Here is a 72,089-nt window from a genome sequence, read left to right on the forward strand (position 1 = left end):
GTGAATTCAGAAATCTGTACTTGCTATCAAAATAGCATATGCACACCCTTTAATGCAAATTCTCCCCTTTTTTGTTTGCTGAGAAATTTTCATTTTCAGAGAAATTCTTTCTTTCCTGGTACCATCTCAAGGCTTTTGTTTGCAGCTTTAAAACTCCTGCCATTCCTAGTTTGAGGAATTTTAACAAAAAGTATTGCTTATTTATGAAATATTCCCATTTCTGCTATGGATCATTAAACCACCATGAAAACAGCAGAGAAGTTGATTTTGGATGCTGCTGTGGTACAGATGATTTATGTCCTTATGCTTCTTTAATGCTTTGTGAAGTGATATTGACAGACAAGATTTTCTACATTCAATATGATTGTAGGCTTTGGCAAAGAAACTATATTAGCTTCATTTTCAGATAGACAAGATTTTTTAGAAACAAAAATTCTTCCTTTCCCAGGAATCACTTTTAGCTACAGTTCTTTTAAATGACCAGTAGAAAACCTTTTTGTTAGTGGAAGGACATCCTTAAAAGTATGAAAGAATTTCTTGGTCCAGTTAGCTGCATGCAAAATAATCAAGACTGAAAAGTACTCTCTAACCAAAACTAGGTGAAAAACAGGTGAATCGATATGGGAATGCATTGTTGTTGAATATCAGAATCACAAAACAAGCTTATTGTGCCTTTTTCTCACAGCAATTCCATAATTCTAGAAATGTTAATAATAAAAAGGTATAAATTCTTCTCTATACCTGAAAATGGATGTGAAATATCATTTTTATATGTTTTGATCATTCTGTCTATGACTATTCATCTATCTGCAGTGGGGTAGAAAAACAGACTGTGAAATCTTTTTTTTTTCAGGCTCTGCTTTTCATTTTGCATGATGTGAACTTCTTTTCCCTTAATAATGTCTAGAAAAGTTATTGTTAAAAAGCTTGACCTGGGTGCTTGACTTACTGTCTAAAGAAGGCTACACCCACATAATTGGTGTAGAAAAAAATGTGACCCCTTGTTATCAGCAGATACTAAAGCTTTGTTTATCCTTTTGTGGGTTCCGTATGTGCTTCCAAAGCCATCAGCCTGAGATCTGACCTCACATTCTTAAGTTTCTTATGTTATTCTGAGATTGTTCCAGTTACTATGCAGACTTCCCTTCATTTCAAAGAGGATTTTGCTTGAAGGAGTTGTGCAGAAATGCTCCTGTTCTTTATTTGAGGTGAATTCCTAAAGTTGTAGGGGTTCAGTATGGTTAGGAAACTTGTAAGCAAGAGCACAGAGTGAAACGATGTGGTCAAATGTCATTACAAAAATTCTATTGGTATTTGCTTAACAACGCTCCTGAAATCCAGGCAGGCCCTTAAAGAGTACTCCTTTTCCTTCTCACAGCAAAGGCATTCAATCCCAGAGCTTTTTAGTAAGGCATGAAGGGGCTGGTCCATAGTCTCTTCTACATTGCTTAATTAACCCATAAGACTTAGTTAATAGCCCTTAGTTAAGGGCTATCATTCTTTATCCAAATCTTATTAACAGGTTACGAAAAGCATGTGTCACCAATTACAACTGTCCTAACTGCAATAATCTATTGTAGCTTTTTCATTAGGGAGCTCTTCCATGTTTGTTAGCCTATGACTTGGTCAAGAACTGTGAGGGGAACAAGAGCTCTCTCTGCAGTAGCCTCTTCCAAACAAGACTTTATGAAAAGAGTAAACAGTAAGGCATGTGCTGCCAAAGTGACTATGTAGTCCTTTGGCATCTGGGCCTCTGCTCAGAGAGGATGTTCTGCCTGGCTGGTTGTGATACCTTTCTACTCAGGTCCCCAGAAGTTGTCATTATTTTGGTACAGAGCACTGGCTAAAAAAGCTTTTTAAGTGTTTTTCCTTGCAATACAGTCAAGCAAAATGCTTGAGAAACTTGACAAAAATTGTTTTTTTTTGTAAAAAAGAGGAAGAAGAAGAGATTGTCGTGATCTTAATAGGCATCCATCTGCTATGTGACTTCATAGCTTGCAAATGCTATGCCGCATCCATCTGCTATGTGACTACAAGTGCCTTTCTGAAACTCTTAAAGAAAAGGATCTCACTCCATAACTCAGGCTTAAAAGGAAGACTTAAAAGATGAAATGGGACAACGTTAAGCATCAAAGAGGGAAGTTTCATCTACAGTTATTGAAGAAAACAAAATTCTGACTTGTCTGTACAATTCTTGGAAGATGCTCCAGTCTGGGATGTCTGACTTGCTGTTGGAGAGGTCCAGCCCCAGCTGGAAGAGAAAGGTAACATTTTCTATGACCAGATGGACTGGAAACAAAGCCCAAGACTTCTAGAACCAGAGTTGCTAATGACACACTTCAAAAGGAAGAATGAGGCTGGGAAAGTCAGAGGAAAGGTCATCACAGAAGCAGCAAATAAAACCTGTCATTGCAAAGAAATCTGACTGTCCTGCCCTTCTCTTAAAAATGCTGTTGTAAACCAGAAACATGAAGCAGGAGCATGATGTTTATCAGGTTTCCAGAATATCTGTGCACACTGTCTGTTTGCTGTGTTCTCTGCTTTATCTGCTGTGTTCTCTGCTTTGTAAGTCCTCTGTCATCTCTTCTAAAGCATTCAAATCACGAAGTATTTCTCCAATAGATCTCACATGTATTTACTGTAACTAAGTGTAACTTGGAAGTACATGATGTTGACAAGGTTACCTTCCTCTTTGCATATTCTGAGTGAACAAAAACTGTGGAACAGTTACCAGACATATGTCAGAAAATATCTGGCCTGTAGGGCCTAGTGAGCATTGATGAACCCTCCTAGGATACAACACTGAACAGTTAAATGGTAGGACTCAGGCTTGTGCCCTTGGGCCCTTGGTCCTACAGGGAACTAAAACTTCTGTGTGTACCAGCTCACAGATTGCACTCAGTCTAATGCTTTCCATTAGAAGGAAATCACATCTGCTGTCCTATAAAGCCCCTGTTTTGGACAATGAAAAAGTCAAGTGTACTGATGATATCATGTGACCTCAGAAAATATCATTAATAAGTTCCAAAAAAGCACCATGCTTCTGATAAAAAGGACTTAGCATATGAGACCTTACTTTTTACCATTCACGGTAAGAAAACAAGGTGAGGATGATGTAGAATGGTGTCATTATTCAGGTTCATGGGTATGTCAGAGTAGGGCTGTCCTAAGGAAAAAGCTTGGAGGCATGTAGAAGATGTCTGTCACTAATGCTAACCATGATATTAAATCAGTTAGTTGCCATGTATTAAATAAATGTGTGCAGTGATCTTATTTTTTACTGTATATGGATTTCACCATGGTTCCGTTTAGGTAAGTGTTTTGTGATAAGCAAAATCATCATAGCTTGCATAATCAAGCTATGATGAAAGAAAAATGAACTCAGTATTATATAATAAAAACAATTGCAATAATAATAATAGTAATCCCCCCTCATGACTCCTTAAAGTCTCAAGGCTGAAAGTCAAATAAATATGAGGGGAATGAAAATAATCAAGATTTTGTTTGAAGAATGGGGATTTTGTTTTTGTTTCAAATGTATTGTTTGCTCTTCTGAACTTTCAGAACAATATGCTATTCTCAGATACTGCCTTACAGCTGTAAACAGTAACAGTATTTGTAGTCTTACGTTCAAAGAAAGAAGTGAGCTTTGAAATATGTTCACTGGATTTTGTTAAGGATAATTTTCTAGGATACAGACATTTTGCATTAAAAGGAACCCCAGTACACTGCTGGACACCTCCCCCTCCCATCCACTGATAGACCTGTAGTAGCAATTTTCAACAAATGCCCTAAGAATAAATACATCTATGCACAGATTTAGAGCCTGATAAAACATGAATCTGATTTACAGCATGGGTTTGATGCAGAACTTACAGGGTACAGTCAATTCCTACCCTAAAAGCCAATAAATAAATGTAATATTCACTTCAACACCATTATCCTAAATTTACATCACAGGAGCTGAATTTGCCTCAGCAGTCTCACATCTACTCAGGAACAATGGATTTTAGAAAGATGGAGTCAAGGTAAATTTCTCACTTGTAATTTTCTTTTTTCAGATGATCACTTAATTTTAGTATCTCACTTCATCGATTTCTCCAGTCATACGTATAGTTTTATGGTGTACTTTTCTGTCACATATATACCATTTATATTCACATCAGATAAATCTTTCTGTTAAACACGGCTGTATAAGTTATATTTTTCCTATTAGTTTTAAATGTATTTTCTTCATGAAGAATAGGCCTTTATTTTTAGAAGTGTTTTTAAAATATTTGTTTGGAACACTATAAAAACAACTGCCAGGTCAGAAAACTAACTCCAAGGTTTTTTTAGATTTTTTTTCTCTTCTTCTGTTCCCAGATTTCATTCTTCTAGTTACATGTTTCTCTTGGTAAAGGATGTTTTGGGATTTTTTATGAACTATCAACATCATACATGAAAAAGGCAGGTTGAGTTATTAATTTAAGGACCCTAGGATGGAGAAGCATTGACTAACTGACAGCTTCAAAAGCAGCTGTTTGTCACTAACCTCTCCCAAAATTAGCCTGGAATATTAATGCCGAAAGGAAATCTGCTCCTGGATGCCAATGCTTAGTTGAATAGTTATAGTTTAAGGATGTTTTATTATTCTTACTGTTGAACAGAAAACGTTGGTTATATCTAAATTTCAGATCAGTTGTGGCTTGTGATGTCTCCCATGAGAAGACCTAATAAATGTTTGACTGTGTTCATGAGGAGGATACAACTCCTGCAATTCTTTGTCCTTTGAGGATGCCCAGACTGACCCTGGGTTATGGGCATAGAAATGGGATCTGCAGAAATTGTGTGCCTGTACATTAGCCTGTACATTAGCTGTAAGTGAAGGATAGCACAAGGTGATGTCTAAGACCTGCTTGTCAAGGATGTAAATGTCTCCTTCTGAGCTTGGGATGACTTTCTCTTCTTTGGCTTGACTGCTCTTATTAAGTATGCAAATTCCTTTGAGTAGGTCCCTTTGAAGATGAGATTATCAATCTGTCTTTTTCCTTAAAGAAAAAAATCAGTGTAGTTTCGGACCCATTGTGAGGTAATCTAGTGGTTTATGATATTCACCTGGGAGAAGGTAAGAAAGGCCTTTGATTTCTTTTTACACAGTGAGAAATGCTTTTGAAGGAAGTCTTGAAAATCTCAGCACCAGAATACTGTCTTGTCTAGAAGGTATATGGTGGAGATTCAAAGCCTCAGACAAAGCATGGGAATTACGCTAAATCTTTGATGCCGTGGATCAAAGATATCAAAGCTTTATTTTTCAAACTGTTGTGGAAACAGGCACAGTTGCTATATCCCTTATAATAAAGTGGTGTCCTAGGAAGAATGACTGATAGATTGAGACACAGTGTACTCTCATGATCATCTGGCCTTTGTTTTTTCTCATGTATACTTCAGGTATTTTCTTTAAAGAGCAAAATGCCCTGAAGTTCCTGTGGCTTTCAACAGGAAAGATGGAGAGATCTCATCTTCAGCCACAAAGGGACATCTGGACCTCGTGCTGTTTTGTACTCTTATTTAAAATTTTGAGTTTTGACTTCAAAAAATCATTGATGAAAGTGACAAATAGCTGTCCAAAATAATAGAAACTTGACTTTCTGGAAAAATAAAGGGTTTAGGGAGAGTAGTTCTGAGTCTTGTATTAAGTGGCTGTCATATTCAGAGCCACTAAATGAGCTTAGTCAAAACCAATCCTTATGCAGAATGCTTCTGTCCAATGTTTATTTCAACTCTCTGGCAAGGACAAGTGAGCATATTGGCTTATGGCTAAAAGATGGTAATTGAAAGAGAGGGCTAACCTTTCCTGTGTCTCAAGCTACAAGGTTATATGCAGCACTTTCACTTCATGTACAGCACATCTGCACTTCCTTGTGATGCAGCCTGGCACACTGGTTTGTAGAAATCATGAATTTCAAAGCCCAAGCTATCAAACTGCACCCTGAAAGCTTTTAAGATAAAACTGCTTCCTTGTCCAGTGATGTGTCTTCAAAAAGCTTAGTGTATTATCTTTACTGAAATATAAAAACTAACAAAGACTTTTGAACAATATAAAAAATAATCTCATCCTACCTGGACTTGTTAGGTATTATAATGCTCAAGAAAAAAATGTTCTGCTTTTCCTGTTGATGAAACTGAAAAAAATATTGAATGCTATTGAAAAATCAATTGCCATGTGATTATGGTTGGTGAGTTGAGCAGTTTCTCTGCTTGGGAGATTGTACTGTTCTACTCATTATAGATTACAGAGATATGTAATACATACCTATAATATCCCTATATATCTATATGTTTGTATCTGTATAAATGTGTCTAGTGTATCTCTATATGGCTCTATCTAATGTATATGATTAGATGGAGATATAGATATAAATAAAGATATATAGGTCCAAAGATAAATACAGATATTTTATTGATGCACTGCACGGTTCAAGAAACAAGTATTAAGATACGGCACCTTTCACTGCTCTGAACTCGTTCACATGTTAAGTAGGCAAAAACCTATTGCTCCTGGCTGAGTAGTGGAACAGATTGATTTTCTTAGTATGCCCCCACATTCTGTAAAAAAGCTTTATCAGTATCATTCTGAAACCCTTCTAAGTGTTCCCTGTGCTGTAGGCAAAAGAGCAGAATCACCTCAAAGTTGTTACTTACCGAGTGCACGTGCTTCTCTGAAACTGCTTATTTCCTATGTAAAAATAGTCAAAAAAACTTTATAACTAAATCAAAACTTTTTGTTTTGATTTAAACAAGCCAACTGGGCTTATTTTTAAAGCATTAAAAGTAGGTGTCTCAGGCTTAAACAAGCCATGTCTTCAGAAAGTGAAGAGGGGAATGTCAGTATATGGTACAGAAATAGTCCGAAAGGAAATAAATTTACTGATATCGATGAAACATATGTTGGTAAAAAAGTATTATATTTAATTGTATTGAATTCTATTGAATATATCCAGTTTCAGATATTACCACTGGTTTAATTCATTATGCTAGTTTTGCTACACTCACTTTGCAGCCCTACTCAAATATTAAAATAGAAAAGAACACAGTATAGACGGAAAGGAAATACCTTCCAAGTTGACATTTATCTTCTACCTCCTTCTACAAAGTGCCAAGAAATAAGACAATATGAAATACAGTAGTGTCATCCTGTCTTTTTAAAATAAAATCACTGATACAACTCAATCCACAGCTTTTTCATAAAGGAAGATGTTTTCAAGATTTCTCATCAAATAGCACTGAAGATGCTCTAAAATGACCCTGCTTGAGCAAGGAAGCTGGACCAGATGATCCACTGTGGTCCTTCCAACCTGACCTGTTCTGTGACTCTGTGAAAAGCAGACTTGCAGCTGTTACCACTAAAGACACAGAATTGTCAGATGACTTTATGTGCAATGCAGTTGCTGAAGTGAACAAACTCCAGATGCCTCTTGCTGGGGTTATTGATGTCCTTTCTTTAGAACCTTACACAGCTGGCCAAATTAGTGTCTTTTGAAGTACTGCTTTCCAGTTCAAGTGGGATTTTTTTCAGGTTAGCAGATTGTAGTATGTTAAAAAGTTGATCATTGTGTTTATGAACTGCAACCTTGTTGTGAATCATCTTGTGTCTAAATCTGCAAAACCCCATTCACCCAGTTAATGTGGTTCATAAAATATAATGACTATAGTGAAACTGGCACATATGTTTGAAATACCTGCTCCACTTGGATATGAGCTTTTGCTATCTCATTTCATGAGAAAGGGCAAAATTAATAGAAAGTGAAGGTGAAAAGACAAGTTTGTGAGTCCTGATTTTCATTGCCTAGGTATAAAGAAATATTTGTGCTAGACACTGAAGGGAATTGTCTGTGTAACTAAACAGGAAGTCCCACCAAACACTTTTTATAGGGTGCAATTCAAAGAACCTAAACTAGATTGTGCTGCTTAATCATCCCCTGGAGAAGCTTCTCTCTCTCTTGACTGTCTCTCAGCCCAAACCAGTACAATTGGTTAGATGAGGGATAGGAATTTATGGATTTGAACTGGGACAATTTATTTGGTGAAACCTCAGGGCAAAAAAATACCTTATTAATTCTCCTTGTGATTGAAGCTGGAAGACAAAAAATTTATCAGCTGAGTCTGCTTCTGGTAGTCAGAGTGTATTTTCCTGTGAGTTTTATAATTCTCCAAATCTGTTATCTTCAGTGAAGAGAGTCTTTATGAGGTTTTTCTTTGACCTATTAAATCAGATCCATTTTTAAAAAAAAAATAAAAATCGTATTTCTGCAGAATGTGGTGAGCACAGTCTAGTAACTACTGTACATGTACTGTGCCATAAAACTACAAGCAGTTACTTTTCTTTTTTCTTGAAATTAACTGCTCCGTTCTTTCCATTCACTATTACTGTGGAAATATTCAGGATGCTGGAGTATCTACTGAATAGTCCTAGATTTACATGTCCTAAAGAAATAAAAACAGTAGAGAAAAACCCCCCACAATTTAATATGGGAGATAAAAGCAGTAATCTCTGAATATTTTCTGACCTCACAACACATGAACATAATGCTTCAGAGAGTAGCCCCTAAATATCTAATGGAAGAGAGTAAGGAGGGATCATAAAAAGGCTGTGAGGTCTTCGGAAGATGTTGACGGGCCTTGCATGTAGCTGACATGAAGGCAAGTCTCCTGCAGGTCAAACTGTGATAAAAATATTATGTTGATAGATCTGCGTGCAAGTTTTGCAAAACTACTGTAATTAGGACTAGGGTTTGTTAGACTACCATGGCAGAATAAATAAGGTACTTTGTCATTTGAAAACAGTGTCTTCAGGATAGCACAGTACAAAGTGCTGACATTTTACACTAATGTCAGATATTTTATGGCCAAAATTTGGTAGAAGAATATTATTTAGTAAAGGATGTGGATTTTTCTATAATATTTAATATGTGAACTTGTTTTCTTCAACAAAGAATCACAGAATTCCAGAATAAGCTGAGTTGGAAGGCACCCTGAAGGATGCTCCTGCTCCAGCTCCTGGCCGACATAGGGCCATGCCCAGCAGTCACACCATGTGCCAGAGGGTATGGAATGTCAGCCTAATTTTCCAGTCCTTGAATACATACATGAACACATATACATATATGGAAAGTAAATACCTTTCATCAGACACATCTATCATTTTAAGCTCTGAGAAAACAGCAAGTTTTAGGGAAGAATGTGTTCCTGCACAAAAGCAACAGAATTCACAATTGATATGATTCACAGGTACATTCGGATTGCCAGTAACTCCTTGGGAGAAAGCTGTGCATGCAGAACTGTGTTTGCAATACTGAAAGAACGATTTCTGGTTTTTGAGTGGTACAAGTGTTAACACTTTTGCTACATATTGAAGAAATTAATTACTATGAGGGGGGCAAGGAGATGGAACTGATTGCCCAAAGTAGTTGTGGATGCTCCCAACCAGGTGTCCATGCCCATGGCAGAGGGGTTGGATGATCTTTAAGGTTCCCTCTAGCTCAAACCATCCTATGATTCTGTTTGGAAGTACCACTGCAAGACAACTTACCATCCCTGTCATAACTCATATTACAATACTCTGTGGACTGTGTGAAAGCACAGATAGGCTGCTTTAAAGGGAATGAAATTTCTCTGTGGCTTTGTCTTATGCAAAACTGTTCCATAAACCTTAATGATTGTTCACAAGGCTTGTTGGAGAAGGAACATATTCCAGACAGCAAAAAGAGAAAAAAATTTGTTGATAAAAAATTGAACCCACAGCAGCACTAAGTCACCTTTCAGACATCAGCAAAGAAGGTAGGAAATAGGTTTACTCACCAGAGCTCTTTTCTGTTGACCCCTTCTCTTTGAAACATCTTGGGTTACTTACGGTACTAGCCACCAAATTCCTACATTTATCTTTTTAACACCTAGTTGTTTGGCCCAGATCATGGGAATAGCACAAGGAAAGAGAGGTCTATCATAGACATTCTGTAATGCTTTGGAATTTCCCTTCTTCTGCATTTGCCTTGATGACATTTCTGAGGGTTTTCTGTTTGCTTGTTTGGGGTTTTGCAGGGGCAAATTCTGGTAAGCACAAGCTTTCCACAAATTTCAGATGACTATTCTTTGGTTTTGCTATGATGACTATTTAAAAGTTTATAGCCTATTTGATATACTCAGATTGTTAATTTCCTGATAGTCAATGTCACCAGGAAGGTGCAGTATTTTGTCTGTACTGTCAGACAGTGACAGAGTACAGATGAACATAGGCTGGGATTCTTTTGGGTGTCCTCATAGCTATCAGTTTGAATGAAGACCAGCCAATAATGCATTTCTGATTTTACTTCACCTACTGCAACCAGTTGCAAGGCCTACTTTAAAACCCCAGGTTTATTTCCAGTAGTTATGGAAATCTTATTTATGGGGTATGGGTGCAGTGCCTGGGGAAGTTCTGAAAAATAATGTTTTAAGAGATTAAATACAAAAGCCAAGGCCATAATTCAGTCATGTAAAAGATACATTTACAATACTCCGCTGTCATGATTTTCAAAGAGTTTTCTCAACCCGTTAATCTCCCTAAGCCTTTGTATTATGAGTTGGTTTAATTTTGAATCCTTCTATTTAAAAATACACCCCAGTGCCACCAGGAGGTGTCCGTGTGCCATTTTTTGGTTACTTTCTGGGGTCCTCGCCTTTTTTTTAATTTTGGGGGGAGAGCTCCATAATAATGCCATAATAGTAGCAGCTTCTATAGAACCATTATTATTGATATTATACACTGCTGGTATTTGCATGTCCAAACAGAAGAGGATATTGTGTTTGTGTCCAGAGAGTTCTTAATTCTTTCCACGGATGAGAGAATTACGGATGAAAAAGACCTGTTGAGTCATCCATCTTCTTCCCTTCTGGCATGCCCTGTTCTCTGAAATATACTGTATAATGTATTGAGTGAGGATATCAGTCTGTTGCTAGGGAAATGATGACTATAATCAGATGTTACACAGTCTACATTTTGACTGCATTGCAGGATCAAAGATGAGGCTGTGAAAACAAAGATTTTTACTGAAACACTTAAGCTGTGCCCTATTTGTACTTGTGTATAATTTCCAGGAAGACAGGAGTGTATACTTCAAAAAGCTAAATATCTCACAGTATTTTTATGTTGCATATTCTTACTGGGTCTGTGATGTTTAATTGAAAAGTATATAGTGTAGTTTCAGTGCAAATACAGGCATAAAATATTTACAGATCCAGAGGACATCACAAATAACTACAAGAAATTGTATTACACTTCAGCCTGAAGTAGACCCATTTTAATTACCACATAGATACTCAGCAGTGTCCATCAGAGTGAATATTAAATCTATTTTCATTTGAATATCAGCTAGGAAGAAAAAATTGATAAAATATACCTTGTGATAGAAGGTATGGTTCAGTTGTACTCCACAGGCTCTCTTGAAAATCCTATTCCAACTAAACCAAAATACAGTGTGTTGCAACAGTCACAAGCATCACCTGTGGATGCTGTGTCTTAGGGAGGGCCATGTGCAGGATTGTCACTTTTTTCATGGCTGTACAGCCAGACTGAGTTTTTCTACTTTTCATTGCATCTTCTAACCAATGTATTTTGATAAAGTGCACACAATCTTCGTTAAGAAGAAATTGTTAGCCTGCAAACAATTTCCAAATACAATGGTGCATTGTATGGGTTATGGCTAAACTTCTTAAAATGTTAAAAAGCTTTTTAAGTTTGCCAGATCTAATTTAGTAGCCACATTTCTATGAGGATATGATTTTCAGGCTACCTGTGTAACACTCCAAGTTTAAAGCCCCCCTCCCTCCCCAAATTTATACATAGTACTGGTGTCTTATATTCATCTGTAACTATAATACCATTCCACCAAACACCTAGCATAGCCTCTTCCAGGACCAGTTATTGGATTCCCACAAGTGATGGCAGTCCCAGGACATTTTAAAGTAGATCTTCACCCCAAGGACACATCTATGTTCTTTTCTGTTGATAGAGAGAAATATTAAAGCAGAAGGGCATATCATTACAGTGCATGTGTTCTTGTATCAATAGCCAGCTACTCACCCAATTGGAAAGAATGTGGAAACAGAAGTCATTTTACAGGCAAGTGAGTTGACTAAACTAGCAGCAAACACAGTGAAATTTCACTAAGACTTAACAGATTCCCACATCTAAGACATGGCTAATACACATTGGCTAAACACTTGCCATTTGAGTACCCTAATAACTGAATTCTATTAAGGAAAATGCATGGTTTTGGTGATGTGCACATTTTAATACTGAATTTCTTTGCACAATCACATGTTGTCCTTTTTTTATTGAAAAAAAGAACCAGCAAATAAAAATATACGAGCAATGAAATGGATCTGTTAGCATGCTGTGTGGTTAAAAATATCATGTTTTCTTTGCTTTCTTGGAAGCCTGTTTTTGGGTTGATAATTAACTGTTTTGTGTATCTGTTTGCAATACCCAATGTTTGATGAATGCAACGAGACAATTTACATGCTAATGCAACAAACCAGATGTAGAATAGATCAACTCACATGCAGAGCTGCTCAAGATTTGATCTCTCAACAAGGATTTCCCATACCTCTTGTAGGTGACATGTCAGTATTTCCTATAAATTACTGCCAAGCTACCTTTTTAAAAAATTTAATCTCTTATCTTTTTGTATGCAAAATCCTCATTAATTTTTCAGGTTCAAAAGTTTGGGTTCTTTTTCATGAAACTAGATCTAAGTATTAACTGATAAACCACTGATAAAATAGGTTTATTATTTAGCAAATACAAAACACTTATCACCTTTCTTTGCTATTGAAAGAAGGTGGTGTGGATTTTTTACAAATGTTTTTGTCTCAGATATTTTGGGAGCACTCAAGATCATCTGCCTCAGTTGAACTTTTGTAAAGCTACTTGCTATCACACTACACTCATGGATCAGCACTGGAGAATTTCCTAACAGCAAACAGGACTGAAAGTGTATACTGATGGCTAATTTGCTAAAAGCTTACCTTAAGAACTCATAAGCAAGTCATCACTAGCACTGGTCTTTCTACAAACATTTTGTTTCAGGGTACTGAAGCATGTGTTGCCTGAAAATACCAAGAGACCATTTATAAACACATCATGTGTTGACAAGTCTGTCCTGTCCTCAATCCTAAAACATCAGCAGCTCCTAAGCCATAATGTAAAAATCAATGTAAAATGACAGTACATCAAGTCCTGCTGCTTTCAGAAGACGGGGATGCTTTTTGTAATCATGAGTGCACTATATTTTTGTTTACCTTTACTCTCTGCTTTCAAACTTGTTCATATTTTGTTAACTCACTATTAGATAGCGAATTAATACTCAAACACATTGATCATTTCTGTCCCTACTCTCTTGCAGGAGAAAGTAAGTTCAGCCTGAAGATGTAGAGAACAGTGAGAATGTTCATGCTACAACCTTTATTTCTATAATTTTCTTATCTGTTAAGTGTTTCTGCTTTTTGAGAGCATTCTGTGATCTGTGTTAGAGAACAAGAGGTATCTTTGATTTCATTAGAACCTGGTGATACTCGGACTGGTCTCAATGGTACGTGCCACAGATTTATGGATGCTTCTGTTCTAGAGTACAGCTGAAAACCTGAAGTTGGTTCTGAAATCAAAATAACACCTAAAGTTGAACAATTTGTCTTTTTAGCCACTATCAACACATCCTAACTCTTCATCATATAATGGAGGAAGCTATTTTGTGCACTGGGCCCACCTGCCTTACTATTAAGAAAAGATATCCTCCTTATATTGCTGGCCTATCTTCCTGAATTCACACTTCCTTCCTGGCTCTATTGCTTCTCTTGTGAAAAGAACTTTGAAACAGATCCCATCTGTGCAATGACCAAAAAGATTAAGTGAAACAATCTTTCCACTCAAGTCTTTAGTCAGTCAATTTACAGTATTTCTAGGGTATCATTTTACATCAGGGAACCACGGGACAGAAAATAAACCAGCTAGAAAGAGAGGCAGAGCAAAACAAAGTAACAAGTTGGCAAAAAAACCCCAGCAGTTCAACAAAGGAACACTGCTGAGGTAAGGCAAACTCTGTCAAAGCTGAGGTTACTATACTGTGCTCAGTCTCAACAGCAGCTCTCAGTCCTTCCTCTGAACAAAATTCCATGATGTTTCTGAAACATAAAATACAAACAAAATTAAGAACACCCGAAATTCTACAATTTAGCTAAGAAAGGCATTCATACTGTAGAAATTCCACCTTAACCACTTTGGTAGTTGCTCCTTCTGGGCACCAGATAATTAATTATCCATTTGCACTCCTATGAGGATACATCTTTTCCCATTTCAGAATTTTGGGGAAAAAAAAATGCAAGAGAAATTACACAGATGAGGACCCAGTATACTGACATTTTTTCACATTCAATAATGGTGTTATTAAAGGTCATGGTGAACTTTTGGCTCTAAGATGATGGTTTGATGAAGTAACAAATGTGTGTGCCTGCTGCTGTCTTTTAACACATGTTTTTTTGAAGTACATGGCCAACACTGAAGGAAATAAGTCAAAGAAAGAAATGCCAATTATAGTGCTAATAGTTCTGCTTGTTTCAAGTGGACAGGGAACCTGGACCCTGCAAGTGCAATATTTGTGGATATAGTCATAGACTTTATTATGGAAACAAGAACATGAATATAGAGACTTTTTAAGAGATGGTCCTTCAGAGTGACCAAGAGACTGTAAAAAAACAAACCCAAAAATGAAACAAAAACCCCATCTCCATCCCACTAAAGCCAAATCTTTTAAGGATAAGGAGTATTTATTATGCTGATATTCCAGACCTGACTTTGTTGTGTTTATATAGCTTTTCGGGAAGATCTTTCTAAGACAAGCATGGATTAAACAGACATTTAATTATTACGAACACAATAAAATAGAAAGAAGATACTGGAAAAGAAGCCAGAGTGTGAAGTGAACTGAAAAAGGTAACTAACAAAAGCAAAAATAACCCAGTCAAAATCTGATTCTGCCATCAGTGTCCCTCTTATATGATGCAATTACACAGAAGTAAAGGTGTGAATATATTGAAAGTAGCTTTTCTGTAATTGGTGCTTCTGCTTTGGTAACAATAATATTTAAGATACACTGCGGTGACTTGGCACAGACTAACCACATGTTTACATTAAGTGAGGCCTGCTTATAGATGCTACAGAAATATCCAAAATTGGGATAGCAAACACAGTTCAAGTGATAAACCAAGCACTTGTACACTTTTGAGAGAAGAGGAACATAAATAGCCTTTTACTCCACTAAAATTAACAATGCTGTTTTCCATCACAAAGAGACAGGTTTCAAAAATCAGAAAAATTCTCCATAATTTGTTTAAAAACAAGAGAAAAAAGAGGAGAAACAGAAGAAACAGGTACAAAATAGAGAGGAAAGGCTGAAATTAATTTTATTTAACAACACAAAAGAATTAAGAAGGAAAGTATACTAAAATAAAGAAAAGCAGTGAAGGAAAATAAGGAAAACCATCATTTTAATATACTGTAAATACTTATTTCACTATTGCCTTTTTTTGCAACATTTTACTGATGTTTCATGGATCATCAATAAAGAAACACTATAAAAAAAACCTCTAGAATCCTATTTCCTTCTGGCATTTGTGCTAGATTGACAGTAACTAGTCCATGACAACGAGTTCAGCTTGAAGACTTGATGCAAGAGCAAAAAGGGGAGAAATAATTAAAAAAAAGTCAGTAATAATGTGTTAAGTCTGAAAGGAACACCAAGTGAAACAAATGAATGAAAATCATTTAAGGATAACAGTATTTCCAAAGCAAATGGACTACTTCTCTTACCAAGAAGATAGGGCATTTGACAGCTAGTAAGACAGCAAGGCATTCAGCTTCCAAACACTAAAAGTTGAGAGTTAATATTACACGCGTGAGCCACAAGCATACGGCTGGCTTGTTTTTTATTAACACTAATAAATGATCTCATAATACTGATCAGAAGTGGGTTTTTCCTCCACACATCTCACAAAAGATTCTCAGGTGACAAATACTATGATACATATGGTGGAAACAAACAGCTGTGGCCACAAAGATGTCTTGTTAATTGATGATTAATATATTCAGGAAGCAATAACACTATTCATTAGTAAAAGTTTACAAACATTAAAAAGTGCATAACATTTGAAACCAACAACACAAAAATATATATAATATATATACTATATATAAAGTGACATCACCTCCTATTAATAAAAGAAAACAAATCTTCTGACCTTGTGATTGGTGCTTGTGTGATTGCCATGGTTTACTATCAGTCACTCTCTTCACTCACCTTAGTCACACAGAGGTGTGGCTGCCCCATTTTGCAGCATTCAGCCTCATGTATGGCCTTGTCTATTGGGGCAGGATGAGGGGAAAAAACAAATCAATCAGCAATAGCTACGCAGAACAGGTTATTAATTTGTAGATATTTTAAGTGATGTCCTGGATGGACAAGCTATCCTGGTATTTTGATGAAGGCCCGGTTTGGACTGTCATTTTGGAATAGATGAAATGGGAAAAAATCTAGTCTTTGGGTGCTAGATGCCAAGTCTCTCACCTCCCTCTCCAACTCCAAGCCACAAGGCTACTGTAGCAGATTCTAGCACTCAGCTGTCCTGGTGCATCAGTAGCAGGCTACTGGCTGTGCAAACTCAACAGCCTGATCAACGGAGGCAAAGGGAAGGAATAGTAAAAATTGAACCTCTTGCTGAATTCAGCCCAGGATCCACTCATTGGACTATCCTGCATTCTAAAACTCATTTCAGAATACATAATTGGCAATAGCCTATGCCAGTTATTTTCCCATGTGTAAACAAGGCCTATCTTTTACAATGTGAATCAGGAAAACCTCTAGCACCGTGGAATTAGTTTGAATTTTAACCCATATAAGGTTATAAATGTATTCTTAAAACTACTGTAACAATAAAATACTTGGAATAACATTTTAAAAAAATATCTCAGAGAAAGATTAAGAAATTGGGACCAAAATTAGAAAAATGGGGAAGAATAACATAAAAGATTCAATTTGAGTCTCTGATATGCAACTAACTACAGGCAAGTGGCAAAACTGTACCAAAGACACAACACACGCTCAAGTATTCACATTAACAAATCGTTTTGAAGGCTCATCTAGTAACAAATTAGAGTGTTGCTGAGTCATTTAGGTTTAGGCATAATCAATTTAGCGGTTGACGTTTAGATCTATCATGTGCACATCACCACCTTATGCAAAAAACCAGCCCTTTCAAAACGTTTGGTAGAAAAATTCACAGTAACAGAAATATTCTTCATAAGCAGTTGAGAAGGGGCAGTGTGGAGCATCTAAGTCGTACAATACAAAAACCATTGTAAATAACAGAGCTGTAAAACAGATGCAAAGTTCTAAAAACAGTGCTTTCTTTACAGTTCTTATAATGGGCAAACACTTTGGCCAGAGAATTTTAAACTCTGAGGATCACACAAGCCTTTGCTTAAGATACACAATTAGATCCTCTGATGTTTCAAAGGCCATTTGCTACAAGATTTACCTGTTCTACTTTCTAAAAGTGTTCCCATTGAGTAGTCATTATGAAGGGATCCATCTGATGACACTATCCCAAAAAATCAATACATGTTCAACCATTGCTAATGACAGAGGTAGAGAAAATTCTGTCTTCTGTCACAGCTTGTACCCAGATTTTTAGCATTGTGTTGAGTGGGTTCCAGCAGTGAAGACACATGCACTTTCTTTTCTACCAGCTTGCTCATGGAAACAAATTTGTTCCAGCACACTCCTGTAGCCTGAAAACATCCAGCAGCTGCTCCACTCGGTCAAAGTCCGATGTCAGCTCTCTTGCTTTGCTGCCTCCCCTTGGGCCTCCCCGGTTTGCTCACTTGGGTTTCGTTGTGCATCTCCTTCTCCTTCTATAACACAGGAAAAAAAGGATGAGAAACCTACCCTAAAATAAAGAGAACCCTGATTGTTCATCCATCATTTTCAGAAACAAAGTAAAAAGAAACTGAAATATGAAACTCTTCACTACTAAGATAGCTACACTTTGTTTTAGAAAGTGACTCTTGAGAAGCAAATTCCTAGCTGCAATCACAAGTAACACAATAAATAAAAAGCAAAGGTAGCTAAAAAATAATGAATTTAACAAAAACAGTAATTGGTGAAAATTTATTCACTATGATGCTGTAACAGTATAAGAGAAAAAAAACCACATTGCACCAATCTGAACGGAGTTTGCTACAAAGAGATGCAACTTCAATAAAAGCTGTAGCTTGTTAAAGCTGCTTTAGTTCTGTGCATCTGTTTTCAGCATCACGTCCATGGAGTTCAGTCCAGCTGTCTCACTGCAAACCACAGAACAACCTGAGGAACAGATCACATCCTGCAGAGGCACAGTGAGCAGAGCAGACAACTCACAGTCTGTCTAAAGAAGGCTAAGAAAAGCATTGTCAAATGTGTTTACTATCTACATGCAAAGCGTTGTATTTCACATAACAATTAAAGACCCCACAGGTTCAGGCAACAGGAAGGTAGGTGCAAGAGAGACACAAGTCCCTGAACACTGGACTGATCAGCTATAGATACACAACAAGGAATAATGTTAAGACATACATTGTCTCTTGTATGTTGCAAGGATTCTGAGTAATCTGTACTGAAATGGTTTGATAAATTACGGGAAGAAAATTCCATGGCTAGGTTGTAAGGAGGTCTAGATAGATGTAGCAGTGCCTCCTAATTTTAATCTACAGATCTTTAGAATGAAGTCAGGGCTCTCAATGCAGATATTTATTGTTTCTTCATTTCAGATCACATGGTGCATCTGCAGATTTATTTCTGTTTATAGAAATAAGCATCATAAACGCCTTCTCTTCTCTGTGTAGAAGAAAGGGCACACTGGTAGGGGAGAAAGTTCTTTGCCTTGCAAAAAACATTGCAAACAGCTTAGACATGACAGCTGTGTTTTGTGCATGCACTGGGTATTTAGGCAGGAAAATGCTCCAAAGGGTACTGTGAATTATCACATTCAACCTGATTGAAAGTTGCATGGAAAGTTGATTACCCATTAAACAGGTTTGCTCTGTTCATTATGGGCTGAGTAGTAAATACACAATTGTTTTGCAAGGCACTTTCTCAGAAAACTCTTCTTCACTTTCATCTCTCAAATTAGAAAGGATTCCATCAGGACAGAACTATGTGTGATTATTTACTATTGGGCAGAAATCCCTTTTGCCCCACTTGTCCAGACACTTTCTGCAAACCTCCTACATTTATTCTGATACTGCAGAAGATGTGATAAGTGTAATTTCAGGGTTTTGTTTCTTTTATGCCTGCTCTGCCCTACATTTATTCTGACTACTACTATGTGGGAAAGTCAAACTTGCCTGGTGGAAATCTCATCAACAAAAATAATAGGAAAATAATCCCAAAACTGAAGAGTAAAAAACACTCTTTCAAGGAATTTGTGTTTAAAAGAAAAATCACTCCTGGACAAAAAGCCTAAATTTTTCACTACCTTAAACATAGAGTACAGAGTTCCAAGGAAAGAGCACTAAGGTTCTAATATACCACTTCTCGAAAGATTCTCTAAACTTGCTGAAAAAACTGACTAATCTACGTTCATTTGATCTATAATACACTATCTTGGTACCAGTTTTTTCCTTCTACTGGCAGAGCTCTCCTACTAAAGGCTTTAAAATATACTTACAGAGATAAATTTGCTTTAAAGTTCTGAGAACCTCAACACTGCAAAGCACATTGCTATTCTTCCTTTAAAGTCTGATGGCTAGAAACCCTGAAGAGCAAGACTGTCATTTTTATACATAATTTTCAAAGCAGCAGGCAGTATTAAAAAAAGAAGCAAAACCAAATAATACAATACTCTAAGCCACAATACAGTTGTGTGAGTTGGTCAGCTGGCTACAGTTACCAGTCCTGCTAATGTGCAGCTTTTACCTCCATTTTCTTCCTGTAACATTACTGACACTACAGTGTCTATCACTATTCCTCCTGCTTACACCCAAAACATTTCTACCATGGACTAAAATCAATTACTTTCAATCACTAATTTCTACAGTTTTCTGTATTTTTTTTAGTTCTTCATTCCAGTTCTGTATGTCTTCAACACCCTATTACCACCATTATTTGTAGGTGCTTGGACCAAGCATCTACAACTTTTACAAGGAAATGTCCTTTTCACTTCTGTGTTCTATAGCACATAGAAAACCAGCAGTTTGTTTTAGAGATAGATCTGCAGAGGCTTCATTGTACTTTTTCTTCACTACATCATTTAGCTACAACCTGCAAGATGACCAAGTCTCTTCGATTGCACTGGTTACCTTGAGAGTGCTGAGCAAAAGAGCTATCTGCTGATTTCCCTGCTAAAAATCTTTTGCTTCTGTCTTATGAATTCTCTTCCAGTTTTCTATCTATCAGATATACACAGTGTTGCTTTTACTCAATTTAGATAAAATGTATTGACACAGTCCTTGGAACCTGTATTTTGGGGTTTGGTAAATATATCCATTCCATAGATAATAGCAGGTTTTTAGCTTGCTATGGACAAAGAAAACTGGGACAGTTGTTTTGAAGGGAGAATATCACACAGTAATTATACTTATTACACATAATTATGCAGTAAACTCTTGATTATCTGTCGTTGGCACATTGATGAGGGGATTAACCAACACTCACTTCAGGTATCAGCTATTGAGTAACAGAAAAATACATTGTCTTTGAACAAGTCTAGTGCTGTTAAAAGCTGTTCTGTTTTTTTTCCACAGGAAATGTATCTGAAGGCTTTTCAAAGTCAATGTACTAAATATGCTTGGGTAGTTTAATTTAAATATGTTTTATAACCACCTTTCTTTTCCTTCAACATCTGCATTATCCTACTCTGCCATTACTCCATGCAGCTGAAAGCAAACACACTTGCAGTTTTGCAAGAAAATGCATGCAGCTGTAATAGAAATGAAAGGAAAGAATCGAAACTTGATGTCTATATTTATATAATTAAGTTGTACTTAGCATAAATTGTTTGACATGCACCTTGAAAGAAATAAGATATAGCTGCCAAACATTTGTTTTCTTCTTAATCCTGTCAGGTGTGATGCACATATGCATCCTACAAGCATTAATATATTCTGAACTAGGATTTTACATGCAAAATATTTTTTAGCCTCTCTTGATTTGGAATGACATGACGTGATAATACACTAATACTTGCACGAATGCTAGGTAAGACAATGCCTTTTTCAGTAATTTTGGTTTGGAGGCTTTAACTTGGCCCCTAGTTGTACTAATAATACAGGATTTAAATGTATTTTCATTATATCTAATGGAAACTGAATAACCTGAAGAAGTATGGAGACATTTCTGTGTTTCTACTATCTAAACTAATTTTATGAGCAGCTCTGTATACTTTTCTTCTGCATTGATTAAGTTACCTGGGCTTTAAAAGGGATCACCAAGAAGAACTAAAGAGACTCCTGAAAACACATTTCTGGCTTATAGCAACTCCACTGTTTAACTTAAAAATCGGGACTGCTTTTATCTTCTAAATGGACAAGATCAAAAACAATTTTGATAAGTGTAAATCTGAGACTGAAGAAAATTAAAGCACAAAGGAACGTTGACATGCCTTTCAGATGGCACCTACTTTCTATTTTTCCAACATTTTACACCTGTCCCCACTAAAATAAAAAGACACACCTACACACATACTTATAAAGCATTTTTTTAAAAATAGAAATAAACTAAAGGGCCCTGCCCAGCTAGAATTGCATCTAGAGTCTATAGGTTCCAAAGTGGCAATTGCAAAAGGAATGACTTAGGACGTACATTAGTCCAAAAGCCAAAAAAAGCAGCCCTCCTTCAAAACAGCACTACAACCACCTCAACACCATGCTGCCCACATGTGATTGTTCTGTCAGAGACTGCCTCTCAGAACTCGTCTTTATCTCTGAGAAAAGTATGTGCACAAACAGGGCAGCTGCTTATCAACGGTTTCTTCTTTGCTGCATTTATTTTCTTCTGCTATTATTAAAATAAGCAAAACCCTAACATCTGAAAAGGGCTATCTGTAAGATCCATTAATCAGCTGCTACTCATCTAACATAAAAATACTCAGTCATATTACTATTTTTATTTCATGTAAGGTCCACTCTCCCTCCTTACTCTCAACTGACTATGCACAAACATTTAAAAACATTGGTAGTATTAAAGATTTAGAGTTGCATTACTGTTTATCACCTTAGAAGGAGGACAAGTATCAGCAGAAAAGAAAAAGAGAAAATTCACTCAGAAACAAAGATCCAGGTAAAACAAACAATAGTGCATTCCTATTGCTCTGCCCTTTGGCAGCTGAAAAAGTTAATTTCACAACAACCTTTCAGCAGACACATGGCTTCTACAGGCTTCAAATCAGAGAGCTTCCATTAAAGGATATTATGCAGACTTGGGTTTTAATAAAGACTTCCTTATATTTTATTTTTCATAAAATTTATCCTGATTTGGACCCTGTCACTAGGCACTCACTGCAGAACAACTTTTCTTTTTTCAGAGACATGTTGTACTTGCAAATAACCACCCTTTCTGATTATGAAATCCATGATTCTTATTGCAGGCAACCCATGCTAATTAGAAAAAAAAAAAATTTCTCCTTCTGAGGGACAAGGGAGCAATGTGGGCACATAAACCATGTGTTGTGTACTAGTTGTCATTTTAGTTTGAAATAAATATAATAAAAGCTCAAAACATACTCACCTGTTTTGTTTATATCAAGCTCTGATAACTTTAAGGCTAGTTCACTAGAGTTCCCGCCCGGAGACGACACAAGGATGTCATGTAACGCATTTCTTCTACCTGTTCTTCCTGAAGCAATAAAGTCTGCATATGTAGATTCCACATCAGTCATTGCTAACAAATATCCACATAGCAGTACCTGGATGGGAGGAAAAAAGAGAAACAAAAATCATCACTTTGACCACCATAAAAACAGATGACTTTATGGAAGGTTCCTATTACAGGGTAGATTGAGGCATCTTCTTCCACTGGTTAGCCAATCTCAAAATTCGGAGAAATTAGAGAAGGAACAAAGTAGAAAGCAAAAACACTGTGTGAATTTTATGCCATCTGTATGCAACAGTATCTTACCCAACTTCATTTTCCATGCTTCATAAAGAGATAGTGAGTGCTTTATAAAAGCAATGACCTCAGCAACATAATTTCTTTATGGAGTTGTCTCTGCTTTTAATATTAGCTGAGATGTAGGAGGTAGGCAGGGGGTGGAACAAAGTTCTTTTCTACTAAAAGCAAGAATGTAACGAGTAAGAAAGTACAAATTGATAATGCTTTTGGACGCAGAACCCTGTGCTCATACACAGACACAGTTATGTTTTGTATATTTTCTTTTCTCTTAGTATTAGTTTTGGCATTGTATACAGATCTCTTCAAGCTCAACTAATTTATTTTGGTGTGGCAGTTTCCCTAAAGTGAATGCATTACCATAATGCTTCTGAAATGAGTAGAGACGTGCTACCAGAGCAAGCAGAATAGCTAAACTAGAATGCAGAGGTTTGAAAGCAGTGCTGTGTAAGCTAGGTATAAACCTAAAACTTCTTTTCATTAGAAAACAATTATTTCTTGTGTCATGGAATAATGTGATGATATGCATTAATGCAAGATCTGACAAAGATACAAGGAATACAAAATGCTATTTCAATCTCACTAAGAGAAAGATTTGCCTCTCTTCTGCAATACATGCTACAGATCTAAGCTATTAGAATTTTATTTTCTTAATTTATAAAATGTTGAAGAGTATAGGGGAGGAGCACTTTCTGTTGCTGATCACATTGCTTTTACTGTATTTTCGTGTGTATGTGTCTAAGGTTTCCTGCAAAATGCTAGGCAACCTTCCTCATGTTTTCTGTTTCCATGTAATAGAGGAATCAGGGAAGCTTTCTGCTAGAGGAGTACTCCAAAGAAAAGAAACACTACCGAACTACTAAACCAAAGCAGCACCCCCACAGTTGTATGCTTCCTCCATTCCTAAGCAGAATTTCTCTGGTTTTGCACACTGCAGACAGAGGACACGGCCACACAGGCAGAAACTCACAGCTGCCTACAGCGAGAAGCTTTAGCTGCTATTACTAAAGTAGCCAAAACTTTACATTTGCATAGAATGCACTAATCTTTCTCATCAGTTCCTACTGCAGGTGCTGGACACTGAAGCGGCTCTTGAAGTCATCACAAACATTAGCAGCAGCAAAAAGTTCAGCTTTCTTTCTTCAAATTAATGACAAAACCCCTAATTTTTAATAAACACTTTTTATTTTAAAAATAGATACAAAAAAGACTGCCAATCCTTCTCCACCCTCACCTCTGAATAACTTTACAAACCCTGTTCACTTCTCATCTTCATTCCATTCGTCACCTCCCCAGATTCAGTCAGCTGTATGAGGGTGTACGTATGATGTGTGAGAAGCCAAGAAAAGTGTTCTACACCTTATTTTATTTAGTCTAAACATAACTACATCAAGTATTATTGCAAGACTGACTGACTTGAAAAGAAGTTCACTGCTATCAAGCATTGGTATACTGAATGGCTGACAGGCTAATTTTACTCTTATGATCAAGCACTGTGATACAGGAAACAGCTTTAAAAAACCAAACCAACAAAGAAACAAAAACGCTGACAAACCAACAACCAAAACAAATCAACAACACAAAACCTAACACCACCACCTAGGGAGGGAAAAGAGGTCAGCACTGACTGAAAGCCTGCCTGACACGCGTAAAGTAGCACAGTGCCTCTGTTTAATAACAAAAGCTTTTATGAGAATGAGACCACGTGCATTTATTCCTCTGAACTGCCCTCTTATTGGAACACTGCAAGAATATTGAAGCACGTGAGAAGTCTACCATTTGTTCTTTGCCCAAGGTTCAGACACTGCAATGCCAAATGTATCAACCGTGTAGTAATGCACCATGTAACTTGCAAAGGTGAAGGGAAACAATGAGGACAGTTTTTTGTAAGAAAACAGCACAAGTTTTCAGACTTATCTGACCCATTCACTGAAGAGCATTCACCAAAATCAGAGACTAAAATATTTTAACCAGGATTCACTAATATTTGTGCATGTTCTTTATTGCAACTGACTTGTAGAAAAGGAAGTGCAAACCATGAAAGCAATCAATATACAGGCTTGGATTTCATATTAGTGTAGGAGCAGTCCAAAGTCACCACAGCTATCACCCCCGTGAAGACATTAATTTATTTTTAATTTTAATTTATTTTTAGCAAAAAAAACCCCACCCCAGAGTTGTTTTCTTTTCTTCTTTAAAAGATACATATGAGTGCATCAAGCCCAGAATAACCAGAGAAAACTATGACTGAGATGGAACAAGCTGCAGGGCTGTAAGACTTGCAAAATAATCCAGATCATACTCCATGAGATATTCCATGGATGTACAAACCATACTTCACAGAATATGCTTCTGAAATATTATACTGCTCTTGAAACATTCCATATAAATGGAGAACACCATGGGAAATCTCAAGCTTCTTTAGTTTTAGCTAAGAAATAAGTTATAAAGCCATGGAAAAATGTGCTTATAGAGAACTTGTTTTCAAATGTTCATTTTCTGTATGCTCAATATGGGATTAGTAACAACATTCTGATCAAAAAAGAATGTTATCAAACATACATTTATGACACTTCCAAATTTTCCTATCTGTGCCTCCTCCTAAATATCAAATACCATTCTGTTTTGTATTGGCATTATCCTGAGACATTACTGCATAAATATGGAACTCCACTGACATCACCCAAGAGCTCCCCTTCCAATGAATGGCTCAGCGCCCAGCAGTTTGTACTTATTCACTGAACCAGTCATTAAGGAATTAACATTCACTCAAAAAAATCTTTTTTTTTTTCCCCTTCAGTCTCTGTGGAAGGAGTGTAATTTGCTAACAACTCTGTGAAATATAATTTGAATTTCCCAAATAATTGCATTAACAGGTACTCATGCATTAAAGATTGTGGTCACAGTCCTGCTAGTTCTACAAATTTAATTTTTTCAAGAAGTTGCAAAACTGGTACTCTGCTACATGGAATTAAACTGAAACAAGAGGGCTGCAAACCTCACAGCTTCTGCCAGCAGAACCAGCAAACTGAAGAAAGAAGCTCTGAGACAATAACAATTAATGAAACCTGCTGTTGCAAGATTGGATTCCTTGGTAACTGATAATTGTGCCATCAGAAATCCCCTCCAGCTGGGCTTTACCTTTCCTCCCATGCAGAGTCACTATGCCTGATAATGGGTTAGAGTTGGCATCACAGCCCAGGGGATTTTCATACAGCATCTTTTATTTCCTCAGATTCTTCCTTTCACAAATGTCTAGAAATGTGTGTATCTTAGGCTTTTGTCTCTTTCCCTTCCCAACTCCCTCCTCACGAAAAGTTGTGCTGAAAATTATTTGTAAATACTGAAAAAATTACAGAGGATGAGAATGGTAGAGTTGTTACCTTGGATTTTAGCCAGTCTATCAAGACATGCCCGTATTGATAATGAATATTCTGTACTAAACATAAGTGGTAGAGTAAGCACCCAAGGAATGCAGAATGAGAAAGATGCCAAACACGGCTTCAACAAGGCCAAGTGCTAGGTCCTGAATTTGCACCAGGACAACCCCATGCAATGCTACAAGCTGGAGGAACAGTGGCTGAAAAGCTACTCAGCGGAAAAGGACCAGGGGATGCTGGTCAGTATCTGCTGAACATGGTCCGAAGAGTGCCGGGGTGGCCAAGAAGGCCAATGGCATCCTGGCCTGTATCAGAAATATTGTGGCCAGCAACACCGGGGCAGTGATTGTCACCCTGTACCCAGCACTGGTGAGGCAGCATCCGAATCCTGTGTTCAGCTTTGGGCCCCTCACACAAGGACAATGAGGTGCTGGAGCATGTCCAGAGAAGGGCAATGGAGCTGGCACAGAGTCTGGAGCACAAGTCCTAGAAGGAATGGCTGAGGGAGCTGGGGGCTTTTAGCCTGGAGAAAAGGAGGCTTTATATCACTGTAAACTGCCTGAAAGGAGGATGTAGACAGGCAGGGGTTGGTCTCTTCTCCCAAGTAACAAGTGACAGGATGAGAGAAAATGGTCTCAACTTGCACAAGCGCAGTTTATATTGGCTATTAGGAATACTTTTTTCACTGAAAGGGTGGTCAGGTGTTGCCCTGAAAACTAAAGCCTTCTGATAATGTTTTCATAGTTTTAGTTACTTTCCCATGAAAGTTCTATAAACATAAGTTGTTTATCACATTCCTTCTAAGAAACATCTTTTGATGGATGTTTTGCATGACCAGTGTGCTTGGGAAGGCGGTAAATTAATCATCCAATCCCTGGTCATTGTCGAGAATCTATAAATACTGGAGTCAGAGAATAGTTTTCTTCTTTCCTGTTCTAACACTGAGACCCGTCTGTGTGAATCATTTTGTGTCCTTTAGTGACAATCAGGCACTGGAAGAGGCTGTCTAGGGAAGTGGTCAATTACCACTCCTGGAAAAGTTCAAAGGACATGTAGATGTGTCACTTAGGGCCATGTTTTAGTGGTGAACAGGGTGATGTTTGGTTAATGGTTGGACTTGATGATCTTAGAGGTCTTTTCCAACCTTACTGATTCTATAATGTGATTATAATTTAACAGATACAGAATCAGTAATTCAGAATTCAGAAATTTACTAGAATACTCCTTTAACTCTAAATCCAATTTATGTTAAATTTTCTATTTCCATGCTATATGCTGCAAATGTTATCTCACAAGTTTCTGAAGATAACTGTCAAATCTCTGTAACTGAAAAAAAAAAAATCCTAAAAAGTTACTAATGAGCTCACAAATGTAATCCAAATTTGACTGTGTTCTATAATCATTCAGCGAAACCCAGCATTACACAGTGCCACTGTTCTCAAGAGTTTGGGAGGAAAACTACAGAATTATGTGATATACCAGCATGAACTGAAAATCAGTGTCGCTACTGCTCACGGGCTAGAACTTAAGTCTGTTTAAGGGACTAAACACCTAAAAGAAGCCCAAGTGAATTTGAGGTGCTAATTGGTACTCATTCTTATTTCAAAAGGAAGATAGAACAGGAGCAGGCACTTGACATACATACAGCTTGTCTATGAATTTGGCACACGCTGCTGGCAAGCACCAGAGAGCTGCCATTTTCTTGGCAAATCAGTGTAAGGCTAAGAAGTACAGTCCTTCAATGTACACTCCTGCTCCTTCTCCCTCTATGCTTAATGGCAGCATCAAATAAGAGATTTTCTAATGAATCTCTCCCAGGCCTTGGCTGCTAAATGTTGTATCACGATCAGCACATTATTTAAATGTAATTATCTATATTCAGCTTTCACAAGGGAACAAAAAAAAAGAAAAAGAAAAAGAGAATTTGTCATTTAATAGCATGTCTGATTTAGAGAAGGTGTATAATTATGCTTTTAAAATAAATTTTGGTTCCAAATCTAGCCTTAACTTAGAGACAGGGCTACAGGGCTCTTTCCAGTGAGGATACAGATCTATTCCACAGCAACCTCTACCTAGATTTCTACCTTATGCATGGCCTTCTAAGCTGAAAGTAAAACCAGAGGAACAATTTAACAGCAGCATTTTTCTTCCACAGAGATTGTATCTAATATATTATACAACAATGTGATTTTGCACAGACACAGATGAACAGGAAAACAGCATTAACTCTTGAAAGCAAATTAAAGAAAATATTAATAACGATGCACGATACCAAGCTGGACAGTATTTTAATCTGCACTTTGAAAACCCCTCATGTTGTTTTTTCTATCTGAAGTTTCTAAAGTGACCAGATCCTTAAAACAGCAATGCAGAACAGTAACTTACCTTTGACAATTAGCATACTTTTGGGGTGCATATTCTATACGTAGCAATCCTAGTACTACTAAGATCTTAATAGAAATTAGAATTTTATTTTTTTAATCATCTGATTAAACAATAAAACAGAACAAAGAAAATAACCACCTGAGATTTTTTTCAGAAAAAAAAAAAAGCTTGTTTAAATTTGCATAAAAAAGTGCTGTGAAGTCAAATAACCTTCAGCTCACAACCTATACAAGGAGTTAATGAATGAAGACAGTTAATATGTTTTCCTTCTATGGTGTCTAAGTTGCAGTTTTCCTAAAGAGATCTACAGAACTAAAAGCCAAATAGTTACAATTCTTACCATGTCCTTGTCCAGGCAAATTTCATAATTTGGTCTTTCATCCACCACTTAATCTGTGTTGAGAAATTTAGTTTTAGCTTTCATTGTTCCACAAAACTGGGCAGTGAAATAGCAGCAGCAAATTAGAAAGAAAAGGAAAAAAAAAAAGCGCAAATATAACCAATGAAGCAATACTACAGAGATCTTGGTTCTTTGGAAAGTTACAGTGCAGATATCATTGATAGTTTGGGGATTAATTAAAAAATAACAGTAAATGTTTTGATATTTTTGAAATTAACACCCTGTGAAATAAACTAATCACAACATTTAAGTATTTACATAGGGACACTATGTTCGGGAGCAGAAGAGGGTGACCTAGAACCTACCATCACTGTTCACTATCTAACCTAAAGAATAGTAATGGCAGGCAACATGTGTTTGTGAGAAAAGGCATCCACTGCTGTGTGACTTTTTACTTGCAGTTTGTCAATGAACCTCTTGGCTTGTGAAGGGAAGGAGCAAGTCAAAACACTACTTTTCAGGACACTCTGATACTCTCTATGAACAGCTAAATCCATTGCAAGCACCTTATAATCACAGAGATAGATAAAGGCCAGATGAGAGCATTTTAGCTCCTCAGGTGACACACACCTGGCAGCCCTGCTGAGCATTCATGCATCTATCTGAGCTGAAAGGAGGTCGATGTTTTAAGGTTTGGGAGGATGAGGCCAGGAGAGCAGCACCTTAGAATGCTGTGGTGCTCTAAACCAAGGAACACAGGTAGAATACTACATTGAACAAATACAGAGTTTGTACAAATGGACTGGTTACAGCCTTTGGAGAAAACCTGTTTATTGGGGTCTTTATATGGCAATCCAGAAACACTTCTTACAGAACAGTAAAATGAAATAAGCCGATGAAGACACAAACCTCACCCTTCAACAGCAAAAATGGGCTCTTCCTCAATTGCTGGGTAACTGCAAAAGACCAGTCAATTGAGGATTCATAACTGACTGGCAGCTTGGAAACAATCCATGCAGAAAAGACAAGACTTGCTGCAGAAATGTGAAGTTGATCCCTACTTAGGATCAGGATGTTTAGTAGAGGGGATGTGGATTAGGGGGGAGGGAAATTTGTGTGGGCTTTGCTCATGAAGCTCTGTATCTTCCTAACCTTGCCTTTAATTCAGGATTCGTGCTGTAAACGAGTTTGTTCTCTCAGATGCTTCTGTCAGCAGTGCCAGCGTTCACAGCCAGTGATTTAAAGGTATTGATCAACACAGGTCTCATTAGGTGAGACTGCTCCTTAGAGAACTTGACATAAGCACTGTAGTGACTAATTTTGTAATAGCCATGCCTCCTTTAGTCACTGCTACACACAGCAGCCCACACATGGCTTCACAGGGGGAAAAAGCCTCAAAATATTGAACAGTCATGATCAGTAACCTGCAAATACTTTGGGCCAAACTGCTATGAGCCACAACTCTCCACTGAAAAAAAAAATACAGGTTTAGCAAACTTTTAACTGAAGGTCTGATAGCAAGATAGTTCTGTGAATTACCCACAGACAGGTATGAGCCTTCCAATCAATGGTACATAGACAGTAATGTGGAAGCCACTCAAATAAAAGGTTTTCTATGAAACAGATTTCCAATTTTTGGCAGAAGTTTGTTGCTGCGGAAGGGGCTAAGAATGAGATCTATAAGATTATAAGAACTGTACTTGCTCAGCCTTGAGAAAAGAAGGTTTTAGGGGACGCCTTATCACCATCTTTCAGTATCTAACGGGTGGCTAGAAAGAAAACAGAGACTCCATTTTTATGAATCACATGTAAAAAAAGAGGGGTGATGAGTACAAGTTATCACTGGAGAGATTCCAGTTGGACACAAGAGGAACATTATTCACAATCAGAACACTCATCCATTGGAATAATCTCTCCAGAGAAGTGGTGTATTCCCCAGTATTGGACACCTATAAGATTCAGCTGAACAGGGTGCTGGGCCATCTTGTCTAGAGATGCTTTTGCCAAGAGAGATTGGAGCAGAAGATCCTTGAAATCCCCTTCTAGCCTGGTATCACATGATTCTGCGAATCCTACTCTAAAAGGATTTTGGTCCATTGAATTTTCTAATTCAGCATTCATAAAACTCTTATCCATGTAAGATCTATTTCCCTCACTATATATATATGTATTTTTTTTTTTTACTTTGCAGTTATACATCTTGCTAGATACTACTACGGCTTTTGAGGTGAAACAAAAACCCCAAACCACCCTCCATAAAAAGACCCCAAAAGAAAAAGCTTCCATTCTCATCAAAACAAAACAAAACAAAAAACAACCAAAAAAATCCAACAAACGTGAAGTGGCACAAAGACTGTATGCAGTACATTGTGGTGCACTTTTCCATTTAAATGGGAACCAGCTGTGTTTTCCAAAAAATAGCTCCATAGCACAAGGCAGCCTCCATTTATTTATAAGGGCTCAAATACTCAGCTGAACTATAGATTTAAATGGCTAAACATTCCTAAGTAATTCATTTTAGTTGTTGCAATTCCTAACAGCAAACCATGAAATTAACATGAAGATTCATGTTCCTTGTTACAAGCCAAGAAATGTAGCCCATCTCTTCTATATTAACTTATGCCCACTCTGGTAAAATATTTTCTGATGCAAAATTTGTTATGCAATGGGTAAGAGCTTGCTCTTCATTGTTTTAAAAGTATCAGTAAAGGTAATGGCTAGCAAGAGGATATTAACTAGCACTGCCAGGACTTATCTATGCATGTGCTGGGCTAGGGGAATATGACGGCATTACAAAAACACGATATGGATGTGAAGGATCAGATTTCAGGTGGGGAGGTACCATCCAGAAAGGGTAGTCTGTCTGCAGAACAAGACCAAAAAGGAAGAAAAGAGCATATGGAGATAAGGAGGAAACAGCAATTGCCTTAGATAATTGCAGAGCTCATTTAGAGAAACCAGTTTACAACCAAAAAGGAAGACTGTGGTGGACTCTTCCAGCCGCTCTACCAAAAAGCTCCCGGTGGGATAACTTGACTCAGGGACTTCACACAGGGCCACTGATTTGAATGCAGGGCTTGGCTCCTCCATTGCAATGGGTATCTCCCATTCCCAAGTTAGCTAAAGTTTGTATTTTGTGATGTTCTGCATTCTGTCAATTTGACTGATATGTTTACAGCACCTACAACAACCGTTTGCAGGTAACAAAAGCCTTTGATAGGGAAAGCATGCAGTTAGAACAGCAAATAGAAAATGTCTAGATAACAGTATCATGACAGCATCTTTAACAGGAGGATGCACCAAGAGTTTCATAAGGTTTCTTCCACACCTATTTGCTAGGATTCTTCAATGTTTCAGTACAATGTGTAGTCTGGGTAAATACTCAAGCTATCTAAATGCTCTACAGTTAAGCTGTCCATGAACCCTTCCTTATTGTTAAAACAAACAGCTGTCCCCCCTCCAAGGCATTTTCCTCAAATCCTTAGGGCAATGTAAGATGCTAAACAGAAGCAGCATTTGTTGTATTACATATCTTTTCAGCAATTTCTGGTGAAGTAGCTCAACTGTTTGCATGTGACTACCTTTCAAAATCATGCAGGCATGACTCATCAAGAAAGTATGTGTTGCAGCATCCAGAACAGAAGAGCTTGAGCTTATTACTGGTTCTTCTTGGGCAGTAGCAAACACTGTACTGAAAGGAAAGGATTTGCCTTTTTTTGATAGCAAGATCAGACACAACCATCTATTTCTAAATATTGGTTCCTATTTGCCTTTAATAAAATCAATTACCTCTCAGAAAAAATAAAACTGCTATAGGATAATATGCTTCTGTTAGGATCTCACATTTCACGTGCAAGCGTGGAGTTTCCAAAAATACACCCAATGACATCACATTTTTCAGTATTTGCAAAGATAAATACCACTGGGTTAGCCTGAAGACCTGTGAACATGAGATATCTAAAGTATATTTTCAACGCCTGGCACAGAAAAAAAAACAGGATGGAAAAGGCAATTTATAAAATACTGATTAATGTATTGTCACACAAAGACATTCACATTCCTGGTTTATCTGGTCGGCTTTTTGATTTGTTAATAACAAATTGCCTTTCCTATCCTTTTTTTTGTCCTGTGGCAGGCATTTAAAACCTACTTTACATTTGAATTAGTTTTCTCAGCCATCAGACATTCTGCCTTTTAATTACTATCTAGAAGCTGCAAAAAAAAAGCGAACAATTTGGCTAACAACATTTCAGGATTTTTTAACTTAAAAGCAGTTCAGTTTTTTATACCTCACAAAGCAGATTCACATTTTATATTGTATATCATTTCACTTTGGTTTCTCCTATTCTCAGCCTTAGATTTTTCAAGGTTTCCATCATTTTTGCATTCTGTTCCCATGTGTACACCGACTACTTTAGAGACTAAAGGACTGCCTGGCTCTGTTGCTATGCAACAGCATAGCCTACTTAGGGCTTCCTGAAATAATTGTCTCAAATGTGCTTTTTTTAGACTTGTTTCCAGCAGGAATACTTTACAGATTCTTCATAATGGACCACTGATATTACCACAGTGTTAGATAGTGGTCACCTGGGAAGTATGGGTAGCTACTTAAGAACAAAAAAAACAATGTTACTGCTTGCAAAATATCAGAGATACCTGCTGCATTTTCACAGGGAGGTAAATATCACTAATATTCCTATATTTTTGCCAGATGTTATTCCTGTGTATGAGAGCCATGTATTTATCAGAGGAAAAAAATACTCTTAATTGTTCTTTATTTCACTCTACATTCAAGGGACAAGTTCTCTGTTTAACAGAGTATGCCACCCACCACTCAGGAAAAATGAACCTTCTTTATATAAAGTCTATTATAAATTTAATAATCTCAACAGAATGAACGCATATGCAAATATTCTTTATTACAATTCATTATCAAATAAGTTGATAGAATTCTTTAGGACAAGGTTCCAAATTTTTTAAATCACAAACTGGATGCCACAAACTGGATCTGTATTTGCTTTCTGAGGTATCTTGAAGCAGCCCCTGAGAAACTGTCCCATGAAGCCTTCAATCTTTCCAGCCTTCAACAGCATTTTTCTTGTCACAACGTTCGTACAAAGCTCCTGCTTCAAGAGCGGAAAAATATGTTTTGTTTTCTTATAGCTGGCATAATTGGGAGCCTTAAGTTAATTAATCTCTGTAAAAATACATAGAGGAATATAAACACAAGTGTCCTAAAAAAGCATTGATTAATTCCAGAGGGCCAAACATCTTACAATACACCAGGCTGAGGTATCAAAGAAAGGTCTAACAGTATAGAATATTTTAATGAAAGGAAATATTTTATATTTTACCTCTTATTCTTTTTCCTCTCTTGTTCACCTTAGCATGTTCAGCAGCAGTTGCATCTACAGAGAGCAGCGTGACAGTCCGGAATTGTGGTAAAGAGAAAGATGTTTGTCAGAGCCAGAGAAAATAAGAGCAAGGTTTAAATTAAGGTCCCTGCAGAGGCAAGTCCACCTGCAGTCTTTTAAAGGAAGAGGGGGAAGAGAGCAGCAATTTCATACTGTTTGCAAGATCCTAAGTCTTAAAGATGACTTTTTCTTAAACAGAGTGGACTGTGCTAGGCTTCTCAAAACCCAATGCAGGAGGTGGCTTAAAAGGGTAATTTTCCATATTCATATGCATAACCATATACATGCATAATAGCCAAGCTATCCAAGAATATGAGTCAGCAAGGTTTAGTGAGTGGGACTCTCCCAGACTTCAAGTCTCTATTCTTTAAAACCACATAAGTAGTACAGCTCAGACTCTAATCTGTAACAATACTGTTTTAAAAGCAAAGAGATCAAGATACAAAGAGAAGCAACATTTGGAAGGATCTCCTTTGTGGCAAATAACCAGTTTGAAACCTCAAAAATGACCCAGAATCAGGTGGAGGAGAAGAAAGCATTAAGAAAGAACTCTATAATGGTGAAAACTGTTGTTATGCGCAGCTTGTATTTTTATTTTGCAGTATTTATGGGCATTTCAAAGACAGGCCAAATAATTTCTAACCTAGCCAAAATAAATCCCTTATATTTGCCACAATATGCTTGAAGATAGAAACCTTAGCAACCTCTTTTTCATGTCCATGTTTAAAAAAGAATCTTATTAAACAAAGAGGAAAAAAGCAAGACAAACTACAGCTCTCTTGCTAAATAATCTTTTATCACCAGGATCATTCTGTACACTTTGTTTTGAAAACTATGCACTATAGAGTACTTTTCTGACAAGTTTCCATGTGCTGGAACAAGATGGAAACTAGGAAAAAAAAATTGGCTTGCATATACTAATATTTAATTATATATGTTATAATATACTAATATTTAATAGGCAGTTGTGCTGCATTACACAATCTGTTCATGATACACAGATTTAAGATGCATTTGTAGATGCAAACCCAGGTACCCTGACAAACACAATACCCAAATACAATTGAGGAACATACAAATTCTGCAAACCACAACTACTTAAAATCACTGCTACAGCTTTGAACCTGTTGGTCAAATATTTCTCTTTGCCCCAGTTTCAAGTGAAATTAAAGCTTAAATACTTAACTCATATTTGTCTAATGTCCCAATTCTTCATCTAATAAAAAAAAAAATGCCAGTTTGGGCAATTTACAAGCTAGTGATGGAAGTGTATAGACAAAGCAGAATTTTCTGGACTCTCACAGAGGTCATTAATTTTAGCCAACCCTAAAAAATCGCTCTATCACTTTAAAACACAGCCTATTAAAAACCACATACAGGAGACATTTTATATCCATGCCAAGAAAAGATACCCAACCAAACACAGATTTCCTGCAACTCAAGCTCTTAATTCTACCTTGTAACTCTCCCTTTCACAGAAGTTGCTGACCAGTAAGAAATATTAGAAAAGCCTAAGAAGAATCTGAACATACAGTTCCTGACATATGCATAAACTCAATAAAATACAATAAAGTGTAAGCCATGTTTTCTGGTTATGAGCGTAAACATACAGGTATAAGCAGCAACAGGAGAACTGACAAAAACCCTCAAAAAATTCCTGAGAGGAATTCATGTTGTCAGACTACACAAATCCATCTGTATTTGAATAGCTTACTTGAGCTTCAGGGCCACGCAAATTGCAGATTTCCTACTTTTTACTACCTGCTGGTGGATAATGAAAGGAAGTACCAGCTGTCTGCTTACAGTAAGAATGCATATGTGGGCAGAACACTTCTTAAGACTTCCAATTCTTAAATCCTGGCACAGGGAAAAACCTTTTAAGAGCAAGAATCACCCACAGATGTGAATTCCTGGATACCATATTCCCCATAAAAGGCAAACTGCAGGTATAAATTCAGAGGAAGAAGGTAAAAATATAAAAAGTGTTGCTCAAAATCTGAGGCAACGAAATCCACATCTCATAGTCACTAAGGAAGTGCCTTGTTTGAGTAAAAGCTAAACTTTAGCAATAAAGAGAATAAAATAATCAAATCATTGGGAGCCAATGAAAAGAAATATGGGCAGAGTACAGTAAGAAGGAGCATGAAAACAAACCCAAATGGACCCTCAGACTGAACAGGAAAAAAATCAACTTGAAGTGTCTCCTGACAAAGATGAGATCTGTTTTATTTTTATTTTATAGCTGTCATTCCTCCTGGAAAAATCTTGGGATGCTGACAGCTACCTGTAAGCCTCTATCCTATCCCAAGTACAACTGTCCACCATTATACCTAGAAAAACACGAAAGACCATAACACCAGAGAAAACTGGTAGAAACCAGTAATGTTCCTATGCAACAGTTTGAGTGTTCAGGGTTAGAGAACTTTGAATATGACTTTATCTACCCATGTAAATACATGTATGTATACCTGCTGAGATGGGTATCATTAAATATTCACAGCATCTGCATAACTACTTTCATCTAGACAGATTTAGCAGTGGATTAGTAGATTTAGTAGATTTCCCATAAACTGTTAAGAGAACTGCCTTACAGCTCAAATATCTGCCTATCTATGTGTGAAATAATTAGCTTTAAAGAACCACTTGTGGGTTGACCTTGGCTGATGTTCACCCTGCTCTCTCATTCCCCTCAACAGGGGGATAAGGGTGAAATGGTAAGATGAAAGAGTGAGAACCAGTGGGTTGTGATAAAAAATAGGGAGATCTTGTACTAATTATCAGCAAAACAGACTCGACTAGGGGAAAACTAACTTACTGCCAATTAAAACAGGTTTGGATAGTGAGAAACAAGGCAAGTTAAAACAACACCTTCCCTCCACATCAGTCCCCTACCTTCAGCTTCACCCCACCTTTGCCCAGGCTCAGCTTTACTTCTGCAGTTTCTGACTGCTCTGGTCCTTCCCCAGCTGTCCAAGGGGATGGGGAATGGAATGTGCAGTCACATCACTCCCTAACAGTTCTTCTCTGCTGCTTCCTCCTCCTCATGCTTTCCCCCTGCTCCAGCATGGTCCTTCCTAGGGGCTGTTCCCACATGCTCCAGTGTGGGCTGGAGGAAACACCAGGGAGCTCTGGTGTGGCACACACTGGCAGGTAAATAAATACCTACTTCTACACCCACTCCACTGTGGTCTCCTCCAGGGGCTGCAGTGGAATCTATGCTCCAGTGCCTGGAGCAACACATCCACTTCTTCCTTTTCCTTCGACCTTTGTGTTCTCTGCGCTGTTTCGCACTATTTTTGTTTGTTTCTCCTCTACCTATGTGGTTTGGTTTTTTTAATTCCCTTGCTTAAATATGTTTTCCCAGAGACATGACTGTCCTGGCTGAGGGGCTCAGCTGTATCCTGCAGTAAATCCATGGAGCTGATCTTATCTGTGTCCAGCATGGGGCAGCCCTGACCTTTCCTCACAGAGGCTGGCCCTAAAGCCTCCTCACCAGCAAGAGTTACCTAACAACAACATTCTTATCTGTCAGAAGATGCTCCGTGGCTGTAAATGACCGTAAGTACTTAATGTGCTTCCCAGTGTCTTCCTTAAACTCGCCTAACTGCTGAGACTGCCATTCTGTCACTTTGCTTCACGTAAGACTTAGAAATCACAAACATGTGAGGATCTCATCCCTGGTATCTCACAGCTGATAGGAGGCAGCCTCTTTCCAAGCAAAGGCTATGTGGATACACACATTAACACCATGAGAGATAGACCGTAAGGCACTATTCTCTACTCACCAGCTTCTACCATCACAGAGCAAGAAAATCTCAGTGCTCATGATCACTGTAGCTGTGACTTTTATAGCACCAGTAACAATGTGTTTTTCCCCAAGAATGTGGCCCTGTTTTACATGAGAGAGGACAATGAATCTTGTCTGTTATTTTAAGTAATATTAATACAAGATTATCTTTGACATTTTTAGGTTTCTGTACCAAGAAAGGTAAAAGAGAAGTATATACCAGCTTTTCAAACTTAACGGCTACTTCCAAGAAAGCATTCACTATAGAAACTAAAGTACAAGGTTTTCCTCAAGATCACACCATATTATTCAATTGAACTAATGCCTCTCAGAAGAGCCAGAAGCGCCAAGAATGCAAGCACACTGCATGAGGTAACATGTTTGGTTTTGGGTCTACTCTAAGCATTGATTAGCTTGTTCACAAAGTAAACATTCCAAAAGAACAACAGGTAAAAAGACAACACTTGCCCATATGCCAAGTTTGGGTGAAAAATTAAAGAGTCATATTTTAAGTTTCAGGTGACCAACATGAGATACTACAGAGATCCTTGCTTCAGAAATTAGTATGAACTAACCTTTGTAAAAGTATTTAGGGTTAAGTAGTGAAATAAACTAGCAAATGCAAGCCCTTCTATAATTTCTGAAAATTTGACTTAATGTAACATAGAAATGTAGGACAACACCCATGGAATTTGAAGATAAAATGCTAATTTCAAGACCAAACGTTGTTGAAGAAAAGCCCCACTTAGATTTCAGCTCAGTCAGAAGTTCACCGAGACTGTAACAAACATTAAGGGAAGAAATACCAGGGGCGAGAGAGAGAAGGTAGGCATTTTTTTTTCGACTCCTAACCAATTAATGCTCACACTTTCTAACCTGCCTATTTACAGCTGGATTAAAAGCTTCACTGAACATGTACTCCACAGGTAACCTTTAGGTAAGTAAATTTTAACTTTTAGTTCAATACATTTGAAATTTGCTATCTCAACCACAAAGAATTATCTTTTCTAGCCTCCCCTTTAACAAAATTTTCCATCCCTACCACATACCTTATACCTACATCCTCCTCATGATCCAGCAGAAACACCGGCAGTATTTTCAAACAAATAGCACTGATATTTGCACAATAGATAACATTCCATATTTGTTTTCCTCAGACTCCAATGAATTCAGAGCCAAGCTAAAAATGGAACGGCGATGTATCTTCAGTTCAAAACAGCTTTTCAGCAGTCAGAATGAAATAACATTCTGGTAAGACACATCTTAACTATACCATGCTCAGCCTCAAAGTCTTTTAAATTTTTCTTCACAAAATGTGTCTATCCCCCCACCACTCCAAGTAATTTGCTTGTTAACCCTTTCTTGGGAATATCTTTAAAGTACAACTTTCAGAACCACGCAATATTTTCCCCCTTTTGTATGTTGCCCCTTTTCTTGCTCAACCCCCCACGAGGATTATTAAAATGTTAGCACTCAAACATTAAAATCAATTATATTAAAAACATTAATGTTACAAATTAAGAAATATAAAAATTTAAACATGCAAAGCATTGAAAGTAAAAAAATATACATGAAGAATCTGGAAGGCTAACTGCAATAGAAAACTACTTCCCCAGAGGTGACTTTTGGGTGAAGACTCACAAACTCTGGATGCTACATTCCTGGGTGAAGCACTGCTGAATCCACGTCTTGACATGTGTCCCCTCCTTTCCACAAAGCCATTTTTCATTATGTCATTACAGGATTAACACATTTGTAACCAGACAACAGTGATCTACATGTGACAAGATGTTTTTTGGGAATCACTACAAATCTTTTAGCCATTCGACTCGTATGCCAAATGAAGCAAACTTGGTTATTGCCTGAAACTCCACATCTTTCACAATACATAATATGATGATTCTTAGGTTCATTAAAGCTGTTTTTCCTAAGTTCTCCTCTTGTTTGGCCTACTTCAGGATGCCATTTAAGAGACTTTAAAAGTTAATGGATTCAACAGAAATATCAAACTAAATCAGAATTTCCCCATAGAAAAGAAATACTGAAGGATTTTTTTTTCTTTTCTTAATAAAGATGCAACTGGACTGCTGAGAACATGTAAATGTGCACAGATTCTCTGAGTCTGACAATCAAAAGAGGATATTATATGAAGACAAGAATAAATTGCTACACCATCCTCATAATAAAAACAGTAGAACAAGAAAAGGCATTCCCCACATTTGCTCCAGGAATATAAGCAGAAAAAAATGGGGTTGTTTAGCATTAAAAAAATCAAACCAACCCTCCATAATTCCATGAAACACAAGCATACCTCTTCCACTCATGAGACAGAAGACCAAACAAATGCTTCTTACCCAATGACATTTAGTTGAAACAATTTCAGTTAACTTTCTGGTTAAATGATAACTTGAAGAAAAAATAACCCAGAAAAGCTAAACAAAACAAATCATCACCTGTAATTTAATTAAGTACAGATTATGATTACACTGCCAACAAAGGCAAACTGGTTTAGTCGGATTATTAGGCAGGTAATCAAAGGTTCCACTGAGCTCTAATGTTACTGCATGATGTTTTAAGGAAGCAGCACAGCCTCATGTCTTTTAGATATTACAACAAACCAAGTCCTTTAAAACAAAACCATATAAGACTCAGATAATTTTTGCTCTTTTCAGCTTCACATTATGTTCTTTTTTTCTGCATTATTCCTACTAATCTTAGGCACTCTAAAACAACAGTAATAGAGCAGAGGAGGTCCAGAGACAGAACCATGCCTGATACTAGATAAAAAGGTTCTTAGAAACAATCCGGATGAGGTACATCTAGAAGAATAAGTACTTCAGGTCAGCTCTCATGCTTCATTAAGAAAGTTACTCTCATTATGCCATTATAAGGTTGAGTATATTTTTCCTTAAAACACAGAGCCTGAAACATGCTATGTCACAAGGGTATTTTTACTTGCATTGAAGAAGACTGGAAAATATTGTGCTGATCATGGTTAACACCAAATAGATCAGAATTTAGAAGATACATTTTTATAGTAAGATACTTCTTTGTTATAAGAAAGCAAGCATTATGAATAGAAAAAAAAACAAAGTATAAACTATAATAGTGCAGCATGCAGAAATAAAAAAACCCTGTGCTCCATACAAAGCGATTACTTCATGTTATGCCACTAGCAACATTACTACCAAACACACTCCTTTTTTATTGAGAATCAAAAAATAACTTTTATTGATCCAGAATGAATATTTTTTCACTAGCTTTCCATAAGACGTCTGTACAGAAAGACTTTGGCAGTTGTTTAAAGTGAATACACTTCAGGAGAAGAAGCTACAGGGTCTCCTAGAATAATGTCAATACACACAATTAAAAAACGAACCAAAAACCAAAACACAAAAAACACCCCCCAAATGGTCTTGAAATTCTACAGTCTTTAATGGATTTTCTTGGTTATCTGTGGTTTCTTATGTCATTCCCTCCCAGTACAATATGAACTATATACTGTTATTAATTTAAATTAATTTACTTCCCAGGGTTCTTTTATGTTTCACAGATTTCAGCATGTGATGGAGCTTTTCTTGAATATCTTCTGCGTGGGTGGATTTTATAGAAGGATAAATTTAGTTTGCAAGGCCTGTTGCCACATATCTATGTTTTTCTGAACCAGAGTAAGGTACATTAAACAATGACAAAGTCATTAACACCTAAATATGGAATTGCTTATTTTGTTCATGTCTCATTGTCTTAGTAAGAACTTCACATGTGGCAGCATATGGAAATCAGAAGTCATCTCTTCAAAGAAAAAGAACGTGGTGATGTCTTGCAGGTTCAGGGGAAAAGCAGCTTTCCACCACTCTTTTCTACACATAGAGTTTGAGACTCACTTCATCTCAGCACTTGAGCATTGCTCCGCTGCATTTGGATACTCAGATGTAACTGAAACAATGTCACTCACATGATCTTAGATCAGCTTACTCCTGTGAAATGACACTGTGTGATGGAAAAACTTGTCCTAAGGGTAACAACAAAAGTGAAGAGGACTTCCAGAACTGCTCCTATATTTTACTACAGAGACCATTAATATCAATGCACTTAATCTAAGGAGCACGATCCAGAAGTGGAGATTTCCTGCTCTTCAGCATACAAATCACAAGACTACAGAGTCAGGCATCCTCATCTGCAAAAGGACCAGAAGGAAAACAGCTGTGCTTGTAACTGATAAACCAGTTTCAACATACCTATTATGCTGGTGGTTCTGTCTGGGTTCCTTGAGACTGAGGACAGTCTGGACTCCAAGTCTTCTCCTTCCTTAGAATGAAGCTATTATGTGGAAGATGAGCAGTGAGATTCACTTCTTCCCTACCTCCACACAGGGTGTTGAGTTAAACTCGGATCCTGAGTTGGGACTGATAGGTCTGTATGGGCACACCTAGTAAACCACCACTCTTTGAATCACAGAAAAACTTTGGAAGGGATATCTGGAGGCCATTAGGTCCAACAACCACTTCAGGTTAGGTAGGCTAACCTCAAATTTCAGTCTGGTTGCTCAGGGACTTCAGAAGAATTTAGAGTATCTCCAAGGCTGGAGGTTCCCCAGGCATTTTGCCAAGTGGTACCAGAGCTAAACCGTTTTTTAAGTGAAAGATTTTCCTTCCATCTACCTGGAATTTCCCTTACTGCAACTTGTGACCATTGTCACTTATCCTTTTGTTGCAGAACTCCAAGAAAAGCCTGTAACATTTCCACAATGCGTCCTTGTGTAGTGTTCTTTCATCCTGCAGTGTCCTTTTCATGATGGACAAACCCATTTCCTGCAGTTCCTGCTTGTACATCATGTGCTCTAACCTTGTATTTTTTTTTAGCCGCCACTAAACTTGAGTAGGCATGACAGTATATCCCGATCAGAGAGTCCTCGTTACCAGATCTTAGATGAGAAAAATACAAAGCTATGCAAATACAAAGAGTCTGTCCAGCAGTTCTAAATACTTAGTGCTTTTAAGTAAAATATGAAAGATTAGAATCTTGGATTCAGTTTCCTAAAGGCTATATGTAGTTCCCAGATATTTTCTTGGCTCAAGAGTCCAGTCTCATTAAAAGCACCAGAGAAGTGAAGGGTACAGGAACTTTGGTTAATCCACGATTAGAGTGTAAAAAGTGTTACCATGTCATAGGTAAAACACAGCCCTCAACTTAGACATAAAACTGTGGCCTAGCAAGATGACTCCCTCACATTAATACAGCCTGCTCTGGACTTGCTCATTCCTGACAGATGGTAAAAGTAACTAAACTTTTTCTGGTTAATCACACATCTGCACAGTGTTTGTAAAATCATATTTTAGCTTTCTGCTTACTGGAGCCCAGGTTGAGACTGAAGTTGATACTTGTTTGTATCCTGGTACAGTAAAAAAATTACAGGCCATTGATCGACAAATGATTAACTACAACATTAATCCACAAAGGATGAGAGTTCTAACTCTTCACAAGAAACCTGTCCTCTCAGCTTGCGGCCTCATGCAAAGACTACCTGGACTTCTGCTTACAGGCCTGAGACTCCAGGAGGCTGCCTGCATGAGCCAGGCTCTGATTGATCCAACTGTGAGACAAGACAGCATGTTTTAAATTACCATCTGTGTAATTAGGCACAGTAAAGACTACCTTCTCATGTGAAGACCTGTTAATTACTTTGCTGCCTCTCTTCTACTGCCATTTCTTGTCCTGAAGGACCAGCTGCCCTTTTCATCTTTCTCTGCCTTCTGCTCAGAATCTATTTTCCCTTTAGAAAAGGGGACCAATATCTACCTATCCCTCCTCTCCCACATAACAGTATTTAATTAGGAACATACCCCTTGATACTTTTAAGCCCCAAACTGTGTTATAGATTGAGTAAGCATTAAGATTTGATTAATTAAGGTTGCAGAAACTGGAAGTATAATCTAATACAAAATTAATGCAAAGTGTTCTCAGGATACCAGCCTTAATTAACTTTACTGGAGAATTTTCACTGGCTGAATTCTCATCAGATTCTACCAACACAGACAAAAATATACAATTTCTCAAGAGAAGATGAGGATATGCATACTTAACTCCTAAACTTGCAAGAACCATTCTCTGGCCTTCAGCTTGATGATAGCTTAAAGGTTGTTAGGCAGTTGGCTTTTAGTACATATACTATCTAATAAAGTCTTACATATAACCTATACCTACAAGCTCAGTAGCATAGTACAGAAGGCAGAATGATGATCTCCTTTGTAAACTGGCCCACAAGTGAGCCCTTGGAACACAATGGGCAAGCAGGCATTGAAATAAGGTTTTATTTTTATAACAATTTTTGAAGTAGTAAATAAAAAAAAACTAGAACAGGAAATTGTATCTGTTAACAGCATCTGGAAAAAAAAATAGCTTAACTCTACAGTTTTGCAGAGAGGTTTCCTCATTAGTATATTGCAATTATGAACTTTCAAAACCTTTGTTTTCAAACTAGGAATTTGTGAAGGAAGCTAGGAAAAAAAAGCAGTAAATGTAAAGTATGAAACAATCACTCAGACGTATGGACTGAGCCCAGAAATGACCTTCATATTTGCTTTTAGAGAGAAAATGAAGAAAGTGGAGGGATACAAACATAGAGTGATCTGGAACTGGTAGAGGCTGAAAACAAAGGATTCTGCAACAGCAAGTCTCATATAGTGTTCTGGCCACAGCACTGCAAAATAGGTACTTTCTAAATTGGGAGGGCTTGGGAACTTTTTGTTTGGTGTTTAGTTTTTTTCTAGTGGGTTTTTTTTTGGTGTTTTGGTGTTTTTTAAGCTGCTTCTCAGAGACTCCTTAGAAGATCTTGTTCATTACAATTGGTGAGCTTTTTCCTTGCATTTCTTCATCTTGTGTTTCATATGCCACTTTCAATAACTGATTTGAAAGACCAAGTCAGCATGCTCTGGCTGCAACAGATACATACAAGAGATTCTCTTCATGCTACTAGGTAATATGCATAAGGCACAGTTGGCAGTCTTCTGTTTTCCGAGCAGCCACAATTTTGTTGTATCTCCCAGAAGAGGAGTAGGGAAGAGAGTGGGACATTAAACCACTCCCTTGATTTTTAGGCAACATGCTGATGTCTGGAAGAATCTTACCCTGTTATAGATGGAACAAGGAGCTGTAATGGAGAACATCCTGTACCAAAGTTTAAAATGCAAAAAGACAAATAAAACAAAGTTCTTGTTGTCCAGTACAAACAAAGTAGAAAGAACCAAGACACACAAAATAATGACAAGAAATTAATGAGGTGCAAAACATTTAAATGAGGCAACAGTGATGAGTCATGTGGAAAGAAACAGAGATGTCCAGTTTCAGTGTTTCAACTGTTTGACAGTTTTACAGCAAGAGAAGGGAGCATTTTAGTGGATTTAATACATAAGTTTGCTATGAACAGGATCACAGATGCATTGTATGTAAACAGACAAAACTGCACTAGTCGTGCATGTCTTTAAGATGGTCTGGGAGAACTCTTAATTTGCTTTGTGCTGCCTTTGAGTTCATCTAACAAACATTCTTAGTGAGCCTTATGAAGAGGTATTTTTAAGATACTGTTGAGAAATTTGCTATATTTATATACTCTGAGTACCAACACTTTTGAACAAGTGGACTTAGTATGTATTTGGTTTCAGAGTTTTATTTCAAAAGAAAGATTTGTGTCAAGGTAAGCTATCACTAGGAAAATAATTCTTTCCGACTGGTACAAAACAGAAGCTGTATGACATCATGTAGCTCTCCAGATATTCAGAGCTCTTTTAAGCACTTCTGAATTCTGTTTCTACTCTCTGCTGTAGGAAAAACTTCCCTCTTGCTTTTATTTCTTGACAGGGCAGGTGAGGGAGGAGGTGGTAGTCAGGGAAGAGACAGAAAGGTAAGGGAGCACTCACAAATATTGCAAACCATTGCAGAGACAAAGCAAAAAAGGGAAAAACAGACATTTGCCTTCAAATAGATAGTCGCTGGTATTTTCTGAGGAGGCAAGACTCTTAAGTCCATCTTTTAGGAATCTTTTCACAGTGGACACAGAAGTAGCTGCTTACAGCCTGGGCCAGTACTGATCTAAACAGCCACAACAAAGTACTTTTTGGGAAGTTATCACACATATAGGACAGGTACAAAAAAAGCTACAGTAGGTAAGTCATAGGCATGAGCTGAACACAGCTGAATGCTGAACAGTACTGAAACTACCACTGTGTTTGCCGGGCATACAGGAAATAACATCAACTTCAGTTTTCATTGAGCAAGATAGGCTTAATAGTGTACTTCTTGTAACCTCCAAAATAGTAATGTTAGCATGTCAGGGTCTCTTTGACAGGATCTTTTTTCATTAACCATCAGTGATTTGCATTAATTATAATCCTGTCCTTCCATATACTTTACACTTACAGCTTTGCTTTTTCTACTGTTTTGCCTGGGAATTTTCAGATGAACAAACCTTGGTAACTGAATTATTATATTCACCTTTTTTGTAGAAGATCATAGGTTAGCTTTCTTTTGACCTGCAATTTCCCTGCTATTCCAAAAAAATTAAGTGAAGAGTACATAAGCATGGAAGAAGGAATGGTGAACAGCCTAATTTAAATTTGAGTGACACTGTTTGGTTCTTGTAAGCAAGTTTATCTAAAAATGTGGGACAAATAAATTCCACTCTTTCTGGTGGCTTATATATACAGAGTAAGAGAAAAAGACTAGAAAATTGGTCACAAAGTATTCTTCTTATTGAAGATAAGAAGAATACCATGGAAGTTGCATAGAAATAACTGGATGTCATAAAAGGCTTGTAGAAAAATTTCCTTAAATATGAAAACTCCCTTGCCTATGTCTTCTCCCAGGAAGTCTGAGGAAGGAGCTAGAATTATTTCAGTTATTAGGTGCAGTATCTTACCAAAAAGACAAATGGGTTACTTGAAGGAACACAATTTTAGCTCCCTCAAAGCACCTGGCAGAAAATTTGCATGTTCAGGTAAGTCTTGTAACTGTAAAAAGGTACTTTTTATTCAGCTTCAGATAGATAGGAAAGCATCAACTACATCCTCTTCCAAGCAATTGTGGAAATAGAAACTACTGGCCAAAGGTATTTTCATCAGAAAACTTGGGCTAAACCATTCTTTCTGAAAGATCCTACTGGATCTGCACCAGCAAATGAAAGGTTTGAAGTATTACTCAGTGCAAATAGTAGACCAGCTTTTGTAATTTTAAAAATCATAAGAAATAAAAAAAAAAAATTAAAAAGTCCACTTGTAGAAAAAGCAGAAAACGCGACAGTCAGTGAGACCAAACAATAAAGTTGCATATTTCACAATTACTTTGCAGATTTGTCATGATTAAATGTCAGGAGGAGACCTAGGCATTCCCATTCTCTGCACCCTCATTCCTGTTTCCATGGAAAGGACATGCACAGCCTGTGTAAGTGTGCTGTGGATTACCAAGGTGCACATGGTGAGGCCCACAGTTGGCATTTTAGAGCTTATTCCAGTCTTTGTTTATTCCTCTCATGTTCAGAGGCAAAAGGATTTTCAGAGGACAAAAAAGGATCCTTCCGGAGTAACTGGTTATTGTCAGATATAGCTGTGTGCAGATTTCCCAAGTGAAATTAAGCAAATGACTACAAAAGCAAGAATTATGTTTTCATCAAGCTTGACATGAAGGTCTGGAAGCAATCAGTAAATAGGAAAGGAGAAATCCAAAAAGAAAGTAGCAGGAGTTCTGCTTTGGTTAGGTTTTGAACAATCAAGCACTTGAAGGAATAAAACTGGAATTAAGCTGGTGAGAGTTAGCCCTTTCAGTTAAGAGACAAGCCAGCATTCAGCAAGGCCCTGTATGCAACCTTCTTTATTTATAGAGCCACATGGATACTGACTTCAACTCTGGCTCACTCTCAGATGTCATTCATGCCACCTTAAATAACCAACAATTCTGGCAAAATGTGTCTAAAACCATCCTTCAAGGGTAGGAGAGAACAGACTCTTTTTACACTCAGCTTTGTGAGCAGGTACATAACAACCATTTCAAAAATTTTACTTTATCCCTAATGGGCTTTTTTTCCATCTCTCCTTATACTTGATAACTTGTAAACCTGAGACCCTGGTTCAATGCTTTCAGTAACTGAAAGGATTTGACAAATTGTCTTTTCCGATTCCCATTTTACATTAACTTCCCACAATTAATGCCTCTTTCTTTAGCTTGCTTTTAGCTTTCAAAGGCTGCTCCTGCATGGAACAAATCCTTATGCTTTGTTATTTAATCCTACTGAATCTTTTCATGCTTCTCTGAATACTTTTCCCTTTAGTGATACATCAGCTGGGTTAGATATAAACAGCTTTCAAGCCAAATACAAGATTTTGGCTTTTCAGTGAGCTGGCTAGTTGGAGAGAATAGTAGAAATGTGCAAGAAAACCCAACACAGAAGCCTTGTTCCTTAGCTTGTAAGAGGTCTTTATGCCCAAACTGTAAGATAGAAGCACCTAACTAATACCCAAATACATATACATGCAGAAAAGAAAAAAAAAAAGGAAAGAAAAAGTTCAGAGCAGTGCTACCTTTACTTTGGGTTACTCAAATTTTGCTATTACTAATCTTTGTAAAAGGAACTACTCCTTGACTCATATTGGGCTCACAGCTGATAGTTCCACTGAGACAGCACTTCATATGGACGAAGAGAGAAAAAGCCACTGGACAAACAACTGACACATCACCATTACTATGTGTATGCAATTAAGTTTTCAGATCTTATGTTTTTGACTTATCCAGAAGGACATGCACTAGATCCACCCTCCCATTCTCCTGGTGACATTTAACTCCTATTAAAAATTTTCCAACCTGTCCATATCTATGTCCTCACTTACAAAAGGATTTCTTACAACAGAGGGAGCATTGGCGACAAAGTGAAAGTCTAGTATTTTGACCATGGTTATCAGAATGTTAATTACATTATAAATTACCACTGTATAGGGATAATCCAGAAATTTAAGGTGCTAAAATATGAGTTATCTTTGATTTTCACATTACTCACAAAAACCAGCGCATGTAGAAAGTAAAACTACTGGAAGTATCTACACGTTACTATGAAAATCATGATACTCCAAAATATTTCTCCTTTCCCTAACAAGGCTTTCAAATATGCTCAAAAATAGAGATAAAGCAGAACACTTTACTGGAATTGCTGCTCTATGAGCAGAGCAGGAATACTTCAGACAGGGGGATGGGAAGGTGAAATTTCTTCAGCAGAACAAATGGCAGATATGATTAAGTGTTGAAGAAGAATGTCACAGAAACATTAGCTGAAAGACAGGTATCACAGGATACAGGATGCATAGAAAGCTTCCACTGTTTTCAGCAGTTTGAACAGAGAAAAACCAGACACATTAGCTAAAAATCTGACCTGCTTCAACAGCAACCACATCAAAGAAGAGTCAGGTAAACTAAGAGACTAATAAAAGGAGAATTTCTTTTCTAAACAACATTCAAATCACCTACTGGGAAATGGGATCTAACTCATTATAACAACATGTCTAAGAACAAGTTCGTATCATATCATATCATATCATATCATATCATATCATATCATATCATAACAACATGTCTAAGAACAAGTTTTGCCTTGTTCGGAAGAACAAGTTGACATAAGTCAAAAATGCACAAAAATCCTCAGCAACAGTTTAAAAGTCATATATGAAACTGTCCTAGTCCTCAGCAGAATTCAGAGACATTGTTTAACCTACAGAGATTGCAACTCTGATCCTGCTGATAGCCATTCCACACCAAAAAAAAAAAACAAACCAAACCTGCCCAAACTCAGAAATTCCATACTTGCCACCAAAATTCATACAAAAATAGAATTATGAAAGACGACACTGAAGAGCAGCCCTGAGAATGTAATGAATCACTACTAAACACAAACACAGAGAAGCTGGATAGAAGAGCTCACTTGCCAGAAACATATTTGGACACCAAAATGAAATGCTCAGGTGCCACCTTAGGCTCAAAAAATACACAATGTTCAGATTACACCATCTGGAAAGCAGAGGAAACTTGGGATGTTTTTGTCACATTTTTTTTTTCTCGCACTGCAGTAGGAAATTGAAGCAATGTACCACCAGAGGAAGATGGGCATTCATTTGGACACTGACCTCAGAACACTACTGAAGTTTTCTTTCTATTCTGCCTTGTAGTTGGCTTAAGAAATCATATGCAGTTACTTAAAGTATGTAAAACTGTTAGTCTCCAAATAAATGTTCAAAACAGTAGCTAAGAAATGTGGTGCTACCAAGAGGAACACAACTTTAAACTCAAAAATTTTACACTAAAAAATTCAGTAGAAAAATGTACCTGCAAAACGAGTACCAGTTCCTGCCTTAGCCAGACCAAGAATGCTAGAGGGGGATGGAGGTACAGAAATGCAAACAAAGAGTGGACTTGGAAGACCTAGAAAACTTACACAAAATATATGTGCATAGTGTGTTATCCCACTAGAAACACTGCTTAACAAGCAGAACAGCAGTCTGTAACGGATGAATGGTCTTCAAAAATTGCTTCTATGAGGCACAAGAGTGAAAGGAAAGAGAATTTTCTGCCTGGAAGGAAACAGCACGGTTCAGCGTGCTGCAGCAGTCATCAGAAATCAGTACCTTTTTCGGGAGACTTGCATAAGTAACTCCCTGATCTGCAGCCTTATTGGCTATACAATTGTGGGAAAACAACGTTTAAGTAACAGCTTTCATCCCTTATTTCCAAATGTCAATGAAAATGGAAGTGCTGAAAAGCATTTTGAGAGCTTCCATGATGAAAGGGGCCACGTAAATAATACATTTCTCCAGTATCTGAGAAAAATAGGGTAACAAAAATGTTCTTGCTCTTTGGTCTGTACAGCAATTCCCCGAGTGTACAGAGTGTACAGTCAAAAAGTATCTTCTAGAGTGACAATTAGCTAATGAATTATACCATGCAAAACACTTTCAATTCCTTTCTTAAATGCTAATGAAGTCATTCTCCATTATTAGCTAATATTAAAAGCCTACTGTTACATGAACGTGTAATGAATACTAAAGTATCAGTGAGGAAGTGATATTACATGCTTAAATTTCTTACACAGTATCTGTGTTCCTCTGGGTGCAGGCTATCATGTTCATCTTCTATAAATACCCATTCAAACTTTATCCATTCTGGAGATGCTTTGTGCACGAGCTGGGGATGACTGAAGGCTTTGCACCTGTTTTTCACCATGTAGCAGGGATTTTGCTTTTGTATAACTGAAGAGAATATTGCCATTGCCCCAGCCAGGCCCAAGCAGTACCACACTAGGTATAGACAGAAAAATTAGACTTTAAAAGGACATGTAGCAGTGGTGGCACTATTTTTGCATATTGTCACTTAGAGTGAATGACACTAGCATCAATATAATTCTTACTATCATATAATATTCCAGCTCCCATTCAATAAATTAATATCTGTATTTCCAGCAGGCAAATAAACACACAGGAAAAGGGGTAAAAAAAAAAAAAAGAAAAAAGAAAAAAAGAAGAGAAAATGCGTTCCACAAAGCCTAAAGCTATTTGGAATAACTTAAGAGAACTCCTTATTCAGGGCAAATATTTTGGTTGGAAAAGGTTTTGGTGTTTGCAAACATTATTAGCTTGTATATAAACAAATATATGATAAAATGGGCTTATTTCACTGGCAAAAAGCTGTAGTTCCCTTAGGCTTTAAAGGCATGCTGTAATCGTTTTGATAAATTATGTCTCTTTCTCAAGTCATACCACTTCTATATTTATGCAGACTCCATTCACATCTCTTATCACGCTTTGACTCCATGAGACCTTACAAATAACAGTTACTTAAAATGCAGCAGTCTATTTTTGGTTTTGTGTGGTTTGTTTTTGGAGATTTTTTATATAAAGTGTTTCACTTTATGCCTGCCTTTTAGAGTCTGATTATTTTCACATGCTCCAATTCTTATATGCATTAACAAATCCTATTCAATTCTTTTCTGTTTCTGATGCCTGAGCTCAAAAACATTAGCCCAACTCAGTAAAGCTGCCATCATCCAACTATTTCAGAACACAAATAACACAAAAAAAAGGAAGGGTTTATGACTGAATTTTTCTCTAAGACTACACACTACAGTTTGTTCTTTCCTACGTTTAAAATGCATTTTTGATATCCAGCTATCAACTTTTACGTCTTCTGCTAATGGCACCAGTACCTTAATGTCAGGCAAACATATTATTGTGTTGATCCTACAATGAAAAGGAACCTCATAGTGACCTAAGAGATCAGCCCAATTGAAACATAATTAGTAACTGGAAAAAATATGCATAGTGAAAAAAATTGCAAGGAAATGGGACATAATTATGAAATTATTGTACTACTAAATAGAGTTTCTAAATCCTGCACATGAGAAATAAATTTTCAGGAAGTATAGAAACAGTGTCAAAGAATAAATCAAATATGAAATAGAGTCCATATGTACAGAAAGAGTACATACAGGAACATGACTCTCTTCTTGAGGAAAAAGAATGTGACAGAAAATCTTGACTCGTGATAAACCGAAAAGGAAACAATTGTTTAACATTACATCATGTCAATTAAAAAGGCACCCAATTAAGCCATTAGGCAACACATTTTAAGGGAAAACAAAGAGACTTTCTTCCTTACACTCTACAAGCTCTGCATCATGCCAAAGGATACTGTGGAGCCTGTGTACAGAAATCAGATCAACCAAACACATGCAGCGAGGACATGATGTCTCCTGCAATTAAACGTAATAGTGCAAACATTGCTTTATGCCCACGGAACTCCTAATCAATGCTGAGCACCAAACACTGGGAGACTGCATCAAAAGATGATTACTCCACCTAATTTAGTCATTACTTCTCTAAGCATCCTTTATTGGAATCTTGCCAGCCATCTTATTTTAACAGCAGACTTACATTTTTACAAGCTACTTACACCACAGAATTTTTTTACTGAAAAAGAGGTTTTTGCCCATCCTATAGAATTGGAACTGGGATGTGACAGTCACTGTTCTAGAGTGAACAACTATTTATTTAATTTATTAGCAATACTAAACCAAATCAATCAATGCAATCCGTCATGTACCACAGGAAAACAAGTTTTCATATATATTTCATTTAAAAAGTCACAAAAAATCCAGAGCTACTCATACTACTTGTTATGAGGAGCTTTTGCTAAATTTGAATGAAACATCTTTTGTTTCTTATTTTCCTTGTGTATTTTTTTCAGTGTATAATAATGTTGTCTTGGAAATCACTAGCATCATACAGATATCAAGAACTTTCTATGCCTCAAATGAGTACCTTGGGAAGGTTGAAAGTACCTGAGCCTGTTCAGCCTGACTGCACTTTCAAATTTACATCTCAGCAAACTGACTGTTAACATCAAGAATTTTTCTTGGTCTGCCTGCAGATAGATGATTCCAAAGGAGAAATACATTTTTAACTTCCACTTTGACCATGTTAGACAAAAAAAAAATAAAAAATCCAAGACAAATGTAGAGAGCTGCAGATCAGAAATATTAGGCAGAACTCTTTAAATTCTTTGAAAGTAAAACTAAGAATCCGAGTGACTCATGAGACTGAACAAAAAAAACAGGACTTGATGGAACATTTATGTACCTTAACATAATTTAGTCAGTTTAGAGATTACTGTTCTATGACAAAAAGATACATATATATTAGGCAACAGACTTGGACACGGTTAAAATTCTGCAATTATTTCCTTTCCCTTGAAGTGTGAAAATGATGTTGAGCTTGGCCTGGTGGAATTCACTTCAGCTGGGTACAAGATTTATGAATGTAGATAACCTGTGACTCAGATACACAGACAGATAGATGTGTAGATAATGATTTTTGCAGCTCTTGGGGTTAACTAGTTATCCAAAAGGCAGCAGGTATTTCCACAGAGCACCTTGTGAAGGATTCAATGACAGCTCACTTGATGAGCATCACAGCTTTGACTTTTCTGTGGAGTTTACCTCTCTCCTACCTACTAATGACTGAAAAGTTAAGTCAAGATGCTGAACAAGAATTAATTTAAGGCTGCTGCTGAAGTAATAATATCCTTTACCAACATGATCCACAGTATTTTAAGTGAGGTTTCACATGCACTATAAACAGTATCATGGAAGGACCATTAATAAGCATCTGTGCTATTTTAAAACAACAGGTGGTGAGATCGTTTCACCAAAGTTATGTGCTCACCATATGTGTAAGTGGAAATATTGTAGGAGGTAGAAGGCAAATGAGTGAATAGTTAGCAAATATATATATTATATAATATATATAATTATATGGATATATTAAGATCTATATGATCTCATTAAAGCTGCAGCACATTTCATGGGCTAGCTAACAGCTGCCAAGATAACTTCGATATTCCTTTGAATCTTTTGGAATAGTCGCTAGAACAGAAATGTGACAAAAAGAAGCAGTCAGAGTAAGAGAAACTTAAGACTGCATGTTGGCATTAGACCTATTTGCCTATCACATCTGATGAATCATTGGGACATGAGTGCAGAAAGGGATACAGAACTGTGCAGAGACCAGGCAGTTACCATAAAGGCAGGTTAAATTCCCCACGAGTCCTGTAAAGCCAAAGAACAGCAAGTAGACAATTTTAAAATTCATTTTAATAAAGGTTAGAAAACAAACCAAATTCTGGTAAAAAGAACTACATCCCAGCTGACATGGAAATTCTTCTACTGAAGCTCTTCCTCACAGTTCATGTTGTATACTTGGTTCAACCAGGGAAAAAGAGCAGAGGTACCCTGGAACCACTTTACAATCACAGAAAATGACCAGCTCAGAAATGCAACATGCTTTCAGTATTTTAGGGAAGACAAAAGTCACTATCATAACTTATTGGTTCTACCATAAGAATTAAAGGAAAAAGTAAAGAAGTTTTTTGATCTGGCATTTGGCTGAGACATTTGCACCAACTGTCCTATAAGAGTCCATTTTGTGTTACTTTCTCCTCTGATATGATTATACACTTAGACTGGGATATATACTGGAAACATACAGCTCTTGTACAATCAGATCCTTTCTTTTATAATGTTGTCTTAATAAAGTAATTCTTTAAGAGTAGACAATACGGAGGTTTTCTCAAAGTTAGTCTCTTGACGCATCATGAAAACAATACCTATAAACAGATCCATGCCTGTGCTGCTGTTTGCACACAGTCCCCTTCAAGGAAAAAGTGTCAATCACCTTTCTTTTTCAAGAACAATACATGAACTCTGCACTTCTATCTCCATATTTCATATTAAACAGAGGGACTCATTATCCAGGTTGTGAAGCACTGACTTACTTGACTGTGTCAAATTCAAAATAAGAAGATTATCAATACCTGTCTTGATGCCACCACTAATATATTTTAAATTGATAAAACTCTTAGTTCTCCTTAATGATTGCTACCTTTGCAGCTGACTGGGTACTCAAACAAAGACCCTCTATTGACAGTACAACATGAAATCTATTTGCATAGTAGGAGACAAAGTTTCAGTTTGTGGCTGGCATTTCTTTTTCAGAAATCATTTTTTTCTCTCCCAGAAACACGAGATATTGCACATGAAGGACATGCATTTGGAAAGTGTGAATGCATTTCTTCTTCAAAATAAAAATGAGATCACTATTGTTGAAATACTCTTGATTGTTTGCACATGCTAAAGTACACAGTTTTAAGTTCATTGTGTAGTATCTGTCCCCTTTTACCCTGATCAAACCTGTTCAAATAGAATTCTTAAATTGGAAAAAAAAAAATCCAGCTGAAAGCCTAGCAACAACATAAATGAAAAATGACCTGCTTGCTCTGAGATACGGTTATTTCAGTCAGTTCAAACAGCACTTGCTAACATCATTTTTAAAATTCTCATAATAATAGAAAACAAATTTAACTGAAGTGTTTCATCTCAGGCTTTGGAAAGGACCACAAGTGAAAGCAAACCTCTGCAACTTCAAGTGCATTCAAGGTCACTGGGTTTTCCAGTTTGCTCTACTAAGGAAACAAGCCTTTTGCAAACATACCCATCTGGTCCCCACGAATAAAACTGGGTAAATGAAGCTGCTGGTTCAAAGGCTGACGGCAGCCTAGAAACCTCAAAGATAATTAAGCTCTAACAAATCTGAAGAACAAACCCAGATGAAGTATTCCAAAATAGCAGAAGCTCTGAGGACAAGACAACTGAATCTCAGCTGCTCCCCAGTCTGTCTAGCACCAACCAGCTGGCCACCTAGGCTGCTCTTCCACTCAGTAGTGCTGCTGCCCCAGATCAACCACAATAAAGATGCTTTCCTTCACTCGGTAGAAGTATGGAAGCCACAGTAACAGAAGGAGCAAGAAGAGTTCTGGGAAAGAAATCTGTAGGAAGTGGATTTCCGTCAGTTACACCACTGAACTAAACTCACATTGATAACTGGATATACTTTTTCTTCTACGGACACATGCGCGTTACATCATTTGCCTTTAGAGTACGCAAGATGAAAACAGAAGCAATTCAAGCTTGCAGTGGGGTTTTTGGTCAACCACTACTTCATCTCTGCTATCATATTGTTTTAAAAATAATGTTAATTAAGAGTCTTGAAATATTAGGTTTGCTAGGAAGCAAAAAGAGCTAAATTTGCCGTGAGAACACTGTGTCAACATCGGTGAGGACTAACACTACCCTGTGCTTGCAACAACTGTCTAGGAGGCCATTACTTGATTTCTTCACTCTTGTGAAGAAATTGACTGTATATAGAATGGGTGGGCTAATATGTGAAGCATCTGAACTCTGAACTCAGCACATGGTTTCTTTTTTCAACCAAATCCAACTAAAGAAGAAAACATTGCAAACAGCCAAACATTGCAACTCAAACTATCAGCCATGCTTAATTCTAGAAAGGAAAAACAATAGAAATGTCCTAACCAATTCTTCCAAGTTTTTACAGGAACAAAATAAATGTATGGTAGATGAAACACACAAATTTGACAAAAATATGTTTTTTTTCTAGTTTGAAATACATATATTGCATGTGCCATGACATGCTTAAAGCAACAAGCCTATACATGATCATACTTAATTACTGTGCTTCATAGAAAAGATCTGTGCGTTGGACTGATTTCTGACTGTGCAATTAATCACTCGCTCTTTGTTTCAGCCTTATGAAGCCTCAATTGTTTTTATACACATTTTCTGTCCCTGTAGCTGTCATTTGCCTTCTGCATACCCAGCAACAGTACTGACTGTATTTAAGTGTCTTCCCAGAAATAATAACAACAAATAAAGCAACTCCCTGTTACCTCCTTAAGTATTATTTGTGTCACCCTAGCCTACGTCCAGAGGCTTCAACCAAAACCAAGAACCCCACAACTGTCTGAGCTTCTCTGTGAACTCTTGGGTAACAGGATCCTTGAAGATGAACATACAGGTAAATAAATATACATTGAATAAAACATCTTTCAGCTTCCAGTATCCTGCTGCCTTTTTCATTAAGAACAGACTAATTCCCAATTCTTTGCCTCGCAGAGACACAGTCATTGCTCCCATTTCCAAACCACACAGAGCCATTAACCACTACATGCGCAGTTAGTGGTTATTCTAATGAGCTGCCTCTGCACACCAACCTCCTGCATTGCCATACCTGCTTTAGGGCAAGTTTTCTTTTTTAAAGCAGAACAAAGTTAAAAAATAAAAATAAGCCAAGCAACAAACAAAAAAAACCTCAAAAAAACAAACAAAACCCCCCAACCAAACAAAAACAACAGCCACAAAAACCCCAAACAAACAAAAAAACCCAACTAAACAAAACCCAACCCAACAAAAACCACCAGTGTATAAGGCACAGAAATAGGTCAGGCAGACTTTTTTCCCTTTTTCTCCATTCCAAAATACCATTCATTTGATGATAAGTATGTACGTACCACAATGTAAAATGTTAATAGCCAAGCTACAATATGCATGCATTCTTGTTTTTTCCACTTCTACAGGTGATATGATGGAACAGCAACTCAACTAATTCTTCCATCAACAAACAAATGCATTTCAATTTTGCTGCTATTTTGTCTGTTGTAAACCTTGGGCTAGATGATAAAAATAAATAAAAGGAAAAAACCACAAAGTCTTCGAAGAAGGCGACAGAATCCAATCTGGCGTAAGGGCCGGTTCCCCAACTTCCGCACTCTTTAGTTTCCTGTGAAGCGACTTCCAAATCCAGGAATGTGTATGAGATGGCATCTTTTTTTGCTTCTGTTCTCTTGAAGCTCTTCTGCCCTAAGATGTCTTCCCCGTCACTCGAGGAAGGCGCGTCGGACTGGGGAGAGCCCGGGCAGCGCGGGGCGCAGTCCCGCACCTGTCGCAGCCCTCCCGCTCTTCCCCCGTCCTGTGCTGCGCCACTGACAGGGTGTCCCCGACACGGGCATGGAGCGCAGCCCGAGCGGCAGCTGGCACCGAGCCACCGCTCATCCTGGCCATGGAAGATAAAACGCAACACCGTGGCGCTTCAGAGACGGCAGCCTTGCCGCTTTTGGAGGGAACTACGGCAGAAGGGAGGAGAGGGAAGGAGGAGAAGGAGGCTACGAGCCCCAGCACCGCTCCAGACGCTGCCCGGTCTGGGCAGCCGGCAGTGCCGGAGCGCAGCTCGCAGCGGCAGCGCCGCGTTCCTCCGGCCGGGCAGCGCCGCAGCGTTCGCCGCCCGCCCCCGCGCCCGGCGGCTCCCGCTCACCTTTCAGCGACCGGCTCAGCGCATCTTCCTCCCTCCCTCTCTCTCTCTCTCTCTCTCTCTCTCTCCCTCTCCCGCAGCGGCTGCTGGTGGCGGCCCAGACTCCACGGGCTCGGCGAGTGCCCCGCGCTGTTCGTCCCTCAGCCGGCGGCAGCTCCCGCTGTCACTTCACCCCCACATCTCGCCGCCGGCGGCGGCAGCTGCTGCTCCTAAATTCACGGCGCTCCGGCGGCATGAAGTCATCCTCCCCGCCCCCTCCGCGGGCTGCCGCACTCCGCTCCCGCAGCGGAGGGGGAGACGGCCCCGCCGCCCGGCAGCCCGAGCCCTGCGGGGCCCCGGCGCTCCAGCCGCCCTGGGGCGGCCGCCGCTCCCGTCGGAACACCCGTGCCCGGCCGCCCGGGAGCCTGCGAGGGGCGGTGCCGTCTCCCGGGTGCGGTGGCGGTCCAGGGGATCCTCCCCAGGCACGGCGGCGGGATGGGCCGCTCCGCCCCGCGCCAGCCGTGCCCTCCCGGGAGTCCCGCCCGGCGGCCGGGGCTATGCGCCCCGCTCCGAGCCCCGTTCCCGCCACCGCGTCCTCGCCGCCCGGCCGGCCGTACCGCGCTGAGCGGCGGGAGGGCAGCTCCTGCCGCACTGCACGGCCGGGACCAAGGGAGAGCGTCCCCGGGGAGAGCTGTGTGCCTGGCTCTCGCCGTTTGAAGGAAAACGCGCTGCGATCCCTCGTGCTGGTGTGTGGGCTCCCTGTCTCCACTCTCACCTCACGGCCTCAGGGCGCTCAAGCGCTCCCGGGCTCGTGCCCCTAAAAAATGCGGCGCTGCCTGGGATGCAGGAGAGCTCCTCTGGCAGTGGCTTCTGCTCTGTGCCTGGAAGGGGAGAGCAGAGCACAGGCACTGTGCTGTGCTCAAGGTCAGCTGGACATGCTTCCCCCTTACCAAGGGCGTCCTGATATTTCTGAGACCCAGCAGTAGGCAGCACGTCTATTTTTGTTACTTACAGAGTGCTGTGCACATATTGAGTGACCGACAGGCTTGTAAAGAAGGCTGGATTCCTATCACAGTTCACAGTCCCATGACCCATCCCATGTGCACGACAAGCACAGCTATGCTGGTACGTAAATGACACAGAGCAGTCTAGTTTGGATTGATAATGCATGACACCGGTGCATGCCAAATCACTGTCGTCTGAGAGCTCTTCATATCTCCCGAGCAAGGCAGGGTTGTGTCTGGTTGAGAGAAGCCATGCTGGATGAGCTCCCAGAAAAAACAAACGGGAGTATTCAAGATCCTGTGCTTGCTCAGTTGACCCGGTAGTCAAGTGGTGCCTCAGCAAGGTTTTAGAGTAGACTCGTGCTGGAAACGTTGACGATTCCCATTGTGATAAGGTCTGAAATGTGGAGAGCTGCTTGAGTGGCCTGGGTATAAGTAGGAATATTGTCTGTAGTGGTAGAGGAAAACAGCAAAGAGCAATATCATTAAGGTAAAGTTTTTAGTCTCTCAGATGAAATATAAAACCTCTGAACCTAAATTCCCTTTTGGAAATTAATTGTGATTATTTTTATAGTGGCTATGGTACAGCTTTTCACCTCTGCAGTTCTACAGTTGCTTTTTTTTGGGCTGCTCCTATTTAGTCCCTGCCTTGAACTTCTTCTGTTGATTGGCATTGCAGACCAGAATGTGCAGCACTGGCAGCATCTCAACAATGATATTTAATCTCAGTTGACAGTGTGTTAGTTTAGTAGATTGAAGGCTCATCTCCACATGCACAGAGGAGTTTAGGGGCGCTTGGGCAGGTGGAGATGAGCCAGGTCGGGCAAAGGGCCCAGCCCCTCCCAGGGATGCCTCAGTTCCCATGAAGGTGGGGGACACACCCAGCAGTCAGCCAAAAATCTGTGTGGGTGTTACTGCCTAGGGCTACACGACACGTTATGGGATGGATAATAGACCATTTTGGGGTTAAGACTTATGGGATGTTTAGAACAAGAACCAAAGACGGGGAAAGGAAGGGATCAAAGTGGTATGGGAATGAGCAAGTGTGAGAAAATAGTGGGAGGAGGAGGTAAACAGGGCTAGTCTGGGGTAAACAAACTATGGGTCAGTCTGCTTGTCTGGCTATGCCCTGCACCTGATCAGCTCAGTCTCTCCTAGACTAGTGTCCTAGACTAGACTCTATTTCTGAATCTTACTGTGTGAGAGGTCTCCCTGTGTGTGTCTCTGCATGGGTGTAAGTGCCAGCAGCAAGCGTCACACCTCAGGTTACAGGGACTCATGCCAGAGAGGAGGACAGGATTTCACCGTTCATGCCATCTGTGTTTGATTGAGTGTGTTTCTGTCTATGTTGATCTCTGTGGTTGGCCTTGTGCTTATCTATTATGTGCTTATCTATATCTATATTTGTGTGTACATGCTTTCTGTGTGTGTATGCCTGTTAGGAATATGTGTTCAGACTTGCTACTGACTAGGCCTGGGAAAACGTTGCTATGGCAGCCTCTCTTCTATTGGGCTATATGGTTCAGCAACTCATAACACAATTCACTAAATGATTAGCATACTAGAAAATCCCAGATCTGTGCAAAAGCAGGAATTATTATTATTCATTTTTTGTTATTTCTTTGGTAGCAGTGAATTCCAGAGTCAAGAGAAGTAAATGCTCTTGGCCCAAGGGTTTTAATTAGTGTTATTCAATATACATGATTGCAAAAGCAAGGCAATGAGTGAGACATCTATAGGATTTTATTTTAATAGAAAAACCATACAGATATCCATCATTTAGCAACATTCAAAAAGCCTGTTTTACTCAGAGGATATAATCTTTGATTTAGCAGTCATGGGTTCAATCAGTTTAAAATGAATGTCAATATAAATTGATTGAAATCTAAGCATTTCAGCTTTAAAAAGTATGCTGTAGGGAAAATAAAAGGAGATAGATCTCTTGAATATCTGAATATAGGGAAAGTCTGGAAATGTCTTTAGTAAGTAAGAACATTGTATAAGGAGGACTACTTATTTGCAAATGGAGTTACTTCAAACAGGATGACAGAAGTAGTAGGAGGAGAAAGTTGTGTCTTAGAGTTTAGAAACAGCAAGGATGAGGTGAGATTTGCCAACATTGAAATTAAATTAGCTTGTTAAATAATAAACAGAAAAAGGTGCATCGCTTGTAAAAATGTAAAGAAAACCTGAAATGAAGAAGTTGAGCTCTTTTTTTTTTTAGTGAGGAAGGGGTGAAAAATCAAGGCTTTCTTACTCAAACTGTCTTTTCTGATAATTGCTGACTGGAGTAAAAGGTGGAGCAAAAGAAAAACAATGAAGGGGAATGAATGAATATATGTATGTTACTGTTTTCACAGGGAAGTTAAAATCAAGAGTGTGTTCAAGTCAGAGGAATAAAGCTCCATCTAAATTTATGAATTTAGAGGTGTTGCCCATTCCTGGAGATTGCCAGGCAATACCAGTATTTATGAAATGAAAAGAGATCTAGGAATTTACAGTTACATGGCCTAGTAGGTGATAGTATGCACCACAGTACAAGAACATAAGAAGAGACAAGGACCACTGCACACAGTCTTCTTTAAAGTTTATACTCCCAAAACTAGAGAAAATTGGTTGTACTGAGTATAAAAAAGACCTCTGATCTCCCATTCACTTTTTTCCCCCTTAAATAGCCTACTTCTTATGGACCTGCTTATGTGGCAATTATTTATGGTAAGTTATTTTAATGTCTTCCAAAATTCAGATTCTTTGGGAATCTCTGCAGTGCAAGCCAATGTGCTGTTTCCTGAAGAGCAATAGATAATTCTGTTATAACCAGTTTATTTGTCAGTTTGCTGTAAGTTTTTTTTTTCTCTTTTATTAAATTGAATACCAATGTACACTTTAATATCAGGGTTTTTTTGGATATCCTCAGACTGCATTTAGATGAAATCAAGACAATGAATGAACTGTTCTTATGAAATTTTGCCAAATTTTTTTAACAAATATGGGCAAAAATTTACATAAAAATTTACATAAATCAAAAAATGACTGAAAAAACCCAATTGTCACATGTCAACAGCAGTGTGGTTTAAGATACTGAGCATTATTTTATGGTTCCCATGGAGAATATAGTAGAGTACAGTATAGTAGAGTACAGTAATATTCTTACTGGATATCAAAACAGTCTTACTCATGTGGAAATACAATGTAGGAGTGCACCATAAGAGCCCTAAGTTCCACCCCTTAATAAGTTAATATCCAGCTGATCCATCTGGAACTGTTTATTTGAAGTAATTTCATGTCCCACAAATAAAATTATGCACAAAATAAAAATTGCTGTAGGCTTTCTACTGAGAAAAGACAATATCTAAAAATACTGATATTGGAAGTATTGTTTCTGCAGATAATTTTTAAAAGCAAAGAGATTAAGCTGTTTTTCTATGACCACTGTTTCACTTCATTACTCCTCCTTTCTTTATTTATTCTTTCTTTTCAGTATAGCGTTATAAGCTGTTAAGTAAATTGGGAAGATTAACACATTTTGTTCAATTGGTTGAGGTGTAATATATATGCCAGAAGCAGTGACTCAAAAGTACTATGATGAAGAAGAACATTGCAAGATGAGCTGCAATGTCAACAATACTCAAATAGACTTCTTTATTACAGAACCATTATCAAGAAAACATTTTTAAAGTAGTGATCTATTTCTGCAATCATTTCCAAACCATTTGGAAAGGAATAATTTTTAAAGTAAATTCTGGTTGATCACTTATCTAACAAAAGAATATGAATTAAAAAGCAATCAGTATATTATTTTCTAATCTTCAGCAATAGGAAATTTGAAGTAATATGATCTGGTTGTACATAGTTTAGAATAACGAAACTGTGGGTGCAGACAGTCTTTGCCAGTGTTTCTGTTTCCTCCTCTTAATGCTAGTTGCTTGTTTTCTTAGGCTGGGTTACTCAAATTTTCATGGCAGGGGCTGTCAAAAATTCAGTTTGTACAACATTGTTAGGCACGAGCAAAATGCATTGGTAATAATTTATGACACAACAACATTATGAACTTTTGACTTCAATGCATGGGACTCGGCTGAACCTGAAGTTACAAGTTATTTCAGCTGAAAGTAATGGTAGCTGTGTGTGCACAGAGGCAGAGCCTGGCCCTTAGCCTCCTTGACTTCAGTAGGAATAGATGTGTTCTCCTTTCTTTTCTCTTGGGGCTTCCAGCGTTGTCTTATTACATAGGAGTCTGACTTAATGCTTTAAATTGAAACCTGCTTGGGTTTTCTCGTTTTCCACTGCCAGCTTCATTGTTTGCTTATATGTTTTCTAAAGTTGGTAGGAATAATAGTCCCATCATAGCATTTTCTGTGCTTAAAAATGCATTACTAGAATTGTAATATAAAGTATCCTTCCAAGTGTGAAAAAATAACTTATAACAATATAATGTTGCTATAATGCATATCCCATAAGGGGAGAAATTAAGACATTAGGCAGTTTCAATTCTGGCATTAGCCACAATGTTTTCTGAGTTCTTGACTTCTCAGCCTTCGTTTTCTCACATTTTTCAAAGTGGTATGTGAAATCTGTTATTTTTTAAAGAAAAACAATACCGTCATGACAATTCTGATACCTACATAGGTCTTCAGTATGTTTATTTATATGAATAGATATCTACTGACCTGGTGTAAAGTTGTCCCTGCCCATGGCAGGACATTTGTTTTAGGTGTTCTATAAAGGTCCGTTCCAACCCAAAGAATTTTATAATTCTATGATATTAAAGTGAGATGTAGTATTTTATCTTTTGCTGCCATTACTGTTTGTCAACAGTATGAAAATGGGAGAATTGTGACATTGGTTGTTCATGCCCTCTTCTAACTCTGTCTTTGCATACTTCTGGATCTTCAACGTAATTTCCATCTGCAGGCTTCTTATACCAGCCTATTTCTTTGACTGTCATTAATACAAATTTAGAGTTGTGTAAAGTTTTAGGCCTGATTTCACATTTCTTCTCTTACATCTGTCTGTTTTAGTGGAGGAACCCATTTAAGATGAGTCAATGAGTCCAGGTGTTCATTGTTATGTAAAAGCATTTAGAAAGAGATTTGTCCAAGAGATTGTATTCTCTTCATTTACTATGCAGCAGAGAGCCTCTTGCAACACAGATCTTTAATTAAAAAAAGAAAAATAAGAAAAATTCTACCAAAATTTGCAGTGCATAATGAGAGCTGCCAAAAATCAGTGCCTTTGCAGATGCAGGAAATTTGACAGCAAAAATGTGTCACAGTGTTTCTGTATATCTTTGATTATTATTCATTGCCAAAACAATAAAAATCAGCCAAGAAACATGATAGTCCAGTCCACCTGGCCAGAAAAAATACATATTTTCCTAATTCCAGGTCTAGCACAACCCATTTCTCAGTAATGTCTCAGCACCCTTAAAACCTTGCCTAAAGTAATTTCTAAAACTGAAGACTGCCTGTTTTCATTCTGTATATTAGGTTTGCTTCCCATTTCCCTTTCCCTTTCTGTTTAGTATCCTTGGGTAAAAAAAATTCAGTTCAGAATTAAATAAAAAAACCCAAATTTTTGGATGGTAACTAATCTTAGTTTTCTAAATAAAAGACACTTGTGGGTTGCTTGTAGTTTTTTAAATGTTGGTGAGTAGGTGGCATTTAAACATATCTAGTTCTGGTTTTCAAGGCATTTACAGTTCTCAGTTATTTCTTTGGGTTCCATCTTTTGAAACTTTTGATTAGGTCCTCCTTCCTTTTCTTGTGCCAGTGTAATTCTTCCTGACTTTAGTGCAGTCAGGAACAAATTGGACATTTGGAGTTCAAGTTGATTGATAGTCATCATTAGGAACATGTTTTATCAGTTAAGACAGCTGCCTGTTTCCTGAGAAATCTTTTCTCAGTTGTACAGGTATGTATATTTTGTGATTTTTTTCTTCCCTGCAGACTAAGAAGAAGAAAATTAATTAGTAATTGCTGTGCCAAAAGCTGTTTGGTGGTTTTGCTAAAGCAGTCAGGGTGTTGGGGCTTTCTGCTTAAAAATAATTATTTCCCAAACCAAGTACTTTGGTGGTTTTGTATTAATGCTAGTGAATATTCTTTTCCAAAACATAATTGTATAAAAACTAATTGACTTGTAATTTGTTTTGGTTAAATTTTGTTCTTTCATTTCTGAGAGTATATTAGAAAATTCTGTAACTGCTACTTGTGCCTGCCCACTCACAAGCTTGATGCCTATATAGGAATCTCACTTTCAAGTCACTCTCCTGTTATGATTGTGGATTTCTTTGAGTCTGTTTATGTTCCTAGAGCAAGCTGTGTCAGACATGAAACACAAGAACAATAGTCTTTTGGAGATTACTTTCTCAGCAATAGGTTAGTGGGGTATTATTTTGTGCTATGGCGGGGGGAAATAGATGCTGGAAAAGTAGATCATTTGAGCCAGAGCTGCATGGAAGGTACAGCTGTCACAAAAGTCTTCTGCAAGGATCTTTTTTTCCAGTCAAGAAAGAAAGAATTACCAAGGAATAATTTGTAAGAGATGTTGTCAGTGTTTTAATGAGCTCACATATTGTTATTGTGATAAACAGGGGAATAAAATGGTACTATCAGTGGAACATTGACATTTTATAATGTGTGGAATTTCATTGTACTTGTAGAGCTATGAACACTCAGACAGATAAAATTATATGAAATGAGCCTTGGATGCACAGGCAATATCTTCCAGGGGTGATATCAAATTGCATGACAGTGGAACAGGAGAGCGTGCTCCATCTGAGAAGTGCTGTTGGACAGTGTATGCCAGCTATCTCAAGGCAATAAAAGATTAATTAAGTGGATAAGTAGCTGACTAGCACAGACCTGTAACTTTCAGTTTGTAGGCCAAATATATCTTCTTTTTTTTTTTTCTTATCTGACCTCTGATGCCGATACCCAAAGTTACAGTTTTATTCACTTCATTTTTTATGAGCAACAACAATTTTCATCATCCTTTGCATGTGAAACCACAGACGTAGGAATGCACAGAAATGCATGCTGCAATCAAAGTTATGGGATAGAAAGTTCATTGTTGTGACAGTGTTATGACTTTGTACAGGCAGGGCACATGGCAAAGCCAAAAAAAAAAAGTATTTTGTGGTAATTCATAAGAACATAAATGAGATTTTTGGTTGCATATCCGAATAGAAAAAAGAAACCCCAAGCATATTTTAGAAATGTTTTGAAGACAGACCATGGCTGAAATAAAATCTGAAAGGACAACAGAAGAAGAGTAAGGACAGAACTCTGAGAAGACAAAGACAGGAGCTAAGAAAGCTACTTGGAAGGCCACCCTAAAAGAAGTCAGGGAAGAGACCAAGGACACTGTTTTAGTCAAATGAAGAAAGGAAGAGATTCCACGGTCCACAGGCTGAAAATCAGTGGGAAGTAGGAAGTACTCGTGGTTCTGAGATTTTGATAGAATAGTGGTAGGAAAGAGTAGAAGCTTGTTTTTTCTTGCATTTCCCTTCCTTCCCACTGTAAAAATTCCCTTCCTTTGGTTTCTTAATACAGCTATTGCATGAATCAATAATACTGTTCATTTTTTTAGTTTACTCTAGAATATGAGTTTTCAGGGATTTAGTGGATTTATTGCTCTATATTGCAGGGCTTTTCGGGTTGTCCTTAGATGGGGAATACACTCTTCATTTTACAGTTATATTATTTCAGATGTGTCTAAAAGACTTTGGATTATGATCTTCCATTTAATTATTGTAGAAAATTATTTAATTATTGTATAAAACATTTTCTAAGTGAAAACTCCACCCAAAATGTGACATACCTTTGTAGTATGGGCTTGGAGATACTTAATTATGAAATGTCAAAGATAATTATCAGCCAATGAGACATTAAAGAAAATACTTTTACAAACAGCCACAGCAACATTTCTGTGCCTTAAGTGTTTGATGCTGCTTATCTGTGAATGTCAGATAATGTCCTTTTGTTAATTTTGCAGCTATGAGAATCTTCTTTAAGCTAGCTGATTAATTTTTATCTTAAAAGAGACGAAGTTAACAGACTTGTGTATCAGCTTGTTTATTCATAGATTTGTCATGATTGCTGCATCTTTACTGAGAAGGAACTCTGCTGGGCAAACAGTGAGATACTGTCTAAAACTCTGATTAGGCAATGTGACTAGCGAATCTAGAGAAACAAAGCTAGTATTTTAACTCCCTGGTATGCAATAAAGTTCTCAAAGGAAGTCTGGACCCCACAATATTTTGAATACATAGACATAATGATAAAAATTACATCCATGTCACCTAGATTCTGCCTCGCCTTGACTCTCAGGATTTAAATTTTGCTCAAGTCCAAGTTGGAGTGGCTCTCCAGAGAATACTTATTCTCTTTGACTCTCCTTATAATTCCTTGTATACCTAAAATTAGGGTATGGATATACTGAGGAAAACCCCTGACTGAGCATAGAAATCCTTGCCTTGTGCCTAAGCTCTATGCACACTTTGTGCCTGTAAAAGTGTCCAGTTCTTTTCCCCAGGATTGGGATTGACGTGCAGAGAGGCGGATTTTGCATTCAGATTTAGGATGTTTATTTTTGTTATCTATGTTACATTTTTACAGAGAGTAACCACTTCTACACACTAACCTAACAAGATACAAATGGCCACCTAGGGCTCTGTCCACAAGGCCTTTTAAGCATAAACAATCCAATTATCAAATGCTAACTAATTTATTTTTACTTTTAACCCAATAACCAAACACCCATGTTCCGCACTGCGTACTTTTCTATCCAATCACTCAATACCACCCAAAACCATGAAGAAGAAGGAAGAAAGAGCAAGGCAGGTTAATGCCCTAAACCCTGCATCTTGTTGCATACATGTTCTAAAGCCTAAAAGTGTAAATTTTCCACCAAGTGATATAACACACTTCTGTTTAAATGACACACTCACAGTTTCAGTTCTGTCTATTAATTTTGGAAGCCTTTCTATAGCCTCAGGTCAAACACAGTGTTCTCTTGTGGGTCTGTGTCTGTCAGCACAGAAAGTATGAAATTCTGTGTCCAGGGTTCCAGCAAAGCCCTAGGGTAATTCTGCCTTACATCTTGGGGAGCAGTTAACTGGTGCTGACAGCACTGGCGTCACTAAAAAGCATGGCATGGTACTCACCTCATGCAGCTCTACAAAGGCATTAGTGTATATATGGTGTATACAGAGGTGTGTATCTCAGATATCTTATAATCTGAATCATTCATTCACAAAGGGGTAGAAGAAAGAGAAAAGGAATTGTTCATTACTGCTTTACAAATGGAGAAAAGGAAGCACGTTAAAATTTGTGCAAGGTTTGGAATCTGCTGGAAAAGTCTGCTTCAGCTTGCCATTCTGGATAGATATGATGTGTGCATGTGAATTTAAAGCTTTTCCTAATGTTCCTTCAAAGCTTCACCAAACAGAAAATAACGAACAGTGCCAAAATTTATCCATGTGTGCCTGTCCCTGTCAGGCTACTATTGACTTTTCATTATTCCAGTTCTAAATTGAATGCAGCCTCAGGGAAGGACATATTTATGTAAGAGGGTAACAGTGAAAGAATCTCTGTCCTAATCCTGCATGTGAAAAACAGGCCTTGGAACCACCATGTCTTCAGCTGTTTAAATGTAGCCATTCCTCCCCTTCAGGAGATGGTTTTCCCTGCAAGCTACCAGGGAGCTTTATAGTCCTTTTCCTTTGTCACAGTATAATTTTGAGTGAGGAAAATAAAACTTAGCAAGGAAAAGAAGTCTTGATAGAATTAATGTTATGCAGTATTTGTGTGCTTGTATAGGTGAAAATTTTGTAAAGCATATTTGTGTCAGGAGCATTCCGGCAAAGTTATTTCTTTTGTGTTGCTAGGTTTCTCTTCTACTTTTTCTCTATTTATTTACTATTTGGAGAAATAGTCTTTTGAGGAGAATGTTTATACTGATTTTATAGGGAAGTCCTAGCCTCTTTTGATTATACCAATAACATGTAATAAAGCGATTCAGAAGACTAGTATTTTTAGGCTATTTTGCATTAATTTATCATGTGTCATATTTAATAAGCATAATTTCATTGATGTCTGATACCTCAAATCATGTTGATTTGAAGCAGCACAACATTTGAGACCTCTCACTGGTCCTAGAATAGGTAGCTACTGAATGTGGCTATTCAAATCTACATTATGTGAAAGAACATCATGGAAGAATTAATGTTTAATTACAAAGGTTACTGAAAATCATCCAGTTGACTGTTAAAATTCAGAAATACAGCTTGTGCACTTAATGACACAAAAGCTAAGTTCATCACTCATTCAGCATTCTTTGTGTCTAACAATGCCATGGGAAAACAAAGGCATGTTTTTTCTCCTAGAATGGACTGGGCAGCTCTGTTTCTTGCCTCCCTTGTTTCATTTACAATATACATATTGTCTGAACACTTTGCATGAATATTTTTTGCAGTGGATGCCTTGTCTGTCTTGGAACTGTCTGGATCCAGTGCATTAATGTTCTGAAGCTTTTATATTAATTTCAATATATTATAATTATTTATATCATAAATATATTTTTATTATTACAGTATTACAAATATATCTATTATATATTGAAATATATTATCTATATTTTATTTTCAACCTTCATATCGAAGCCTCAGGAGAAGAAGCAAAATAGCTATGAAAACCAGACCTTGTTTTTTGGGAGTAACATGCACTATAAATTCATGCTCACACACACATACACATACATATATACGTAATGCAGGGTATGAATTTTATGGCTAAAGATTTTTTTTTTTTCCATGGGACATCTAGTAAAGTAAGTAGTAGTAAAGCTGCTTTATCCATCTGTTTGAAAAAGAAAAAGTCTATCTATATCTTGCAAATAAAGTATCAAGAGAAGTCATAATTATGGGGATAACTAAAAGATTTTATTAATGATAAAATTATATTTAAATGATAATTAATTGATGATTGAATAAAAAAATGGTGATAAATAGTTTAATGTTCATTAAACTGTGATGTAAAATTAATTGAGAATTATTTCAATGCTAATTGAAATGATAGTTTAGATGGTGATTAGACATTGATTGTCTACAATTGTCTACAATTGTCAACAATTTAGACAGTAGTCAAACACTGCTGCTTACCACACTTCTAATAATTAAGCTACAGCTGGAGATATGTAAAGGACTTTAGCCTACAGTATATTTGATGCCTAATGTAAAGTATTACTTGCCTTGTTTTAGGTATCATATGCTGGGACCTTGAGCAGTGGCCCTGCTTGTGGAAGGTTGAGATGTCTGCTGTGCAACCAGCAGTGGTTCAGGAGTTTACACAGTTTTAGTGCAAAGTGACTGACCTGCAGGCAGCCCCCTCCCCTGGCTGTAGCAGTTTCAGTTCTGCCCAGCCCCAGCTCGAGCTCCTGATGAGTCGTGGCCTGGACTCCCCTGTTCCTGAGAAGATGCAGCCCAGCACAGGACTCAGGGGCTGCCCAGCAGGGCTGGCTCCAGTCCAGACCCACCGGTTGCTGCTGCTTGAACCATGCTGCTCCTCACCCCTGCAGGGAGGCTGTGTTCCTCACCCCAACTTGAGAGCACACAGTGAGAGGCAGCAGCAAAGAGAATGAGGAAAGAGGCTGTGGCGTCTTCTTCTCCAGAGTTACTAAAACCTGCCTGGATGCAATCCTGCTTCAGGTGCTTGAGCGGGGACTGTAACCAGATGATCTCCAGAATTCTATTTCAACTCCAGCCATTCTGTGATTCTGTGATACTCTGAGTTTTGACTCCTCTAGAAATGCCTATTATGAGCACAGAAAAACATTTTGTATGC

General features: G+C 37.9%; 1 protein-coding gene across 2 annotated transcripts; it reads right to left on the reverse strand.

Moving 5' to 3' along the window:
- Positions 1-15,454: 15,454 nt before the first annotated feature.
- PKIA (cAMP-dependent protein kinase inhibitor alpha) lies at positions 15,455-59,501 on the reverse strand. 2 transcript variants are annotated; one of them, XM_005517077.3, is made up of 3 exons: positions 59,267-59,501; positions 22,833-23,010; positions 15,455-17,983 (listed from the first exon to the last, which is right to left on the reverse strand). In XM_005517077.3, the coding sequence occupies exons 2-3, from the start codon at positions 22,981-22,983 to the stop codon at positions 17,904-17,906; spliced, it is 231 nt and encodes a 76-aa protein (XP_005517134.1). In that variant the 5' UTR covers positions 22,984-23,010; positions 59,267-59,501; the 3' UTR covers positions 15,455-17,903. The 2 variants fall into 2 exon arrangements, with proteins under 2 accessions (XP_005517134.1, XP_087919152.1); XM_088063026.1 differs by lacking the exon at positions 59,267-59,501 and adding an exon at positions 58,467-59,018.
- Between the last annotated feature and the right edge of the window lie 12,588 nt (positions 59,502-72,089).

Source organism: Pseudopodoces humilis, chromosome 1 (genome assembly GCF_049639895.1).
Source record: "Pseudopodoces humilis isolate 2021_Gansu_Grassland_sample_001 chromosome 1, ASM4963989v1, whole genome shotgun sequence".
NCBI classification, from domain to species: Eukaryota; Metazoa; Chordata; class Aves; order Passeriformes; family Paridae; genus Pseudopodoces; species Pseudopodoces humilis.

What these genes read in the sequence shown, in the direction of transcription:
- PKIA (XM_088063026.1), bottom strand. Translation starts at nt 58,505, where the DNA reads ATGCATATTGTAGCTTGGCTATTAACATTTTACATTGTG. An exon ending in TATTAACATTTTACATTGTG is followed by an intron (nt 23,011 to 58,466) that starts GTACGTACATAC and finishes CCTCCCATCCAG; the next exon opens with GTACTGCTATGTGGATATTT. An exon ending in GCTTGATATAAACAAAACAG is followed by an intron (nt 17,984 to 22,832) that starts GTGAGTATGTTT and finishes CCTGTGTTATAG; the next exon opens with AAGGAGAAGGAGATGCACAA.